The sequence below is a fragment of the Aedes aegypti genome, chromosome 2, assembly GCF_002204515.2.
Source record: "Aedes aegypti strain LVP_AGWG chromosome 2, AaegL5.0 Primary Assembly, whole genome shotgun sequence".
NCBI classification, from domain to species: domain Eukaryota; kingdom Metazoa; phylum Arthropoda; class Insecta; order Diptera; family Culicidae; genus Aedes; species Aedes aegypti.
Window position 1 is genome coordinate 101,951,273 of NC_035108.1, and position 72,089 is coordinate 102,023,361.

Genomic DNA, 72,089 nt, shown 5'->3' on the forward strand with positions numbered 1-72,089 from the left:
GATTTGGATTGAGATTTGTTCTAAGTGTTACGTCTGTTTGTCTGTGATTCTAGCTTGAGTTTCAGTCCTACACAGCGAAATACCTGTTAGTATTGTGCATCCCGATAAAATTCAGAAAAAGAACTTCGCTCATTTTCCTCTTCTTTATCAACGAACTTAAGGTAACACACGATAGACTCATCGTGGCATCCATGAACAATCTATGTTCAAACTATCGTTGAAAAGAAAATATTTCTGGTGTATATCATATCGATCATTCGGTGATCTATCCGGATCATATGCTTGCTAACAACAGGCATGTTGATACACTTTCAGTTCATCTATGTCCGGTAGAACCGATATCACATCCCCAAAACTACAAAATCGATCATCATTTATGGATAGCAAACAGTTGCACCTTAAGCACCGCCAACACATTTTCAATCGGAAGGATTTTGGCGCGCTCGAACTGACAAATCCTCCGTTGTGGTGAAACTTCTTCCGTCGACGTGATGTTGGACAGTTTTCTAAAACAGTCGAGATAAAAGCCGAGCCGGCAGAGCAATGACAGTTAGTTCGTTCAAAACTTCGCTTCGGAAGTCCAACCGGCGAACTCCAGATTGGTGCTGCGAAGTCAATATAAGGCACTGCATTGTTAGTTCCTCATGAAACACTTTTCGGACTGAAATTAGAAAAGCGTCTAAAATCCCGACAGCCCCTTTGAATCCGTGATCTCCATAATCGCACATTTCCATGAATAATCTCAAATTTTACATTTCTTTAAATTATTTGACTGGAATAAGAATTGAGAGTCAAAAATTGTTTCTAATCAGAAATCAGATAACCTGTTTTGGCGAATTTCTTGTTTCTGACAAATTTTCCGGGGAAAAGTTTGTTTATGATTTTTTTAAATAACTAATTACTTAGGGCATTTTTGAATATATTTATGGAGGTGTTAACACCTCCAATACCAATTGGAGGGTAAACTTTCAATGGTGATTGTAGACGGATATCTTTTAATGTTCGTGGATACATTTTAGAATATTATGGCGAAATTCCTTGCAAAATTAAAAAAAGGAATCTATTGTGAACTTTGTAGCAGAATTTATGTAATAGATATAACAACATTCAAACGTTCGTCCCGGTTCTCGTTAAAAAAATCTCGACCAGAAAGTGGTTTTCAAATTTGTCCCGATTGCCTCCAAAAATTCCTCAAAAAGCCCGACAATACATTTAATTTTGGACAGGAATATCAGAGGAATATTTACCTGATTTTTTCCAGGAAGAGCCAAAGATTTTTACCTTTTAATTTCCAGTTTAACAAAGTTGATGTCTTTAAAAATCTGTGAAACATTATTGGTTTGCTGTTTGAGTTTGAGGAGCTAGACCAGTTTGTACTTTCTTTATCATTAATTCACTACAATAGTGATTAAAGTGACTATTTTTCTGGAAAAGTGGCTTTAGTGACTTTTATTTGCAAATAATTACTTTTTAGTTAACAGGTCGAAACTATAGTGACCAATTCACTAAAAATTGCCTCGCTACCAGCCCTGCAACGGTTCGTTTTGGACAACACATTTTTGTGACCATCCGGATTGAACGAACGGAACGAACTTACCACACCATGCACGGAAGCATTGAAGTTCCTTGATACCGATCTGTGGTATGCGAAGAGGAGCCTTTTGTTACTATAGCACACTGTCACAGGAACCGGTGGTCCTCTGGATACCAGAACTTTCCGTTGGCATACATGCACTGTTTAGCCAGCTCACCGGGAGAAAAACTTACCCATTCACTGAGCAGCAATATATCCCACTTGTTGTGCCGTCCGAAAGCCATCTGGAAGGACATACCGATGTCCATATCGGTAATCACCGAAGCGGGACCAAAAATTAAAACGGTATCCATAACAGCGAACAAACGAAATAATTCTCAATCTGTCAAAAATAAGTCTACTCTGGAGCAGACTTATTTTTGACAGATCGAAATCGGAGGGAAATTAATTTGCGAACTGTCAAATTTAAGTTCGGACTAATTTTAACAACGCAATTGAGACAGACCCTAAAGGAGAAGTGAAGAGGTTGAAAGAGTTCTGTTGATATTGTCGCGCGCCCACCAAATCGGAACGCGCGTGTGGGATACGCGACGTTTGACTCGTTCCCGACATATCTGTCATTATGACATGTGTGGCGCTGCATTCTATGATGTTTATGAACACAACGCACTATTCAAATTTTAGTCGCGACACTTGGAGATTGAGAAGAAATATATTTAAAAAAAATGTTTGTCCTCATTTCTGTCGGATCCATAATATTATTTGCTGCTTCGACGCGCAAGAACGCTAGTGAACGCTAGAGGAATATGATATGACTGCGCTCGTTTTTGGCGCAAATGGAGCACGGATCAGAACGTTTGCTGCTAGTAAATTAAATCCATAAATAGGGAATTTTATAATTAAATTAATTAACTTTTGTAACTTATCATAATTACAACTGATTTATTGATAAACTGTTACCGTGATGAATCAAAATCCGGACAGGACCAATATCCGGACACTCTGGTGAAATTCAATCATTTCAATGTTAAATATCCTTCCTAGTGTGAGAATATTATTCCTACTATTAATGTTAACTATTGTTGACCATTGTAACATGAATTGACATCAAGTTAGCCTTGTAAAACATTAATAAAGACAAAAACAAAAGTCGGTTCCGCTAGGACACGTTTGCTTTCAAAATTAACGATAACTAAAGAAATTCTACTCAATGCGCCATCGCGTTTCGGCGATTCATCACATGTTTTTTACATGCTTATCATATGTGATTCATGTTTTGTAGTGATTTGTTTGTATTTTGTTCTTGGTAAAGTCAATAATTTCGAAGAAATTAATGAAATGCATGTAATTCTGTGCTAGAAAAAGATTGTCCGAATACTTATATGTGTGGTTTCGAATCCTGACACAGTGTGTTAGCATACAATTTTTCAAAGTTCAAAAAGAAATACAACATCATAATTGTTCGAAAACCTGGAAAACTCGTTGAATGTTGTACCGTTGTGATTTTAAATAGTATTAACTGAAAATGTTTGTAAATTATGTGTAATTATTGGGGGAATGATACACATATCACAATTATCTTTTGAAGACTTCAAAACCTACGTTTTATGATGTTTCTGTATAATCCAACAGAGGAACAACATTATTTTTACAAATCCATGAATCTTTGTATCGTGATATCAAGGTATATTTAAAGGTTTTTATTTTTTTAAAGAACAACTGCGATTTTTTGAATGTCCGGAATTTGATGCACCGATGTCCGAATTTTGATTCATGTGTCCGGATTTATGGACACGGCATGATGCAGAATTAACTCAATTTTTTTAAATTCTTTGTAAATTTGGTGAAAATAATCAAGTTCTAACCTAAAAGCTATCATCTCAAAGTAATACATAATAAAATAACGAATAACCAATCATATGCAAGCATTTGAATATGTGTATCATCTTAGGTGTCCGGGTTTTGATGCATCACAGTAATCAGTATTTTTGTTTTCTATATTATTTTATTGCTTTCTCCAGTTGATAACTACTTCAGAACATCTTTTATCATTAAATGTGGTGGAAAAATTCCTTGGTATTGTTGGCGAAAATGAAAAACTGTTCGATCGAAATGGCATTTGAATATAAACAAGAACAGGGGTGAATAATATTTTGCTTGTTCAGCACTAATCTCTCTTTTAAATATCTAGATTTTTCAACAATTTTATTACAATCATGAATAATTATAATTCGTCAATCATATATTCCTTATTTCTATTTGTCTTGTTTCCTGTATACATTTTCCTCATAAATCGAGATAAAAAGATGTCGAAGAATATGATCAGTTGATCATGTAAGCTCAGGCTTTGATTTAAACTTTCATCAGTTTGAACATTCACTCTTGTATAATTTTCAGAGTACTCTTGGTTTTGTGTGACTCCATTTTGATGATTTGAAGAGCAGATTGTTCACTGTTAGATGATTTGACAGCAAATAAACAGGAATACAGAATGATAATACTGACATCTAAATTCGAAAAAAAATATTCAGATGGATTTTCCATCGAAAATTGAAATTCAATGTAAAAGCAATATTCTCCGTCCCAACATCACCTATCTAAAATAATCTATCCAGCCCAATGTGAAACAAAACCAAAACAACGCCATTATGGGTTCCGGGCAATTCGATCGGATAAACCTTAAGTAACTGTTTGTAAAACACCTCAAAAAACAGGAAATCTTCCTAGAGTTCTTGATTACGATTCAATATCAAGCACCAGTTCAATAAAATTTTGTGAAATACAGTGATACCTCCATGAGTCGATGTTCCATGACTCGATATCGACTCATGGAACCATACTAAAAACATAATTTCATGGTTACTATGATGGTCCCTAGAAGCAGCTATCCAAAGAATTGCTGTTCCATGACTCGATATTTCCATGAGTCGATGGTCCCTTCAATATCGACTCATGGAGGTTTCACTGTATCTAGATATTTTGTGCAACACTATGGCTTACGTAAAACAAACTTGCTCCTTGTGGATCACTTGTCAATGCGGTATATAAAAAATCGACAAGGCATGTTTGATAAAATCTCAAACTATATTACTTAGTACAGACAGAAAGCGAGGATGTGAAAGAGGAGCGTACGCGTTGAAGGTCTCTCCATGCATGTTGTATGAAAATCGCGCTTACCTGGCATACTGAAGCGATGCGAAGAGGGATGGAAAGTGTGATCAAGCGTGAAAGCAGTTCGTGTGGTGCTTCGACGCGCGAAAACGCTTGAAGATAATTTGAACTATTATTGGCAGCACTAATATTGCGCGTGAATTTCGAACTGATGAAAACAGTTGGGAGTAAACTAAATTAATAAACACAAAAGAAAAGTTCTTTTTTATATTTGAAAAAAAAAATGTGTGCTTTGTACCACTGAACTGATCTTATACAATAAAATTCCCCAACTCAAAATTATCACTCAGCCATTCCGTAGAAAAAAGAAAACCAAAATGTTCCATGACTTATAAATAAGAGAGTCGATTTGTTATCAATCATTAAAACCATAGCTTTTACTTTAATAAAGCGGGAAATTGCGCTCAAATTTGATCGATTATTACCCTTTCAGAAAATCAATATTTACTTAAAAATTAAGTGCAATTGGAACCATTCGTGATCTTGTTTATAATATCGATGATTCAAGTTTACAAAAGATTCCCATAAAACATTTACAGTACTCGTAGAAAAGGTATGCAATTAACATACTATTTCATTCCATAGATACAAACATGATATTATATCTATAACTATACACTTTAAACTTCCAGTCGTCGCGCGGTTCACCACCGTCAAAACCACCACACTGCTGTTGAGGACGAAAAGCGAGTTTTTTTTTTTTCAAAAGTGTTCGCGATGGCTGAAGTGTTAAGTGAATTTAAAAAAATGTTTCATTCATAACAGCAGAAGTTTAATAATTTAATTTTGTGTGGAAAAAGGCATTTAATTTCAAAATTCTCGAAATTTTTTTTTTATTTTTAATTTTCAGTAGGCTTTTTTTTGGATTTTTTAATTTCTTTATAAGTATCATTTCAAACTGTTTGGTACTGGACTTACACATCCACTCTGAACTACATCCCTGGATCGAACGGCAATAACTAAACTTGCATGGCTAAGAACCCTACCCACATCTCAAGACTCCACAGACCCCACTGAGAGAGCTATATTTGGATGAGAGCAACATATGACGTCATCGTCGTTGATCACCATTAGACCTGGAGGGAGAATATGTAATGTTAAGATTGTACCATTTTTAGTGTCCAACAAATCTTCAAGACAAACAGTTGTGCTTAAATGTTAAATGTAAAATACTTGTAAATATGTGTAAATTGTTCCTTCAAATAAATTGTATTATGTGATAGTCAATAAATGTACACGGAGAAAATGGAAAACTCTAGTTAGTATAATAAATATTATTTATTTATATTTACACAACTTTATTCATTGTTGCGAATAAATGATATACACTGCAGTGATATATTTTAAGCATTCCCAATCTTTTTGGCAATTTATCATTTTCACTGCATATTGCGCGCCTGATTTCACTCCAAGGACTTAACGAAACCGAATTCGATTCAGACATTTTATTTTTGTGTGCCCTCAAGCCCGGTGATCGTGCCTCACAAAATTAATAACTGTTTTCGCGAGAAAAACGAAATAATATATTAAATAGTTATTTGGGAGCGAGAATGTGTTGCTATCGGTAAGTTTTCTTTCAGTCAGCGGCTTCGTGACTGCTTTTATTGCGACATTTTTGTTCATTTAGAATCCCACCCAAAACTTCCGGCCGTTGGATCTGGAGTGAAATGACAAACATCAGCGGAAAAATTGCCAACGTGATTTTCTGAACTAGCAGAACTAAGCAGATAATGCGAACGGTTCGGAACTAGCTCGAGTCCTAGTGGACAGATAGAATAAGTTGCAGCGTTATCACCGCCTTCATACCATGATAAAAAAAATGAAAGTTTTATAAATAGCGACGGGATGACGCTCATGTCGCGTCAGCAAAAAGCTATTACAATAAATTATCAAAAAAATATCATTTTGTTTCACTTTTAATTTTGTTGTTTTGTTTTCATATTTTCAAAATAAAATGAAATCAGTTTTTATGAAATTCATTGAATTTTCCTTCTTTATCAGCCCAATAGATTATTCCCGTGATAAGCACGGTCATATATAAAAAGCGTTTATACTAGCAATGCATATTCCTTTTTAATTCATTCCAATGAGTGAATAGACCAAATACGGTTTTAGAATGGTATTTAACTTATTTAGTATTTTATTTTCTTAGCGTGTAGTTCAGTGTAAAGTGTTTGTGCTACTATTTTATTATCTGGACCGATGAAGGAAGTATATGCAACAAGGAATTGGAAACCCCACGGTGACCACTACACCCCCCCCCCCCCTTTTTGGAAAGGATTCTTCCGTGGGCATGAACTCCAAAGTACGTGTTGGGGCTCGGGCGAAGGGAGCTCCCCGACACAAACATTACATTCATTTCTTCTGTGTGTTCTGTGTTATTAGACAACACTATCATCCTAATTTGGTAAAACAAATTTAAAATTTTAATAACATTTTATTAACAACATATTACATTTCATTTGCCGTAGCAGTTCAGATTTTTACAGTTGAGTTGATTTCACCTGCTTATAGAAGAAAAAAAAACACGTTTTCAATTTACTTAACTTAACTTAACCTAAATATATAACGCATTAGTGTAGTCAATCGTGTATTCAATCAGATTAACAACAACTTATTTATTCTGTTATTTTTTTTCCAATTTTTATGTTGTACCATGCCCACACAGTTACGGATCACCCACAGTGACGGATCACTTTAGCGTTCAACATCGAATAACTTGCCTAAAACATGAACGTTGACATAAAACATATTTTTCCCATGTTATACTATTTGTCTTCTACCATTTTTGATGTCAAGCACAACATTCAACCGCTAAATAACGGTGTATTTGACAAATGTTTAGTTGGTACCACACAGCTATCATTGTATGGTAGTATTCTGTAAGAAGTGCCGTCAGCATTCATAAGCTCCCACAGGTGGTAAAATTCAAATGTTGCATAAAGCATGCTTGTTCGCTTCGATTCAGTATGAATTCCTCATTGGAAAACATTATTGTTGATTGTTGATTCTAAATACCAAATATTAGCACTTCTAACTAGTGATCCATAATATGGACCAGGAAATGATTGTTTACCATAGTTATGGATCACATCCAAAGAATGTAGATTTCTGCCATTTTAAGCATTGGATTCGACATTTTTAGACAAAAGCACTAAGTATAAAACTAATAAAACATCAAGGTTTGTCAATTTCGTTTTTTAGCAGACAAAAATGGGTGGAAAACTTGGTATGGAGCGAAAACAGTTCATGTCTCAGTTACTACAATGCAGTATCACAAAATAGGGCAATTTACCCTTGTTTCCAGCACTAATACTGCTATTTTTTTGCAGTAATATGTGACACATTGTTAACTTTCGCCAAATCAAGCAAAACAGATGCATTGAGTTGAAAATCTCTTGATTTTGCGCACTGATCCGTAATATGTCACAATTTGATCCATAATATGAAAATTGATCCATAATATGGTTTTCAGAAACCGATACAATTTTTAATTTTTATGCAATCCTATGTAAATATTACATTCAAAACAGTTTACTATTTGAAGATCCAATTTGAAACGATTCAATTCGTGCTTTTAAATTACGTTTATTATGTAGTTTTATTGAATTTTATAGGTTGGACTCCACACTATTTGATCCATAACTGTGGGGTCATGGTATATACTCTGAATGATAGCCTATGATTGCTATTTCTGCTTGTTTCATCCAAGTTGTATCGGCCCTACATTGTAATTTCTAGCGGACTTGAGTGCGGATGATGACAAAAAATAAACATGCTTATAAGCGGTTTCTTCACCACCGCTTAGGCCTTAAACCTGGTTTAATCGTATGGGTAAACGTGGTTTACGGCTTAAGCGAAGGTGAAGAAATCGGCCCTTAGTGATTTAAATGGTTTTCTTCGCACGCCATCGAGAAGCAGTCTTCCTGCTTGATGAGAAATGATTTTAACAAACTTGCTACATTCTACAGAGTCGCCTTTACAGGCCTCTGTTGATGCGAATGGGACATGGGAAAGGAGAAGAAACCGAATAAAGCAGCCGTGCGCGCTCTCTCTCTGGTCGCAGGCAGCATGCTGCTGCCGAAGCACAAAATCAATGAAAAAACGGAGCGCATCGAAACTCTTTCGAAACCTCTCCCAATATGCCATACCATTTTTACCTCTTCTCTTCTCTTTTCGCCAACACTTCACTTCACTTCTCTTCTCTTTCGGTATGCCATCGGCCTAAGGGCACAGCCACAGGTCAAACGCTGCGAATACGATAAACCAAATGAAATGATTCTGGACCAGATCGTGGAGAAATGTGCTTCCAGCAAGTTGAAACAAACAATGCTGAAGCGAGATATGAGTTTGGAGGAAGTTGAAGCCTTTGGCACAAGTTTGGAGGAAAGCATAGCATAGCATAGCATAGCATAGACTGACTGTACATGTCAATGGTTGCTACTCCGTGATTGATCGGAACTGGTAAGAATTGCACTACGATCCAAATGAATAAGGGATGGGAGTTTCCGCTTACTCTCGAAGTGCAATTTTAGCAGATCTAATATTATTGATCAATAACGGCGCCGGCCAAGTCCTTACAGTCAGTTGGGATGGGGAAGGAATGTTAGGGTGTAATGATTGTTGCTTCTAGAGACCGAGAATACCTCTGCATCTCCACAATCACCACGGGAAGGGTGTTTATTAGTGAGGGAGGAAAAGATCTGGGAGTCACCTCTGGTCGGTGATGCGATCCATGGACAAGGGGGAAATATACGACTTGTATTTAAAGCTAGTTTTGTATTTTTGTCTCGAGAAGTTTTTGGAAAAAAATACGTCAACATCTATAATGTCGAACAATTCAAAATACGTTTTTATTAATGACGAAAACTGAAAATTACATGTATATATTTTAACTTATATGAAACAGGAATAATGCCGACACTTGTAGTGACGAACCATACATAGTTTGTTTGAAAATTACATATGAGTATTACTGTGCATTTTGTCTCGATATGGTAGAAGTTTTAGACAATACGTCAACATTCACAATGTCGAACATTTCAAAAGATAATTTTTAATAATGTCAAAAAGAGAAAAATAAATGTATAATCAAATTGTATAAGAAAAGAGCGTAATGCCGACACCTATAGTGACAAACCATACAAAGTCTGTTTTAATATTACATAAAAGTTACGCTTTCAAGAAAATATGTGTTATCATAAGCATGAAACGAACTCACCAGTTGGTAATCCATTCTCGACAAAACACAAAACTGACACTGACAGCAAAACTTCTTGGCGTCCCGTAAATAAACCGTCTTGCTTGGGCCTTCCCAAATACGTACCCAGCAAGACGCTCCAAAACAGAGAGAAAAAAAAAAAAATCTCTGGCGACGAAAACACGCGCGAAACCGTCAGCCAAATCTATCGGACGACGCAAAACCGAACTGTTCTGCTTGGGCTTCACGAAGCACTGCCCAGCAAGACGCTCCCAAACAGGGGGAAAAAAATTCTCCGGCAACGAAAATACGCGCGAATCCGTCAGCCAAATCAATCGGACGACGCAAAACCGAACTGTCCTGCTTGGGCTTCACGAAGCACTGCCCAGCAAGACGCTCCCAAACAGGGGGAAAAAAATTCTCCGGCAACGAAAATACGCGCGAATCCGTCAGCCAAATCTATCGGACGACGCAAAACCGAACTGTCCTGCTTGGGCTTCACGAAGCACTGCCCAGCAAGACGCTCCCAAACAGGGGGAAAAAAAATTCTCCGGCAACGAAAATACGCGCGAATCCGTCAGCCAAATCAATCGGACGACGCAAAACCGAACTGTCCTGCTTGGGCTTCACGAAGCACTGCCCAGCAAGACGCTCCCAAACAGGGGGAAAAAAAAATTCTCCGGCAACGAAAATACGCGCGAATCCGTCAGCCAAATCTATCGGACGACGCAAAACCGAACTGTCCTGCTTGGGCTTCACGAAGCACTACCCAGCAAGACGCTCCAAAACAGGGGGAAAAAAAATTCTCCGGCAACGAAAATACGCGCGAATCCGTCAGCCAAATCTATCGGACGACGCCAGCCAAATCTATCGGACGACGCCCAAATCTATCGGACGACGCCTTTGGCACAAGTTTGGAGGAAAGCGAGAAGAAACTCAAGGAGTTCGGTGGTTCAACGGTGAGAGGAGACGTTCAAAAGGTCAATAGTTGGGGATCTTTTAAGAAACAACCAGGAAGAGTACAGCTCGGAAATCGTTGGGTTCAAGTCAAACCTCGTCGAACAAACCTGATGGTCGTGAAAGAATGAATCAAGGACCAGATTATGATTCTCAGCGGTATACTAACCGTTCGATACCTGTTTGTTTTGCTTGCGGTAGACGAGGTCATGTAAAAGGAGCGGAATCTTGTGCAGCTAAGGGAGCCGCCTTCATGAAATGTGGGAATATCGGGCATTTTGCCAGACAGTGTTTGAAACGACCGAATACCAGGCAACCATCGAGACTTCCGCCAAAACGTGTAAGAATGGTTCAAGGACACAGCGAAGAGGACAAAAGTGACGGATATATCGACAAAAGTGACGGATAGAGGACAAAAGTGACGGATACGTCGAAATCCCGATGACAATTGATTCAGGGGCGGCCGCTAACATTGTTAGCAAGGAAAACACCGATGAAAATCGTCGGCAGTTTCATGTCCACCATCGAAGGCGGTGGCAGACAAACGGCAGCCCAATTCTACGTTGCTGAAAAGGGTCAACAGTGTTTGCTTGGAGATTAAACGGCGAAAGTTCTCAAAGTGCTCAAAGTTGGTTTCGACATTGGGAACATTGCCAACGAACCAGCCAAAGAGTTCCCAAAGTTTAAGGGCGTAGTGGTAGAGATTCCAATTGATCAAGCGATCCAACCAGTGCAACAGGCCTATCGTCGCGCGCTGTGTGCTTTGGAGGATAAAGTAGAGGAGAAGCTAAGAGTTTTGTTGGTACAAGGGATCATAGAAAAGGTGAGAGGACCGTCCCCATGGGTTTCACCAATGGTGCCGGTGTTGAAGGAGTCTGGAGATGTACGCTTGTGCATCGACATGAGACGAGCCAACCAGGCAATGTTGCGCGAAACACATCCTCTACCATTGGTAGATGAGCTGTTAGGATCAGTCAACGGAGCGGTGCGGTTCTCCAAAATAGATATAAGAGATGCGTACCATCAAGTTGAAATTTCGGAGAAATCGCGACCGATAACCACGTTTGTGACGAAGAATGGGCTATATAGGTAAATGGAGATTTATAGAACTTCAAAAATCGAGATCTTTTTTTTTCGCTATATTTTTTGAAAAGCAGTCAAGTCAAAATTAATATTGGAATGAAATAAACGAAAGTAATCGATTGTTTATATTTTTGCATTATTAACTAAACATATATAAGAGGCTCATGTTTGGTATCTGCTGTGCAACGGAAATATTCCAGAAAACTATGGAAAATGTTTTGGCAGGTTTGGATGGCATCATCGTGTATCTGGATGACGTGGTTTTATTTGGAGCATCAGAAAAAGAACATAATGAGAGGCTTCAAGCACTACAAGACGCATTTTGAACGCTCATGTTCTGTGAGCGTTCTCAAATGATCCTTTGACTGCTCTTGTGTTCATGTTCAGTTGTTTGAACACACACACGATGACTAGATTGATCATACAGTTGTGATCTCCAAAAATTTCTACTAACGCGCGATTAAGTTTTTCGATCTTAGAGTTCCACCGTAGCATCTACCAATATTTTGGTACAGCACGGATTCGATGTTTGGATTATGACAAGTGAATGGTCTTGGCTTATACGATCAGGACCAACTTACAACTGGAATTAATGCTCCGGAATCTCACATGCGAAGCGAAAACAATTTCAGAACATTCAAGTACATATTTGCACATAAACTGCTTGTGCCCTTTGACGAAACGCTGGTAAAATCGGATGGCAGTCATAGGGTCAGCAACGGTGTGTATGGATAGTAGTTTGATTCAACAAGACAAATTTGGGTAGTGTTCATAACTTGTATTTCTATTAATGACGAGCAAAATTCTTAACGGGTGGTAAAACAACGCAATTTTTAAACCTGTATAGCACACGTTTTATTAAAAAAAAAATCAATAATTAATTGTTCGGATGAAATCGAAAAACAATATTTATTGTATTTTGCGCCCGCAACCGAATACATCGATCCAACGGAAACTCGAGAATATGGAACTGCGTATGACATATCGAGACTCTCAGGCTAAGAAATACCGTCTCATATCTCAACCAGTAATTTCGTAGTAGGTTTGATCCTGAAACAGAAATGATATAGGAATATATTTTTTAATTTATTACATGCAATGAATTTTTACTTGCTAGGACTTGCTGTCTTCTGTGTTTGCAATGCACCACAAATTAGGCAAACAAATAATGACGGTAACCGTTGCCACGTGATGAACGGCGCACTGTGATCAAACATCGCAATTTGTTTGAACTTGAACACGGCTCTCGTGAGCACAAGCTTTGAACAGAACATGAACAGAACGCGTTCAAATGCATCTCTGCTACGTAACCGATTGGATGAGCACGGTATACTTCTTAACCACGCCAAATGTGTGTACAACGTAGAAGTAGTTTTTCTCGGTCATGTTTTGAACAAAAACGGTATAAGGCCTACGGAACATCGCATGATAGCTATCAAAAGCTTCCAAGAACCCAAACATGTTTCTGAACTGTGAAGCTTTTTGGGACTGATAACTTATGTTAGCCGGTTTATACCACACTTGGCATCAAAAACTGAATCACTAAGGCAACTTCTGCGAGGTGGTGTAGCTTTTCGTTGGGGTGACATGTACCGTAGAGCATTCGATGAAATTAAGGAAGCCATTTCTGATATTGGATACTTGAATTTTATAACAAGCTCGACATAACGAAGTTGATTGCAGATGCCAGTCCTAATGGTTTAGATGCAGTATTGTTACAGGAAAATTCTGAAGGGGAGACGAGAATCATTGCTTTTGCAAGCAAGGCCCTGACAGAAATTGAAAAGAAATATTTTCAAACTGAACGCGAGGCGCTTGCACTTGTCTGGGGCGTGGAGAAATTTAGTCTCTATCTTCTAGGAAGACGTTTTCAACTGATAACAGACTGCAAAGCGTTGAAGTTTCTGTTCAACTCGCGGTCTAGGCCATGTTCTCGTATCGAACGATGGGTTCTCCGCCTCCAGTCTTACGATTACGAAGTCATTCACGAACCAGGAGCTAGTAATCTGGCGGATGCTCTGTCTAGATTATCGATAAGGACACCAAAGGCATTTGATTCATCAGGCGAAGCGTATATCCACCAACTTCTGGAATACTCGGTTCCGGATGCAGTAACACTTGTAGATGTCAAGGAGGCATCACTTGAAGATGAAACCTTACAAGAACTGCGTAAAGCTTTGGAAACGGATCAATGGGAAGACAAAGAGAAGGGATACAAACAGTTCAAAACTGAGTTACTCGTGATGGGAGATGTCCTCATGCGAGGAGATCGACTAATAATTCCAGAGAAGCTACAACAAAATGTCCTACTCTGCGCACACGAAGGACATCCGGGTATGAGCGCTATGAAAAGAAGGCTCCGGCAAAAGGTATGGTGGCCTAAAATCGACGAGCAAGTTGAAAAGTGCGTTAAAGACTGCAACGCCTGCACAACAACAGGACCTCCAGAGCCTATGATGCAGTCGGGAATGCCAACAAGAGCGTGGTCGGATGTGGCAATAGATTTTCTTGGGCCTCTGCCAAGCGGTCATAATTTATTGGTGATGATCGATTATTTCAGTCGATTTGCTGAGGTAGTAGTGATGAAGCAAATCACAGGCGAACGCACTATTGAAGCATTATTTGAAACATTTAGCCGTTTTGGTATTCCGGAAGTACTGTGGTCAGATACCGGCCCTCAATTTATTAGTGGAATCCTCGGAACGTTTCGTAGAGAATATGGTATTACACAGCAGAAAACTACCCCGTACTGGCCGCAAGCCAACGGAGAAGTTGAAAGGATGAACAACACAATTTTGAAACTTTTAGATCTTACTATTAGATTCACAGGCTAACCGGGGACTTACTTCGGAGTGGTATGTTTAAATGAGGTAGATGGACACTTGTTGTGATTCTTGTAAAGACTGACTCTATTACTTTTTATTCACATCCTTATATCGATCTACCGATCGAATACATCGGTTTTCGTTTAACGAATAATTCGGCATTTCGCCCGATCGCCTACACGCTAAATGTATATCACAGCTCTTCCCCCTTGGAAAGAAACTCTTCAGACTTGTTTTTAATTCAACTATTAAATCCATTACTCTGACATCATTCAATATTACGTATAATCGAATTCAAAATTTAATTGAGGGCTTTGTTTCCATTTAAAACTTCATGTACACATAATCTTTATCCATTTTAAGTTTTCGCGATCGTTTCGATCGCCGAGGAGCTGACTCCGGCGATATTTCAATTTCACTTGCCATGTTATCGACTGCACGTTTGCGCTTCCTTCCAAGCATTTCGATTTCAGAGAAACCGTGGAACTCCTCACTTGTCGCTCTTTGGGCAGGCTGCAGCTGCTGAGGACTCCATCGGATGATAGGATTAAGATCTTTCTGTGCTTTACTCAAACGAAGCTGTCCTCGATGGGCCATGGTTGGCACGCTTCCAATTTGAACCTGGAATGTATTTCGAGAACTTCGTTTAATGAAATTTGCTTTAAGCCATTTAGCTGGGTTTTTTTTTTTTTTTTTTTTTTTTTTTTTTTTTTTTTTTTTTTTTTTTTTTTTTTTAAGGCACTCCGTGCTCGTGGCCACTACTGTGCCGGAATCAGTTTTATCTGTATCTTCCTTACCGATACAGTTCTATTTTTATCTAATCTATATTTACATTTGCTTTCACTCTCTTCTGCTCTTTTGCTCTCACACTAAGCAGGTAGGAGAGTGCTCTGCTGTTGGTCCAATCGATTTCCATAAGCCATAGTCCGTTGCTCTTTTGCGGTGGTTCGTTTTGCCGTTTTCCTGAGTCGTTTGAGGCTAGCTGCCTGCGAAGTGGGTCAATTTGTCTCAGTCACCATCTGATACTGACGGAGGATGGATGTGCTCCCCTATGCACAGTCCTCCGTGCGGCGTCTTCTGGTGGCTGGACGGTTTTTTTTTTTTTTTTGGAGGGGCTGGGAATTGAATCCATGACCTTCCGCTTATGAAGCGAAAGCGTAACCTCAAGGCTACGGACCCCCCTTATTTAGCTGGGTTGTGCGGATTATGGTTTTTGTACCATAATTCATCCCCTTCTGTCAGATGTTCGAAAGGATCTAAGCCACTTTCCAGGATAACCCGGCTGCCTTTCGAGGAAGCATCATCATTCATGGGATTTACTAGCTTATTATTGTTTGTAGGTTTATCAAGTTCCTCTTCAACCAATAGTTGTTGTTTCAAATGATTTTTGTACTGAGATTTAGGATTCAATAGATCAAGGATTGTTTTTGGTTTATATGAGAACATTAATTGCAATGGGAAATTACCCTCGATTGTCAGACAATTATTTCTGTAGTTTATCAGGAACAGGTTTATCTGGTCTTCCAATTCTAAATGAGAATACTCCGGATCTAGCAAAAACTTTTTCAAAACGTCTTTTACCGTCCTTACCAACCTTTCTGCTTGTCCATTACTGGAAGGGTTGTAAGGCGGACTTTTGAGAACATTTATTCCTTGTTTCTTCAAAAATCCAACGAAAGCCGTAGAATTGAACGGTGGACCACCATCAGAAACTAAAACATCAGGTAGGCCAAATCTCGCAAATATTGCGACCAGTTTTTTTAAAACCTTTCCACAATCTGTACCGTTTTTCATCCAATCAAGTTCCACCCATTTTGAATAACTATCAACAGTTAATAAAAATGTATGATGCGCAAAATAAAAAAAATCAATGTAGATTCTACTGAATGGTTTGGTGGTTGGTATCCATTTGGACTCTATTTTCGTTTTTGGAACTATTATCATGCTATTACACGTATCACAATTCGCCACATATTTTTCTATATCAGAATTAATACCAAACCAGTAGACGCATTGCCTTGCCAAACGCTTCATTTTCACTATACCAGCATGGTTGGCATGCAAGAGCTTCAAAACCTTATCTTTCATCATAACGGGTATCACAACCCTATTTTGATACAATAAACATTCATCTACCACCTCTAAGTCTTGTTGATTGGCAAAAACGTCAATGAACTGTCTACCCACTTTAGCAGGCCACCCATTATGCATAAAATTCATCACAGTTTGTAAAAATTCGTCATGATTAGTTTTATTCGCAATTTCGCGATAATCAATGGGGAATTCCCCACTGTAGTTTATGCTGTTAATCAATTCTTTATCAAATTCATCAGGAACTGATTGGCTCAAAGGAAAGCGGGAACAAAAATCGGCGTTGCCCATTTTCTGTGAAGGTCTATATTGAATTTCAAACTCATAAATTGATAATTCTAGTACATATCTTTGTAGTCTATTTGCATAAATTGAGTTTCTTCCATTCTTTCCAAAAATTCCTACTAACGGTTTATGATCCGTATATATTAGAAATTCTTTGCCAAATAAAAACTTATGAAATTTTTTTACCGTACAAACCAAGGCAAGCGCCTCTAAATGGAGAATGGGGTAGTTCTTTTGTGCCGAATTAAGTGAAAATGATGTAAAATATATGGGTCTTTCTTTTCCCTCAATAATATGTGCCATTACTCTACCTAAACCGTAACCAGATGCGTCAGAAACGATAACAATTGGCTTGCTAGGGTCATAAAACTCCAAAAACTTAGCCTCTATCAACGAATTATTACTTTTTTCAAAAGCAGTGTTACAGTTATCATCCCAAATGAATTTCTCTCCTGATTTCAACAAATTGTACAAATAATACAACTTTGATGATAAGCGAGGAATAAATCTATGATAATAATTGATCAAACCTAAGAATGACTTAAGTTCTGTCACATTTTGTGGTGCTTTAGCCTGCTGAATGGTAGAAATTTTATCAGGAGACGGTTTCAGCCCATTTTCGCTTATTACATGTCCTAAAAAACCAAGTTCGGTCACAAAAAACTTACACTTCTCAAAATTTACTTTAATATTAGCATTTTCCAATCTTTCAAGAACCAATAGTAATTTAGCCTTGCAATCATCGAAATTTTTCCCTGCAACCAAGACGTCGTCCAAATAAACAGATACATACTCAATACCATTTAAAACCTGCTCCATAACTTGCTGGAAAATGGAGGCGCTTGAAGATGCACCTTGTGGTAATCTGTTATACGTGTAAAGTCCCTTTATGGTATTTATCACCATGAATTGTTTGGATCTGTCAGATAAGGATAGTTGCGTATATGCCCCTTCAAGGTCCAGCGAGCAAAAAACTGTGCAATTGGCCAAGCCTGCAAATACATCCTGAGCAGTGGGTAATGGATAGGTATTTGGAATAATGAATTTGTTCACAGAAACCTTACAGTCTATGACTAATCTTATTTCATTGTTCTTCTTCATGACTACTATAACCGGAGACGCCCATTCACTAGTTTTAATCGGGGTTATAACTTTTTCGTTTTCTAACTCCGTCAAATATGCCAAAACTTTGTCCCTTAAGCGATAGGGAACGTCATATGCTTTTCTAAATATGGGCACCTCCGATTTTAGTACTAAATCTGCTTCATATCCAAAAATAGGCAAGGAGAAATTTTTCTGAAACACCTTAGAGTATTTACCCTTAATCTCATCAATTGATTCTTGATTTGTCATTGCGTTGGTTGAAATAGAATTAACGAAAAAACCTCTCCAATTTGGGAAAAATACATCAAGCCATGGCCTGCCTAATAGAGGGATAAAATTGTTATTAAAATTAAGTACAAAAAGTACCAACTTGTGCTCCATTCCTTTGAATTTCACTAGAACATCAACTTGTCCCTCGACAACAAGGCTGGACCCATTAACAACAATTAATTTTCTCTGACATCTCGTCAACTCTTTCGAAAAATGTTTAAAATATTGGCCTCTTCCCATTACCGTTACTGACGAACCACAATCCACTTCCATATTAACCATTACATTATCATTGGTAAATGACTGGACAATGCGTACCATTGGTACTTCGCGTACCTGCAGGTATAAAATAGACCCCATTTGTGGTCCTTAGCCTCTTGTCCAGTAACTCCTATCCCTACCTCCTCGTGGTGCCGCCTGGGATACGAGTAACCGTAGGGAAGATCGGGTAACCAACCCTGGTGGAACCTTGGTCGTATGCTGACAGGGAAGGGGGGCTCCTCTCTTCTGAGGGTGTAGCTTATCAGAGCGTCTGTTCTCCATGTTAGGGGCGGCTCAAAACAGCGTCTGTTCTCCATGTTAGGAGCGGCTGATCATCGTCCTAGTGCCAGCGTGGGACTCTAAACAGTGCTGTGCACGATGATCCTCCGGCGAGACAGGGGGTTGGTGCAGGCCTTACAAGCCAGCCGTAAAAATCATCAGTACAGGAAGCATACAATGTTAATTCGGACCGGAACAATCGGCATAGACCCAGGCATCGAAAACGGACTAACGATTGGAAACTCGGATCATGGAACTGTAAGTCTCTCAATTTCTTGGGAAGTACCCGCATTCTTTCCGAATTATTGAGGGTCCGCAAGTTCGACATCGTAGCGCTGCAGGAGGTTTGCTGGAAAGGGTCGACGGTACATACGTATAGGGATGGTTATACCATCTACCAGAGCTGCGGCAATAGACATGAGCTGGGCACAGCTTTTATCGTGATGGGCGAAATGCAGAGGCGCGTGATTGGGTGGTGGCCAATCGACAACAGAATGTGCAAGTTGAGGATCAAAGGCCGTTTCTTCAATATCAGCATAATCAACGTGCACAGCCCTCACCTAGCAAGTGACGATGACGATAAGGACGCTTTCTACGCGCAGCTGGAACGTGAATACGACGGCTGCCCAAGCCATGATGTCAAAATCGTTATCGGAGATCTCAACGCTCAGGTTGGCCAGGAGGAGGAATTTAGACCGATTATAGGGAAGTTCAGCGCTCACCAGCTTACGAACGAAAACGGCCTTAGACTGATTGATTTCGCCGCCTCCAAAAACATGGCCATACGTAGTACCTACTTCCAGCACAGCCTCCCGTATCGGTACACCTGGAGATCACCCCAACAGACTGAATCACAAATCGACCACGTTTTGATTGATGGAAGGCACTTCTCGGACATTATCGACGTCAAAACCTATCGCGGCGCAAACATCGATTCGGACCACTACCTTGTGACGGTTAAAGTGCGCCAACGACTCTCCGTTGTGAACAACATTCGGTACCGACGCCCGCCCCGGTACAATCTGGAGCGACTCAAGCAACCCGAAGTCGTAACTGAGTACGCGCAAAGCCTTGAGGCAGCGTTGCCGGAAGAGGGAGAGCTCACCGAAGCCCCTCTTGAGGACTGCTGGAGTAGTCTCAAAGCAGCCATAAACAACGCAGCGGAAGGTGCCATTGGGTTCGTGGAAGCAAATCGACGGAACGGTTGGTTCGACGAGGAGTGTCAGACGGTTTTGGACGAGAAGAATGCAGCGCGGGCGATGATGCTGCAGCAAGGCACCCGTCAAAACGTGGAACGATACAAACAGAAGCGAAGACAGCAAACCCATCTATTCCGGGATAAAAAGCGCCGCCTGGAAGAGTTGGAGTGCGAAGAGATGGAGCAGTTGTATCGTTCTCAAGAAACACGTAAGTTCTACAAGAAACTAAATGCATCCCGCAAAGGCTTTGTGCCGCGAGCCGAAATGTGCCGGGATAAGGATGGTGGTATCTTGACGGACGAACGTGAGGTGATTGAAAGGTGGAAGCAGCACTACGATGAACACCTAAACGGCGCAGAGGAGGAAGATCAAGACAGCAGGAGGAATGGCTTCATCAGTACGGCGGATGAGGGAGACGTGCCAACTCCCACAATAGGTGAAGTTAAGGATGCTATCAAACAGCTCAAGAACAACAAAGCAGCTGGAAAGGATGGTATTGGAGCGGAACTTATTAAAATGGGCCCGGACAGGTTGGCCACTTGTCTGCACCGATTGATAGCCAGAATCTGGGATACACAACAGCTACCGGAGGAGTGGAAGGAGGGAATAATATACCCAATATACAAAAAGGGTGACAAGTTAGAATGTGAGAACTATCGAGCGATCACCATTCTTAATGCAGCCTATAAAGTGCTTTCCCAGATCATCTTCCGCCGTCTATCGCCACTGGCAAGCAGATTTGTGGGAAGTTATCAAGCCGGTTTTGTGGACGGGCGATCGACGACAGACCAAATCTTTATGTTGCGGCAGATCCTCCAAAAGTGTCGCGAATATCAAGTCCCTACGCACCACCTATTCATCGATTTCAAAGCGGCCTACGATACCATCGACCGCGAAGAGCTATGGAAGATTATGGACGAGAACGGTTTTCCCGGGAAACTGACTAGACTGATCAAAGCTACGATGGATAGTGTACAGTGCTGTGTGAAGATATCGGGTGCTTTATCGGACCCGTTTGAAACACGCAAAGGACTTCGACAAGGCGATGGTCTTTCCTGCCTCCTGTTCAATATTGCGCTAGAAGGTGTTATGAAACGGGCGGGCTTCAACATGCGGGGCACGATCTTCAATAAATCCAGCCAGTTCATTTGTTTCGCTGACGACGTGGACATTGTCGGAAGAACGTTCCAAGTGGTTGCTGAACAGTATACCAGGCTGAAACGTGAAGCAGATCGGGTTGGATTGAAGGTAAATACGTCGAAGACGAAATATCTGCTGGCTGGAGGAACCGAGCGCGATAGAGCTCGCATAGGCAGACGCGTGACGATCGACGGGGATGAGTTCGAGGTGGTGGACGAATTCGTCTACCTCGGATCATTGATAACGTCGGATAACAACTGCAGCAGAGAAATTCGAAGACGTATCATCGCCGGAAGTCGTGCTTACTATGGACTCCACAAGACCTTGCGGTCTGGTAAACTTCACTTCCGTACTAAGTGTACCATGTACAAGACGCTAATAAGACCGGTAGTCCTCTACGGGCATGAGACGTGGACAATGCTCGAAGAGGACCTGCAAGCGCTAGGAGTTTTTGAACGACGTGTGCTTAGGACGATCTTCGGCGGAGTATGCGAGAACGGCGTATGGAGGAGAAGAATGAACCACGAGCTTGCGCAACTCTACGGTGAACCCAGTATCACGAAAGTCGCCAAAGCTGGAAGGGTACGATGGGCGGGACACGTTGTGAGAATGCCGGACAACAATCCCGCAAAAATGGTGTTCAACTCAAATCCGGCCGGTACAAGACGAAGGGGAGCGCAACGAGCTAGGTGGTTTGACCAAGTGGAGCAGGATCTTGGAAGTGTGGGGCGATCGAGGAATTGGAGGTTAGCAGCCATGGACCGAGTTAGTTGGCGTAACATTGTGGCGCAGGTCATGTCTTGAAGGACGTAGCGCCAGCAAAAGTAAAGTAAAGTAAGTATTATCAATTCCAACATTTAAAATACAAGGCTCACTAATTTTACCAATAGAAGACACATGCATGCACTCCAGAACAGATTCCTCACCGTCTTCTTCCTCTTCGGTGTCCGATCCCGCGCGCAGTTTGTTCACCAATTCGCTTAAGTAATCCTCATTGTTGTTGCCCGATACGTTGTCATCCACCATGTTAATCGCGTCTCTTTGCATGTTTTTGAGCTTGAAGCACTTCCTTTTTAAGTGACCTTTGACGCCACAAAAGTCGCAAACCATCTGAGAATAGTCAGGTCGAGCCCATGAGCGGTTTTCATCTGTGCTGTGCTGACCACGATTTCGTGCCTGTCTTGTCTGATCCGCCTTGCCTTGCCACTGTCTGCTGCGCGATTGTTCCTTATTGTACGGAGAATACCCCAACCGGCTCTTTACCGGACCCCTTCCCTGGTCAACTCCACCATTGCCTTGATTCGCTTCGTTTGCTAAATCCAAAGTGGCCGCCAATTTTCCAAACCTAGCCCCTGAAGAGGCCCCCATAGACCTCAGTGCCGAAACATGTTCTAGACAACTTGCGCTAGCACAATCCATATTTTTCGCATTGTTTCTTGCAATTTCCCAAGTTGCAACCATCTTTTCTGCACTATCAAGAGTTAGTTTCTCCTCATTAAGAAGTCTTTGCTGGAGAACCTTATCACGGATTCCCGCAACAATTCGGTCTCTTATGGCCATATCCTTGAAAGTATCAAAATTGCAAAATTCAGCTTGAAGTTTCACAGACAGCACGAAATCCTCCAAAGATTCATCCGGCTGCTGTACTCTAATATTGAATTTAAGACGCTGCACTAGGTCAGACTCTGTCTTATCTAGGCGAGCTTTCAATTTTTTTACCATTTCGTCATAGGCAATTGTTTCTAAATCGGTATTTGGATACAAAAGCTTTAGTTCTTTGAAAATCACCGGGCCACTTAAGGCAATAAAATGGTCCCTTTTAGCTTCATCGGTAACCTTATTCATGTTAAAGAAAAATCTGAGTCTATCTACCCAATCGCTAAATGAAGTGCCCTTACGGAAGGGTTCTAAGGTAGTTGTTATGTTAGACTGAGCCATGCTGATACTATAGGAACTTTCTCCGGTATGTTGTAATGAGTTTTTGATTTGCAATAGATAAAACGCCTCAATTTAAAAATATTAAACTGACTCACCAGAACCAATCGCTCAGCCTTTGCCGACCTCAATGAATTCCTCACAGCAATGCCCGTTGGCAACCACCGAGTCGTTGGACAGTAATCCAGAAACGGTTCAGTCGGACAACTCCGGTAAAACTGCAACCCTGATCCACTCGGTAATGGCGCAACAATTGAAAACCTTTGGAAAAAAGAAAATACTCTCTTAATATATAGCTTAAACAATTGGAATTAATTGTCTACGTTTTCTTTTCTTGTTCTATTGTTCTATTTTTAGAAAGAAAATCACGAACAATGTAATTACAGCTGCGAAATTTCCACCTGAGGTGAAATTTATTCTTCGTACACTTACCAAACGCAAAACAATCAGTATTTATTGCGCTTGATTGTTTCTACCGCTTCACTTCAAAGGAAATCAATTGGTCTGTTCAGATGATTCTAGCGCTTACTATTGGGACGGCGGGTAATTCTGCCAGCTGCGTGAGACTAGCTTTTTCCTTTGTCTGCGTCGACGTGAGATAGCGTTTACTGCAGCAATGCCTTCTATCCTCCACGAGGCAAACCCGTCACCGTTTTTCTTCACCAATTTAACGCACAAGCAACTAGCACCTGCACGAATCACTTTTCCTTCGTCGCCACTTTTTAGATCTTACTATTAGATTCACAGGCTAACCGGGGACTTACTTCGGAGTGGTATGTTTAAATGAGGTAGATGGACACTTGTTGTGATTCTTGTAAAGACTGACTCTATTACTTTTTATTCACATCCTTATTCGTGATCAAACGTCAACATCCCACCGCTAAATCGCTAGTGTTTGGAGGGGATTTTAACCTCTAAATTGCCAAATAACCTCCAAATCATCACCTCCAAGTTAGTTCTAATAACCTCCGTTATATGAAATACGGTGGCGCGTCGGTCGTCGCAAGTTTATCGTTAAACAGTCAATATCGATCTACCGATCGAATACATCGGTTTTCGTTTAACGAATAATTCGGCATTTCGCCCGATCGCCTACACGCTAAATGTATATCACAGAAACGCCTTCGTATAAGCCAGGAACTCGAATCATCTGATTGGAAGTGAGACTTGAGGAACTTCTTGCTCATGTATAATTCTACGCCCCATTCAATCACTGGCGTTGCTCCTTCGGCGTTGATGTTTGGACGTGTACTGCGGGACAAACTACCGAGCGCACAGGAAACTACAGAAAAATTAACAGAAAGCATCAGGGATCTTGACTGGACTAAAAAAGTTACAGCAGCAGAATCGGAGAACAAGAAATGTCGAGCAAAATCGAATGAACTGAAGGAAGGAGACACTGTGGTTGCTAAAAAGATTCTAAAAGAAAACAAACTTTCCGGAAATTTTGGCCACGAACGATTCCAGATACTCAAGAGATCAGGTACGGAGGTTGAACTGAAGTCAATGGAAACAGGCCGGACGTATCACCAGTGTTGGGAAACTCGTGAGTACTCACTGAAAACTGCAAACTCACTCGCGAGTATGAGTTGTACAGCTTGAACTCTCGCGTGAGTATACTCAGTCGTGAGTTCCAGTTGTACAGCTCATACTCGTGAGTGAGTTTTCGACTAACATTTACTCACTCGTGAGTAATTTTACTCACTTGAAATATTGTAAATATTCTAAAAGTATGCGAATGTATGTATGTATGTATGTAGGTAGCCACCAATCCTTGCTTGAGTCTTGCTCTGCATGCGGCTCCACTCAACAGTAAGGTCAAATTTTATTACCAATCTGCATTCAACATATCGCTGTATGAAGGGCCAAAAGGGGGGTGGCGGACCCGTAAGTAGAAACACTTACGCGAAATCCGCGGGAAATAGAGAATCTCCTTCCAACCATATGATCCAACAGATTGAGTATTAGAATTTGCAATACTTGTCGAGCTTTCCACGGAAAGGTTTGTCAGAAGAAGGGCGCGTCAAATCTTTTACAACTGTTGGAGAGAAAAGTACTAGACGCGAACGACTAACACTTTTCCTCCTGACTCCGATTGGCACTCCACTTCATTGTCCAGTTGTAAATTCAATGATGCCCTGATGCTCCCTCCCTCCCCAAAACATGATAAATTCAATTATAGTGATATGTTATATAGTACAACAGATTATAATATATATAATAATATGATAATAAAATATGAAAATAAAATAGTAGCAACAATAAAATATGACGCAGTCAAACAGCATCTGAATGCATGCAGTATTATATCGGCCGACATATATTTGAATATTTTTCCTACTGATGATATTAGGCTGGTCGAGGGAAGAATGATAAAAATAATATATATAGCATATAATAAATGAAATATAATTATTTAAATATATAAAATGGAATTTATAGTAGTATATGATATAAAATATAGATGTTTCAGAATTTCCATTCTTTAAATGTGATGAATTGAACCTCATTAGGTAGTCTCCAAAATAAGGCCGAATTACAATTTCCGGAATAGTACGCCATGCAAAAATATTAATAGCAGTGATTATGTTAGTATCTCCGATGACTCCATGATGCTTCTGGAAATTATATCAATGAATTAGTATAACAAACCAATTGCAAATAAGTAATTCGTGCACCTCCACTGGACTAGTAGCTATAAGAAATGAAAATTATCTGTTATTTTATGAGCCAAAGGAATTATTTGTATACCTATTTATTATCTATGAACAGTAGATATAGTACAACGCTACCCAATGTGTATGTAGGTAGCCACCATCCTAGTATGAAATGTATGTACAATGAGGTTTATAAAAATGGAAATTATGTTCGTATATGATTGATACAAACGATTTTTTTCATTAGATGAATCTGACGACTTGAATCTCATTATCTCCAATATGTAGACTCCATAATACTTCTCAAAGCACTGAAATAGGGTAATAAGTCAAACATATATAAACTATTTGCGCTCCTAGAATACAACACATGAATAAAATGATCAAAAGAGCTGCGTTGAGTATGAAACTATTAATATGATGTATTCCTTCTCATTATATCCGATATGTAGACTCCATGATAAACCTGTAAGTTAAAGCACTGAAATACGTTGATAAGTCAAAAATATAAGCAAGCTACGTTCCAAGATTACAACACATGAATAAAATAAACAATAGAACTGCGTTGAGTATGAGGTTATTAACATAATAACATCAGTTTTTCAGTAAAACAGAAAACATGGTACAATTTGAAGATGTGTTCTAAAATCGCTGCAATAAAATGATTAATGGAAATAACATAGTAAAGGATATCTTCAATCACACTGAAAAAGAAAACATATTTTCAAAGAATTACAATTGAACATTGTAACATTTTGCAGTAAAATAAAATCATATCTTGCTTATATATCCTGAAAAGGAAATCATTACAAAAGTAAATTACAACTTTCGACAACTAGAGGAAACGGTACACTGTTTCTAGAAAAAAAATAGTTAGAGGCTTTAATTGCGAGCAAACTTATCCAAATCACGATTGATCATGCTATCCTTGTAGACGATTCTTTTTTTCTTTCTGCTATTCTGCATCCATCTAGACAATTCCTTGAATATGTGCAAATGAATTAGATAATTTAATACAGTAGAAATCTGAGTTTGTCTGCCTTCTTTGTGGTAATGTTTTAACCAGACTTCACCAATGTCTATTTTTCATACGTGTAGAGGTATATAAGTTTGAAGTAACATAGTTTTAAATTAAGCAGAATTACCGAACATATGTTGAAAGAGAGCGCTTACAAAATCGCTTCCATGCTTTGTATGTAGGTATCAAATTGAGAGTTAAATTAAAGAAAAAAGGACAAGTTTATGATAAAAATTGAAAGACTAAAACTATTATCATAATGTGCATTGAAACTAATTAAGATTTACTAAGATTAAGAAACTAATTGATTAAGAGTGTTGGTGATGGTGGTGACAACGTCAACAGGTATCGTGCTGCAACTTCCATCAGTAAGAAAATCTTCACTGTTGACCGTACTAATAGAAAATGAACTTTCACATACACATTTGGTCACTGGATGCTGATTTGAATTACATATTAATATAGACACGGTCTACATTAAGAAAATGAAAGATTGACAGAAGAAAAGCATTAGATTAAAAATCGGAAAAAATTGGAATTGTAATATGAAAATTCTGAAGGTAAAACAATATTGCGGAAAAGCTAGTAGGAAAAAATAATATTGAATATAGATTCCTATAGCAAGTGGGGGCCAGTGAGCTTCACGATTGAAAAAATAACGATATAACAAACTAGTAATATTTGATACTGTAAGGCAGATATTGCTTCAAAGTCGCCAAGATATACTTCATAGTCGCCCATTCACCCTCTACGTGCTCCTCTGCTTCATTAGACGATGTCATCCCTGTAAATGTGCACAAACAATCAAAATCGAAAAAGCGCCGTTCACCAACACGCCGATGCACTCTCACATTGAGCCTCCCAGCATACTACCAACATTCTGGAGACCACTGCTTCGCGCCACCGGCTCTCTCCTCCTCCACCCCCCGCATTCTGAAAGGGCAAAAAGGGATGACACTATTCGCTCTGCCAAAACACTTCGGGAGAATACAGGAGAGAACCGACGGCGCACATCAATGATGCGCCGCCTGAGTAAATGGAGTAAATCCAGAACGTATTCTAATCCAACAACGTTCGAGTTTGAAAAAAAAACAAACAAATGCATACCACCGTGACTGAAAAACGCCCCACACACTGTGAAGAGCTGTCAATAAACAGTAATGACGCTTATGATGATGGTGCATAAAACTCGCCATACCAGTCACGCTCAACATGCACACGCTAATGGAAGAAACATCTTAGAGCCACGGACAAACAAAATAAATAATGGTGTTTTATTCGTTAATGCAAAATAAAATAACATAAAATTTTCGATTTAGAAACAAGTATACTTAGCTTTATGCCACAATGTTTGCCATGCTCTCGTTTTCCCCCGATGCAATCGGTATTGGTACCCCAACAATTCATAGTGGTTTCTGCGCTCGTGTACATACACGTTACATCTCACCAACCCTACTTAAAGAGTGCTGGTGGAAAATATAAACAAAGATCAGCTGTTCCCAGCAAAATCAAACGGCAGTATTTTCAACCAGCAAATTTGCGCACGTGTTTGTGACATCGCTCGGCGAGAGCTCAATGGTGTAACGCAGCTGCACACACACAAACACAACTTTCTCATATGTACTGATAGAGCACCACTTCATCGGTCATCTTCAGATCACATGCACAATCTCGCTTTATGTCACGCACACACGATAACCGCTCGTTAGCACTGTACATATCACATTAACGGCACATTTTATCCCTCACTCACACCTAGACTCACACAGACTGCTTTTCCACTGACATCATTTTTTTCCATTTACTCTCCGAACAAATTTGATAAATTTTACACATTTAAACTTTTGGTTACACTATTCTTTGCTTCCTTCTATTTCTTATTCTACGATTTTTTTTCATAAGAACTCATCACAGTTAGCAAAATGAAATTCCAAACATAAAAGGCGAAGATCCTCGAGAGAGCAAAAAAGAATTCTAAAAGTATGCGAATGGCTCAAATAAATAATAAGTAACAAGTAAGGCTATTCTTGGGGTGACCTTATTCAAATGATAACATGAAAATTTTATTCTGAAAACTATTTGATGCACGCAAAACGTTATTATAATATGAATGCTTAACACAAGCTGTAATTTATGTTTGGTGTTTCGCTGCGCATGTTGCATCGTAAATGCTCTTTTCTTCTGACGTTACACCTCTACTGGGCCAGATTCTGCTTTTTAGCTTAATGCAGTGGCGCAACGAAGGGGGGGTTTTGGGGGTCAAATCCCCCCCCAAAGCCGAAAAAATATAAGGCTTGCCAAGTATATTTTTTAAATTCAGCATTAGACATTATACAACAATACAACTACAGAGCAGTAACTTAGTTTAATTCGTATTAACACAGAGAATACCAGAGTCTTCCACGATTAAATTGTTTTAAGTTGCATTTTTCAACTTTAAACCTTTCCAGGTAGTATAATAAAAACAAAATTTTAACTACAACAACTAATAAATAACAAAATTTTCTAGCCTGTATAAAAAACAAACTGATGGCGTTCTATCAACAGTTTGTTGAACCTTTATATATGATGGAAACTTTTCATTGGTGCATCATCTGAAATATCAAAATTCTTATAGTTGCCTCAACATTTTACCGAATTCCATTACTATCAAAGATTACGGAGGAAAAAGTCTACGAATGCTGATGAAGTATTTATCTACCGGTAAAAGCATTTCGGCCCCATCAGGAATTTAAACAATTTTGAGATTTTGTAGTTGTTAATCATGAGTTACAATCTAGTTTTTGAGTAAAACATGAAAAAAGTAAATCAATCTTATTACTAAGTCATCGAGAAAAAAATTCTAATGATCATATTGAACATTTTGAAATGTTATCATATATTTAGTCATTACATGAAAGCAGAACTCATTTTTGACCTTTGGACTCGATTTTCTAGAATGCCAATTCTTAAAAATGTTTCAATTACTTTTTTACCGGTAGTTGAGTTTTGCAATGCTGATCTGCTTTCGACCTACTGCAACAGTAGTGGTAATGATTTCTATTGTAAATTGCTGCGCATAAAGATTATTCTCCAAGTCATTCTCATTGTCGAAAAACTTGAAAACATATTTAAATAACAACACAGAAGAAAAGCTGTTTAATGGCATCACACTAATTTATTGTAATCTTTCTTAATTAATTTTAACCATGCAGAAAATAAAACATACTTGAACTCTTCAACCATTTTTTTCCTTAAACAAATTTCTTCTCAATAAGTATTTCAAAATTTGCAAAACCCCCCCTAGAGCCAAATCCTGGTTGCGCTACTGGCTTAATGTAATTATGATATGAGCATTTCCACATTTATCAACTATGAGATTTATTTATTTGCCAATTAACTTTTTTTTTTATTCTCTACTTTACGATATGCAGCACTACTGCAATAATAAAAACCTGAGACAGAGACTCGACAAAACGTATGAGTTTCGTGCCAAAACTAATAAGCCGCTGATTGGTCTGCCAAACAGCGTTGCCAGCAATATTTTGTGCGACAACTTCAGCACCAGCTTTTCAACTTTCATTTCCGGTTTGGGGTCATGCACAAATTACGTCACGCTCCAAGGGGGGGAGGGGGTCAAGGCAAGCGTGACAAGCCTTACAAAATTTTCAAAGGACTCATACAAAAAACGTGAAAAAGGGGGGGGGGGAGGTGGTCGAAAAATTCGAAATTTAGCGTGACATAATTTGTGTACCATCCCTTTAGATAGATCATAAAAGAGGAGCAGAAATCTACAATAAGTCAGGTGCCACATGTCTTAGATAGAATCGAACAAAAGAAGTTCTAAAAATATTTCAGAAAATTATTTTTAATTTATTTTTTATCCATTATGGGACTAGATTAAACGTTGAAAATGATACATTTTTAAATGTCTGTTCCTTGAACAGCGCTATTGAAAATTCTATATTGAAAAATTATGCAAACTTGCTATTACCACATAACAGTAATAACAAAACAATAATCAGAGGCCCGTATAATGGTTTGATGAGGATAAACTTATCATTCAGTATCTATATAGAAACCAAGCAAAATATAATAAATTCCGAACATTTTTCTGATCAGAAATCTTTATTCGGCAACGTTGCATACAAGTTTTCTAGAACAAACTTGCAAATTACATAAGGTTTGCTGAAAATATTCAAAAGCGAAATTTCATATGAAATGGGCCAGATGCCATTCGCAAACCAAATTTATGTTACTACCGCGGGGCAAGTGGGTAAATGGGGTAAGTGAAAAAAAATTGTATATTTTACTGAATATATGTATTCACGTTTCAAACTCATGCGTAAACCTTTGAGGCCATTCAGAGCATTACGATAGATAAAAGATTCCTGCGATTTTTCAACCATTATTGCATAAAAGAGTGAAAGTTTGTCTACCTGCCAACTATTACTCCGTTACAAGTTGGCGGCGTGCAATTTTGGATTGATATGTTCAATAGAAAAAAGTTGCAGAAAATAATTCTCTGTACCACATCTAAGTTGTACTCTCTGACAGTTTTATACTGAATATAAAAGTTTTGGGATTAATTCCACCTAGACATAAAAATAACTAAATTAAAACACCATCAATTTTCTAATCACGTGGGGCAAGTAAAAAGTTTCTCATTAGAGATTGAATTTGTGTTTTGTTTTTAGGTAGCTATTAGTAAACAAGGTTCGCAATTATCATAGAAAATCGGAACGTGCTTCAAATTCAAGAAACACAATACTCAAAGCGATAAAAGCTATTACTAATCATGGAACTTCTCTAAAAGAGATTGCCAGACGATATTGATGTGTCTACTTCGGACAGCCGATTGAAAGGAAAACGTTGATTGAAAAGTTGCAATATAAGAGAACGCACGGGAATCTCATGGAATGTAAATGTAAAGCTAGTCCAAAACATAAAAATGGGGTATGGGTCTATCCACACAAAAAAGAATCCGAATACTATTGAAGGATTCCGTTCCAAAAAATAATTTCTCCCGAAGAGTTATCTTATGTCATATCCGACTTTGTTAGAAACAAATAACGACCAGTAAAAATTCTACAGAGCCGAAACTGAACAGAAAAAAATTGAATTGACAAGAATAACATTTTTTTTGTTTACATGTTACTTACCTAAGGAACAGGACGCCTTAACTAATGTTGAAGTTAATAGAAATCGTGAATACAACTAAATTTCAATTTATTGTTCAAAAACTTGTGGAGCAAGTGAAAAATGACATTTTGTAAAAACTTTCTGTATTTTTTTTTCATCTATATAAATAAAAATGGAATGGTGTTTGTATGTCACAAAATGGCTTGAGAACGGTACAACCAATTTTTACAATTCTTTCACTGTTGCATTCGTTCAGGGTTCCGACGTGTTCGTACGTAGAAAAAGTTTGGGAAAGTCGTCGGAATAGTTGTAAAAACGGACGATATTTAATGTGTCATTTTGTACGGGACATTGCATGCCATTTAACAACAGCCTACTTGTTGGCAGGACGAAGTTTGCCGGGGCCACTAGTTTTTACATAAAAATCAATTTTAACATACTGTTTATATTTGGTGAAAGTCAAGTTAAAAAATAAATACGACCTCATTTATTTCAATTTAAAGTATTTAGAATTCGAAGAATCTCAACTATACGATTTCCATTACCCACTTGCCCCACGGTACCTTATTCCATTTTTACTAATACAGTTAACTATCCCTTACTCGATATTCCGTAACTCGATATCGAGTTAGAGAACCATAGTAAAAGTCTCAGTTGCACTGGTTTTGTGTTCTGTAACTCGATACCTCCCTAAATCGATGTTTCCTTCAATATCGAGTAAGGGAGAGATGACTGTATTTCAATTCAACTTTGACTATCAATAACATAAACGCGTTCAGAAAAAGTTACAGTTTTTTTATGCCACTAAACGAAATAAATTGGTCTGGAAAGTATTTGAACACAACCGGACTTTCGCCATCATAACTTGTTTATTCATTTTGAAAAACTGGCTCTGAATTTGGTAAAGTTTAAACAACCATACTATATAACTGCATATCACAATACATACTGAAGTCGATAGCTGTTTTAACACTTTGAATTATTTACATTTAGAGTCTTCCACCTAGTATAGAACATACCAATGTACAATTTTATTTTGCTATGGAAATTGGTTACTCACCATACTCACAAAGAGTAACTTGCTCACTCACCGAGAGTAATGACGTCATACTCACTGCGAGTATTATTCTTTACGTGAGTAATACTCGCAGTGAGTTATGACGTCATACTCTCGCGTGAGTTAGAGTAAGGAATGAGTGACTCACAGCGTGAGTATTACTCGCAAACGAGTACGAGAGTGAGTATTTTTTTACTCGCGAGCACGAGTTTCCCAACACTGCGTATCACAGGAATGTAGCACATTTAAAACGAATCAGCGAAGATACAGAGCCTTACGGAGGAAGCACGACAGGTGAAGAAACATCAACTGGAAACTTGTCATCGTCTAATCGGGTGATAAACTCTAGAGCAGGCCTGCCCAACCTTTTTGAACCGCGGGCCAAATCACAAAAATAATTTCGTGTCGTGGGCCAAATTAAAAAAAAAAAACAATATTTGCATAAAGTCTGACAAAAGTAAATAAATTAAGTTCATAAAATCTGACAAAAATCAGTTGATGAAGTAAACTTCATTTGAAGAAATCGAAAAACAGAAAATTCCTGCTAGTCATTCTGCTGGATGCTGTGAGAGTTTATTTTATTAATAATCTCTTGCAGAATATTTTGAAGAATACAAACTCCAAAATTTTTTCAATTCTGTGCAAATAAAGCTCTGGATTTTATAGAAATTATTCTTCTAATTTTGTCAGAATCCGACCCGAAATGTGCTAAAATCCAGATCAAGCTTTTACGAAAATCTTGGACATAATTTTCAGGATTTTACAAGAGTCGTGCCTAGGGTTCCTTCAAAATCTCACTCAAAAATCATTTCGAAATGCAACCTTGAAATCGTTGAGAGTGCTAAAAAGCAGTGTTGTGAAAAACTCAATTTCTCATAACTCACGCTTGAGATTTTTCATGCGTGAGTTGTCATTCAAAAAAATCATGGATGAGTTGGCGCACCTTTTTGATTAAATGTCTCGTATTTCCACAGTTTACTCACACACGGCAATAATTTCTTGTTAGTCTTGTAAAATTATACTAATCCTTTCTAACGTAAGCAACATCATTCGGGTTTCACGAATTTTTTACGGGTTTTGCGACTGAATCATTTTTTACGGTTTGAGTTGATTGAAAAATAAAAAAAAAAGCGAAATCATCAAAATCTCAAGCGTGAGATTTGCAAAGCAGATCTCTATAAGGTTGCTTTCACGGGAGAGCATATTGATTGAGATTTGAGTGTGAGTCTATCAACTCTGCTAAAATGTATTTCCAGTAAATTCAGACTAGAAGTCTATGGAGTTCTGGTAGAAAATCTGTGCCGATGTAATCCGTGATAATCGTTTCCAGAATTCTAAAAAAAAACCCTGTTCAAGATTTTGTAAAAAGCCTGTCTTTTTATAATCCTGTCAAGGAATCTGCGTGAATAACGCCCAGGTATAGGTAAAATTTATTTCCAGGATTCTGTGAGAATATTAGCCTATGATTTAGTGAAATTGTGTATGGAAACATAGCCCTTTGTCCATAAGTTTTGCTTTGGCTGCATTTTTGAATGCCGAAAGAAGTCGTAGTAGAAACATGGTTGAAACACACATAATTTGAGATTATGAATTAAAATTAAGTAGCTTAGAAGATTTAACAATTCAAATAAATTATTAAGTTGATATTAAATTGAAAATTAAATAATTTTTAATTTCAGGTTGGTAGGATAGTCAATGGGCCAAATTTGAGAAGAATCTTCGAATCCTCCGCGGGCCGTACGTTGGGCAGCCCTGCTCTAGAGAACGCAGAGAGCACAGGGTTCCCAGCTATTTACAAGACTATGTTAAAACAGTAGAATCTAATAATAAGTAAAGGGGGAATGTGGCATCTGAGTTTTATGATTATATTTGTATCAGTGTAATCATAAGGGACGAGTTGGAAAACGGTATCGATAGAACAGAAGTGTTGAAGTACGCTGCCGGAGTAAACGTGCTTTTGAGTAACTCGGCCGACAAATAATAAAAAGTTAAAGTATATTTCATATCGTGTTATTAAGTGCACCATTCGAAGATCTCCGTTTTCACACTAGTTAGGCTGATACGTGCTACACTGCACAGTGGTCCAGGAATCAGTTTTACGCGGAAAGATGCATTTTGAGCTTTAGAATGAAACATTAGACAAAAATGGTCTTCTACAAAGTTGTTTGTATTAGTTAAGCCCTTTGTTTGGTGTAATTGAAAATTAGGGTGGACCACATTTTCATAGAAATTGTGTAACTAACTTTCTTATTTGTAGAAATTATATTATACATGCTTCAGCAAAGTTATAGAACATTCAATTTCAAGCAACTTTGCCAAAAAAAGTTTTTTTGTATCTCTTGAATTGACCGATTTAGAGCTTTTTTCCTGCAGTGACATAGGGTGGTCCGAACAAAACTGGTTTTCTGGCTCTAGAGTTTTCAATTCAAGTTTCTCATCAAAGTAGTCTATGAAACACTTTTAGAGCTTTAAAAAATGCGTAATTTGGTGGGTGAAGAAACTCGCTATCTCCTTTCGTTTAGGAGTTATTGTTGTTTTTCTCTCAAAAACATGCCTACTTTGATTGTAAATATCTCTGATTGGGGCAAATATAAAAAATATCTTCTGACGGCATTCAAAAGACAAAATAAAATTGTATATTATATCAAAAAATTACAGATGTGTTATTTTTGTACCTCTTATAAAATGCTCTGAAAACAAAGGATTTTAAGCAGAAAAACTTTAATAACTTTTGAACTAAAATAGATATCATCAATATTTTTGCATGAAAATTTGCGTTTTGTTAAGTTCTTAAAGTCGTTCATAGACCGCTTTGATGAGAAATCTGAACTAAGAAAGATAGGGCTCTAAAACTATTTTGAAGATTTTCATGGTATGTATTTCTTTATTATTTTACATTTTGAGCATGAAAATGAAATTTTAGACAAAAATGATCTTCTACAAAATTGTTTCTAAAAATGTAAGCTTTCATAATGTGTCTTTGAAACTAGGGTGGTCCACAATATCACACATATCATATAATCAACTTTTTTATTTGCAAAAATACTGGTATATGCTCTTAGGCAAAACGGTAGAACTTGAAATTTTGATCAACTTTGCCAAAAAAAGTTTTTCTGTAGCTCAAAATTTGACCAATCTAGAGCATTTTTTCCTAATCATCGCAGGGTGGTCCAACAAAAATAAGTTTTTCAACTCTAGTTTTTTTAATATCATTTTTTCGTCAAAGTCGTCTATGAACGACTTTTATAACTTAACAAAACGCAAATTTTCATGCAAAAAGATTGTTAATATCTATTTTAATTCAAAAGTTTTTAAAGTTTTTGTGATAAAAAATGTTTGACTTTCAAGACGTTGTATCAGAGTTACAAAAATAACACATCTATTATTTTTGATATAATATACAATTTTATTTTGTCTTTTGAACGCCGTCATAAGATTTTTTTTATGTTTGCCCCAATCAGTGAAATTTACAATCAAAGTAGGCATGTTTTTGGAAGAAAAACAATAATAACTCCTAAACGGAAGGAGATAGCGAGTTTCTTCACTCACCAAATTAAGCATTTTTTAAAGCTCTAAAAGTGTTTCATAGACTACTTTGATGAGAAACTCGAATTGAAAACTCTAGAGCCAGAAAACCAGTTTTGTTCGGACCACCCTATGTCACCGTAGGAAAAAAGCTCTAAATCGGTCAATTTAAGAGATACAAAAAAACTTTTTTTGGCAAAGTTGCTTGAAATTGAATGGTCTACAACTTTGCTGAAGCATATATAATATAATTTCTACAAATAAGAAAGTTAGTTTAATCATTTCTATGAAAATGTGGTCCACCCTAATTTTCAATAAAACCAAACAAAGGGCTCAACTAATCCAAACAACTTTGTAGAAGACCGTTTTTGTCTAATGTTTCATTCTAAAACTCAGAATGCATCTTTCCGCGTAAAACTGATTCCTGGACCATAGTGCACTGGATGGTTCGAAATCAAGTGTCGGATCGCAGACGAGGTGTCAACCTCGTTTGTGACGTTAGACGGGTTGAAGCAGGGAAACGCACTTTCGAATTTACTGTTCAACATTGCACTCGAGGGTGCTATTAGGGGGGATTTGACATTGTGACAGCATTGCTGTTCTGTCAAACACACTAGGCTACGGTGGTGCTATCTATTCTTTCTATAGCGGCCGTTTTGGTTATTTTAAAGATCCATTGGAATCGATCGCAGGTCAGTGGAAGAGGCCTTCGTTCCTCTGAAGAGGGAGACATCGAGGAGAGACCTGACCATTAATTCTACCAAAACGAAGTACATGGTTGCAGGTAGAGATATAGTCAGGTATGGTGGTCTAAGTGCTGAGGTAGTGTTTGATGGGGATGTGTTTGAAGATGTTGAAGAATTTGTTTACCTTCACCCTGTATAAAACATTGATTGTTCCGGTGGCTCTCTACGGGCTCAAAGCGTGGCCGTTGAAAGAGTCAGACCGGAAAGCACTGCGGACAATACTCGATGGAAAACTCAAAAATGGTGTGTGGCGCAGACGCATGAATCACGAGTTGTATCAAGTGTACAAAGATGCGAATATTATCAAGCGTCTAAATACGGTAGACTTCAGTGGGCTGGTCACTTAGTGCGAATGTCGGAAGAAAGAACTGCGAAAATAATATTCAGCAGTGAACCACGTAGAGGTCGGCGGCTTCGGGGAAGACCACGAATACGTTGGCTGTACGCAGTGGAAGAGAACCTGGCGACCCTAAACGTTCGGGGTAACTGAAGATGTTTCGCCCAAGACCATCAAGGTAGATATGGCGCATGCCCTTCAAGGCAATGAGTTATTCTTACTTCATAGGTGTTTTTCAAAAACAATCCTAATTTTGTATACTAAATTTTTACTTCAAGGCTCGTTTTTTTATTTTATTATTTTTTTTTTTTTTGATAAACCCCTATGGAGTAAGAATAACTTATTGCCCTTCAAGTGCGCTATAGAGAGTATCAATTGGACGTGCAATCACCGAGATATGGACAAAACTCTTTTGTATGTTTTTTGGGGGGTGAACCTTAACTTTTGCACGGGAGTGTACTTAGAGAAATGTGCTTTTCCCATCAAGCTACAAAAAACTGTGAATTTTTCTTCACTAAATAACCCAATTGTAAGTTACCTTACCCTCTCACGGTGGGCAGTCGGAAATTTTGATTGTCGATATCTCGGTAAAATCAATACAGAGTTTGGGTATTAAAACATATATTGAATCAAATAACATTCATGTGCATTTACGACAAGACGACTTCAGAGAAAACTTTGAGAATACATATAATTATCTATTGCAGTCGAAATCACACCGACTGCCAGGGTGGCGTCATCGGCGTCGGGTTCTGCAGGTAGGACATGACCACCGCACTCACGCTCAGCATGAACGACGACAGAACCTGCTTGGCATCGTCGCTGACCCGGGAATTGGCAAAACTAATGCAGGAACAGTACAGCGCCAACCAGGCGCACCACTTGAGCTTCATCATCAGACCGCACATGGAGAATATCATACCTGCCGAGAAAGGTAAAAATAGAAGTTGAAGGTATTAATATGTGTATATGGGTGTCTCAAAATTTCAGTTTGTCTAATAAATGGGGACTCACGCTATGTCCAGCAGATTATAAAAATTGAGTGTACCTCTGATTTTTTTCCACTTGAGTTCAGAATTATATTTTCATAAACGAAAGGTTTTAAAATAATCCATCGGTGGAATTTTGATTTTTTTTCACTTCTGAGCTTATTTTTCATATACTGCCGTTATACGCATAATTGTCCCATGTTCCAAAATATGCAATCGAGAAAAACGCGTTTAAAGATTTTAACACATTTAGGCCTCGTATTGACCAAATTTGTGATAAATTAAATTAAAATCTTTACAATAGTATAAAGAATAGCGCGTTCATTAGAATCAAGAGTTTGATTTATGGGAAAAAAGTAAATTTAGCTACGAAATTCAAAGTGGGACTGTTATGCCTAGAAATACGGGGTTTTTGGTGAATTTCTACGCATAACAGTCCCACTGATAGTAGTGACCAATTATGTGCTAAATATACTGCTGTATATGACCGTTCTTACGTATAGATTGTACCGAATGTAGAGGAACTATATCCTCAAAACTGTGTTGGGGCATTTAATGAAGGCTCAAGTGACATGTGCCAAACGGAGCCACATGTGGGGAAGTGGAGAAATACGATTTTGTAGTTTGGAATGGAAAGCAAAGCTTTCTGTATGAGTGATAATGAGAAAATATATTAGTTAGTGAAAGAAAGAGTGGATGAGTAAGTTAGAGAATTTCTAAGATGTAATTAATTCCTATTTCGACTCTTCTAGCAGCAGGCTTGACAGAAACTTATCTGTGAATTCAAGGTGCAAATATTTAACTCAACAATTATGCAGAGTAGATATTTAACTCAAAATTCACGACACAAATCTCCACAATCCAGTATGTGGCCAGGTCATCCAAAACATATTGAACTATTCTTTTTTCAACTTGATTTGCAAATTCATGAAGTTTGATATGTCGCAAGATAGGTCTCAGAGTATAATCTCCAGTATAATGACCACTTCCTCTGGGGAACAGGGTATCCAAAAGAACCTGGCATGTTATTAAGTAATCCAAAAACGTTTTGATCACCCTTCTTCAGTCTTGATTAGGAAATTTATGAAGTTATGTCGCCAGCTAGGTTTCAGTTTCGTTAATTTAGTGGCCATTTCCCCCGGTTATTCGGAACAATATGACATGTGATCACGTCGATCAAATACCAGCTTTACCTTTATTTGCAAATTCATGAAGATTGATATGTCACAAGCCAAGTTTCAGATTCGCCAATATACTGGTCACTTCGACTAGTGAACCGGTAATCAGAACAACCCAGCATGTGGCCAAGTCATCCAAAAACGGTTGACCTATTTTTATTTAGACTTGGTTTACTTAAGCCATGGACTCGAAATTGAAGTGGTTACTGATTCTTTAAGTGGGATCACCTCAGTACACCCCGTCATAAATCCGAAATTATGATAAATTTCTAATCGATGACCGCGGTTCAGAATAATTACAAGAATTTTGTGATCGACCCTGAAAATTCAACTGAAATTCGTTGAAAACGGATGAGAAATATTTTGATATTGCAAATTTAAATCAAAATTGACGTCAGGCTCGAAAACAGGAAGTGTTCCACATGGGATGTAATGTCAACGTAAGAAAATATTGAAAACGATTTTCCCAAACAACAGCCAATTAAAAATTGCGTACTGAAAATTTTGTTCGAGATCAGCCCTGCGAATTGTATAATGTGACAGTTATGCGTAGAAATACAGTAGTGGGACAGTTATGCGTGGAAATTCATCAATGGGACAACTTGACTTGGCTTGTTTTTCATTGAGTTTCCGAACAAAGTTAAATTTTGGTAAGTGTTTTCTAAAACTATACGTAAAAATAAAATGTTTGATGACAAAAAGTCAAAATGCACAAAAAGTAACATGGGACAATTATGCGTATAACGGCAGTATACAGCCTGAGAAAATAACGTTTTCCAACGCATAGCCCATACAAAATGTATGGAAAAAATTCATCGATAGAAATTTTAAGCTAAGGATGAAACTAGTTGTTTAGAGGTGGTCTCGTTAAAATTTGGAACTCCGATTTTCGTGACGATCGTTAAATATCAGCAAAATTTCGTAATATCTACTCTTTTCATATTTCTTCGCAGGGTCCAAACTGTCTAAAAAAATAACTATATTTTTCCCACAACAATTTTGCACGTCGATTATTGGAATCATCAGAAACTATAGTTCTTGTAGTACATTTTCGTTAAAAACTATCAAGTGTGTATCAAACTCAATTAAATTCTTTACCTATCTAAAAAATGGAAAATTTTGCAAGTAAAAGCTTTACCGACAACTGAATATGATGTCTGCTTTTAAAATTTGTTAAAGATTTACTAAAGGCGGAAAATTGTTTTTTTTTTCGTTTTTTTGCTGAATATCATACAAATGTGATCCAGTTTCACACATATGACCACATAAACCAAAGAAAATTTGACATGACAGGTTTTAGCTACTTACATGGCATTTAGAATAATGAGTCCTTTTTATTATTTATCATTGCACTCAACAGATCACGAAATGTTATTTTCACAGTGTTGTTATACCGTTAAGCTTACACCTCAGAATTAGTAAGAATTTTTGGGGAATAAATAGTGAAGAAATTTTCTTCAGTGAGCTCCATTTGAAATGATATTTCTTTTCAACTGCGTACTACGATCAAAGAAAAATGCTTTTCTTGACCATTTCTTGCAAGAAATTTCGCACGCATCGAGATAGGCGACTACTTTTCTTTTCAGGTGCATAGTCCCCATTATGGACAAAAAACAAAATAATGCAGATTCTTAGTAAAGCTTACGAGGTAAACGCATATTGATTGAAGTAATTATAATATAAAAATATGTAGGAAATTTCTCAGATTTTGTCGTTTGGAATGCCTCAACAAAATTTAACCAAAATTTTTTAAAGTGTTCTCCAGGAATCTCCAGTAATGTATTCAATAATGCTTCCGTGGAATTTCCTGTTATCTAACAGGGAAGTCTTCTAAGAACATCTCTGGAAGTTATTACAGGTGTTACTTGAATTTCCCAAAGGCAATGAATGCCAAGCTTTTCAATGAATTTCTCCAAAAATTCATAGATGATTCTCATTTTTTCAGGAGTTCCGTCAAGATATCCATTCAGGATTTCTTCAAGATATAAACCAGCAAAATTATTCCAGCAAACCCTTCAAAGATTTCCGCAGAGGTTCATATAGAAAGAGCATAATGATTTTTCCATGATTTTTTTTTAATTTCTAGGATTTCTCAATAATTTAATCATTATCCTCAACAATTCTTTGAGATTTCCTCCAAAATTTGAATAATTCCGGAGCTTCATTCAAAAAATTCCTTTCCGGACTTCCAGAAAATTCCCAAAGAATTGAGGACATTTTTTTAAAATTCTTAAAGATTCTTCTATAAATTATAAGACAAAAGAAGGAAGGTATTTCAGATTATTATACAGTAATCTCTGATAAGACTTTTGATAAACTGCTGCATATCAGAACTCGTAAAAGGATCACTGATGGAACTTTGGACCCTTCAGAAAGTATTGAATGATTATATCCCTTTCGGGACGGACCAAATTTGAGTGATTATTTCAAAATTTACCTTATAAACTCATCATCGCGTAGAACAAAACTTTCTTTATTTTGGCTATTCTATCAACCTATGAACTTTTTGGGGTCAAATTCAGAGCATCGATGCTTACTGACTTTAAAATGGCTTGCTCAATTTTCACCACCTAATTAAATTTCAATCTCGTCGCTCCCTTGCGACGCCTATGCACCTATTCGTTTCCATCATTTGCTTCTATAGACTCCCTTTACCTTTGAGTCGCATGACAATAGAGATAGAAAACTATAGAGGACGAATGTCGCTGCTGTTCCCTTTGTTCTCGCTCAGAAACATGTCGGGTATATAAGTGTCAAACTGCATACTTTTTCGCGTTGACATTTATAGCGCCGCCTATCTCCGCCAGCAAAAGATGTTCCTGCAGCGACGCCAGCGACATTCTTCCTCTATAGTTTATTACCTCTATTCGCATGACCGATATAGCCATAAAACAATAATAATTTATGCTTTAATAATATATGATTTTTTTAATAAATGGATCGAAAACAATGTACGAGATATAAAAATACTTCATATTCTCTCTAAGATTCAAAGCAGTAGGTGACGATGATATTTATCGCTATAATTCAAGAGCTAGTCTATGTCATGGAACAAAATGGGTACACATTAGGGTGCGGCTTATTTTTCAAAAGTTCTCAAAACCAAAAATTCGTGTGCTCTACTGAATTCAAATCACATTAAAAAAGAAATCTCAAAATCTGAGCCAAAAATATTAACATTTAGAGGTGGCGCAAGCGCGTTGAAGGTGAATTTTCAAGTTATAAAAAATGACCTGCAGTTAAGTAAACATAACTTTGTTATTTTTCAACCGATTTCAAAACTTTTAGCACCATTTTCTTAAAAATTAAATTTATAAAAATTTTGAAGAACATCGAATTTGTCTAAAATTAAAACTTGTCTTAATTAAAAATACTTTTATCCAAATTGTTCCTCATTTTGCTAAAAAAATCATTTTTTGTTTGACCATAACTTCATTAAAACTCAATCGATTCCAAATCTTTGTACATACTTTTGTAGCGAATTTATTTGTTTTTAAACTGTACATACAACATTTTTTTCTAAAAAATATTTTTGACTTAGGTATTCAACAAAAACTACCCAAAAACATGATTTTTCAATGAAAAAATCAAATTTCTTTGGATTATTTAAGTTTTTTTTTTTTGCCGAAAATAGCATTTTTTCTATAAAACTCAAATATGTGAAGCATCTTGCCTTAATTACGAGTTGAATAGTGCATATATTTTTTAACATGTGCAAACATATTTTTGTTTCAAAATTATTTTAAAATTGTTGCAAAGTCCTTCCCAAAGGTTTGACAGATGAGAAAAATCAGTTTCAGCTTAAAAGACAATATTTAACTGCCAAAGATTTGACAAAACTGGCATTTTTCGTTAAAAAATAATGTTTTTGTGCAGTTTTTGCTGAATAACTTGGTCAAGACATTTTTAAATGAAATGTGATATATGAAAGGTTTAAAAACAATTAAATTATCTTCAAAAGCATGTAAAAAGATTTGGAATCGGTTGAGTAATCATGAAGTTATGGTCAAACAAAGTTGAAATTTTTAGTAAAATGAGGAAAAATTTGGAATAAATTACTTTTAACTAAAACTTGTTTTGATTTTAGACAAATTTGGTGTTCAACAAAGTTTTTTTAAATTTAATTTTGAAGGTATTGATGCTAAAAGTTTTGAAATCGGTTGAAAAATAACAAAGTTATGTGTACTTAACTCAAGGTCATTTTTTATAACCTGAAAATTCAACTTCAAGACGCTTGCGCCACCTCTAAATGTTAATATTTTTGGCTCAGATTTTGAGGTTTCTCTTTTGATGTGATTTGAATTCAGTAGAGCAAACGAATTTTTGGTTTTGAGAGCTTTTGAAAAATAAGCCGCACCCTAGTACACATACATGTGTGAAAACTAATTGTCTCAACCAAACCATCTTGGTTTTGCTGTTTGTTAATATCCTCAAAAATTATGTAATATTTTTTTCTCAAAAATAATTAATGGAATAAAAATCGAAATTGAAAATAATACTAAACCTTCTAATTGTTTAGTGGAATACTTATAAATAAATGACATCCGAATTTAGTACCGTACCATTTAATTCCAGTTCTAGAATTTGTATCTTTTGACAGATACACGTAATTTGACCTCCACTATAAGGCCGTTATCAGATTCATGTACTAGACTCGAAAAGTAAGTTTTTTTTAGAGTCCCTTAGACCCTTCCCCGACAGCTTGGATGTTGATTATCAAGAATGACGCATTTTTAAGAGCAAATACCGTGCAAAAAAGTAACACCATTCATGCAAAAATAAATAAGGTTTTGGCGGAAAAAAAATGTATGGAAACTTTTTTTGCACGGCCGTGTAAAAAAAATCCGTGCAAAAACAGAATCGGGTGTAATTGCCATCAAATTTCTTCTTCTTTCTGACGTTACAGAAGCCTGCTTCTCAACTTCTCATGAGCACTTCCACAGCTGAGAGAGAGAGAGAGAGAGAGAGAGAGAGAGCGCTCACTGACAACTGGCTTGTTTTCTTGGCTTCTTTGATTTCTTCTTCTCATGTTTGGGTTGTGCACAATGGTTTGGAGAGCACAAACTGGGTCAAAACCATTTTCACATCCCATTTGATATCAAAAAGATCATAAAATTTAAAATTTTCAATAGCAATTGGAGTCCAATCGACAATATTTAAATATTCAACTATTTTATATGCGATAACAAAGGAAAACAACCTAAATTTTCAATTACATCCAGTTTTAGTTTGGTTAAATTTTGACGTTTTTTCACGTTCTGCTCCTCTCTCTCAGTTCCACAGTTATCAACTGACAGCTCTCTTTGTCAATGGACCAATTGTGCATGTGTATATCGTGTGACAGGTACGATCATACTCTACGCTCAGGGAAGTCGAGAAAACTTCCTTTACGAAAAGATCTAAAAAAAATCGAAAAGATCCGGCTAAACTCTAACCTACGACCCTCAGCATAGTTTTGCTGAGTTTACTGTTATGGCTATCTAGCCCCCAATATCAAATTTACTTTATTTTATTTTTGCATCGAGTATTTTTCTTAACCTTCCAGTCGTCGCGCGGTTTGCCACCATCAGAACCACCACGCTGCTGTTGTGATCGAAAAGCGAGGTTTTTTCTACAGTGTTGTACAAAATACAACAGCGCGACGACTGGAGTGTTAAAATTGAATTTATGTCATTATAATATTAGTTTTATGTACTTTGTAGCACTGAAAAAACTAAGGCGGATAGCTAACATATAACAGGGACTTCAAAAACCCTTTTAAATATGCATTGTCAAAATCAGGTCATTAACCATATTAAAGCATGAATTTGAAACAATCAAATTTTGTTTTCGAATGTATTCAATTATTTAGAAATTATCAGATTTGAAAATAAAGAAACTTACAATGCTTTTAATTAAACAATCTTTAAGACAGCAGCGATCAGCAGGCTTTTTGGTTTACCATGAGTTTTTAAAGTTTGTGACCGTTCGATTACAAAGGAAAATGTAAAGCTCTGAGGAACGATTCAAATATGACGTCCATTGTTTTTCGGCATTTCTAGACCCCCCTCCCCCATCTGTCACGCTTTTTCCAATACCTAATACATGCACTGTCACACTTTCATTACCCCTCCCCCCCTCCTCTAAATGATGAACGTAATTTTTAATGACCCCTGATCATACTCGTAAGTTTTGTTTTCCCTTTCGTTTCGGTTGCATGGGCACTTTTAGCTGTCAATCCTACCATGGAAAGTTTCCTGGAAAGCACTATATACAATTAAGACCTTTGAAGGGAGCATCACACGAATCAACGGACTAGCATGCAACGCCAAATGGCACAGTCGTTATACGTTCCTGACAAAAAAAACTGAGCTGAAGCGGGAATTGAGCTCACACTTCTTTGATCGATGCAGCTAGTTACTTTGCAACACTATACGCACGGCAATGAAGTCCAGATTTCAATTTTTAATATATCACTCTCAAAATTCAAGATATGGATAATATATTTTTTAAGGTAAATTTTTTTTTTACTTTATTTGTGTGAATTTTAACTCATCAGGATTTTAAGGTAAAAGAAACGAAACGATATTTTTATATGAGCGTATAATCTAGACTCTAGAACTTCATAAATTGATTATTAGTTTAGTCGAGTATTTCATAGTACTGCAAAAGTTTAAAGCAGTGTTTCCCAAACTTTTTTGAGTTTCGCCCCCTTGAGGCCAACAAATTTCAGAATCGCCCCCTTAAATGAATATATGTTTAAAACACCATTCTGAGTTGAGTTTTTGAAACTGGTCAATCCATCAGGTTTACTAATGTAGTAATTTGGCTGTGAATCGCAAATTAGTCCGATGCATGTTTGTTAAAATTGAGTTGATTTAATTTTGCAACGTACTGCCCATTGATCTTTAAGCTGCACTCACAATACCACAATATATGTTCAGTAAGATAAGGTATATCACTAAATCAAATCCCGTAACGAAACGTATCCGCATAAAAAACTACAAATGAACTTTAACACTTCACTTTTTGCAAAAAAAATAAAATACTAAAATCACTAAGGTGAGCAAATACCTTTAAACTCTAATATGTGTTGCTTATCTTGACAGATAGGCCTATTTCGTCTGCGACTTACAGACTTCTTCAGTGTCGAGTGCTCGACTTGAAGAGAACATCGCATGGATCTATTATTTATACTAGAAAAAGTGTGTGGGTATGTTAGAACTAGATTCTACCTGTAATCGTATACAGGAGGTCATTTTTTAATTGTGTACCTAATCAAATGAAAGGATTGTCAAAATTACAAATTCCTGCTTGTTTGGCAGGTGGTCATTCAATGTGTTTATGTATTGTGTGTGTGTGAAGGTTAGGTATAAGTTTAAACAGCCAAGAGTACCCATTTCCTTGATCTTTGTTTAGTAATTTATTGTGGTTTTGTTTGAAAATTTCTATGCTTTCCACTACGTCAAGCTTCCAAGGATTTGAAATATGTCGTAAGAGTTTGATATTTTTTGTGTTAAGGAAATGTTGTTCATTGTAAATATGTTCTGCAACTTTTGATTTGAAATGGTGTACATGTCCTTTTTCTGTGTCTTTGTGTGCTTTAGTAACTTCTGCTACGTGTTCTTTAAAACGTGTATTGAGAGTCCGTTTTGTTTGTCCTATGTAAATTTTATTGCAGTGGTCGCATGTAATTTGGTAAACGCCTGATTTATATAAACTGTCAATTGGGTCTTTCGTTGAACCTAGGAGAGTTTGGAGTTGGTTGTTTCTACTGGTAAAAACTAACTCGAAACCAAACTTTCGTAGGATTGGGCGTAGCTTTTTTGTTTCATCGTTGTAATTGACGGCTATATGTTTGAGTGTTGGTTGTTCTTGTGTCAGAGTAGTAAGTGAACGTTTGTATTGTTCTCGTGTTCTTTTGTCGATGAGTTGTTGTATTGTTTATCTTGTGTAACCGTTTAATTGTCCTGTTTCAAAAATGTAGTTAAGTTTCTTTCTTCTACCAGTTTCACTGAGGGGGATTGTTAGCATTCGATGTATCATGTGATTGAAGGAAGACATTTTGTGTTGGTGTGAGTGATTTGATGTGTTTGGAATAATACGTTGAGTGTTAGTTGGTTTTCTATAGATTTCAAATGTAAGTGATGAGTGTTCCTTTACAATAAGTAAGTCCAAGAAAGGCAATTTGTTATCCTGTTCAACTTCGTAAGTAAATTCAATGTTTTTGTGAGCCTTATTAATTGTTTCTAAAGTTTGGGGTAAGATGTGTTTTTTAACTATGCTGAAAACATCATCAACGTAACGCCACCAGATTTCAGGGAGCTGGTTTTTATCTTCTAATCGTTTCTCTAAATTTGCCATAAAAATCTCACTTAAAAATGGAGAAAGAGGGTTTCCCATTGGGGCTCCATTTAACTGTTTATATGTTTCATCTCTAAAGAAAAAATAGTTTCCTTCCATGCAAAGTTTAGTTAATTTAATGTATGTACGTACTTGTTTTATCCAATCTGTGCCTTCATATTGACTAAGTAGCCAATCTTCTAATAGGCTTATGGCCTCTTTAACAGGAATGCTAGGGAATAAAGATTTGACAAAGAAACCAAAACTTCATCATCGGCTATTTTTAAATTTTCAATTACTTCTGTAAAATGTTTGGAATTTTTAACTGTTTTACTATGAAACTGTTTTGGAAAATTTTGGAATTTCTGGACTAAATACTTTGCAATCTTGTGGGTGGGTGATCCAATAGCTGAAACAATCTCACGCATTTTATTACCAGGTTTATGAACTTTAGGAAGTCCTTTAATTCTTGGTAATGAAGGGTTAGATTCTTTCAGAGAGTTTACAACATTACCCAAAACCGGTTTTGCTTCTTTTAACGCTTTGTCAACACGTCTTATCATTCCTGGAAGAGGATCTGTTCTTTGAATACGGTAAGGTCCATGTTTAATTTTGTTCTACATTATTTCCTCGTATTTAGATTTATCAAAAATTACAGTAGAATTACCTTTATCTGCTCTTAAATAGAAAACCGGTTTTGTGTTGAGTTGTTTGATTATGTTGTGTTCTTTGTTTTGGGGTGTAGTGTTCGTGTTTCGGATGATGTTGGCGGTGTGTGTTCTGATTTCCTGTATTTGTGAAGTCTGTAAATTATTATTGTTGATTGCTGTTTCAATGTCTATGACTGTTTGTGTCGTGTCAGGTTTTTTATGGTATAGCGTAGGTCAGTCCTTTGTTGAGTAGGGTCAATTGTTCATCTGTGAATTGTTCAGATGAACGATTAACCACTATTCCATCTATGTTATGTATGTTAGGTCTTTGAGAAGGACGTGAAAACTTAGGATTTTGATACTTTAATTTATTAAATTTTTCTGATAAAGATTTACGTTTTCTTTCTGATTCACAAAATTCTGCTATTTTTACTTTAGTTAGGAAAATTTGAAAATTATCTTGGAATTCTTTTGCTAATTTTAGATGTAGAGAATAACATTCCAAAGGTTTCACGTTAATTCTACCGTAGAGTGCCTTTATTGATCGTCTCAATAATTGCATCTCTATGTCTTTAATTATGTCCGGGTTCTTAGCTGTTTTGACAATTACCTTATGACTTACGGGTGTAAGCCTGTGTTTTTTACATTGCTTTAGAAAAGCAATGTCCTTGTATAATCCAGCGATGCGTTTCTTCAACTCGATGAACTTGTTGCACTCCCGGGGCTTGGTTGCCATTTTCACTACACTTTTTTATATTAAACTTTGGGAGGGATTATTAGAGTATGTTTAAAACTACAAATGAACTTTAACACTTCACTTTTGCAAAAAAATAAGGAAAGGAACTTAACTACATTTTTGAAACGGGACAATTAAACGGTTACACAAGACAAACAATACAACAACTCATCGACAAAAGAACACGAGAACAATACAAACGTTCACTTACTACTCTGACACAAGAACAACCAACACTCAAACATATAGCCGTCAATTACAACGATGAAACAAAAAAGCTACGCCCAATCCTACGAAAGTTTGGTTTCGAGTTAGTTTTTACCAGTAGAAACAACCAACTCCAAACTCTCCTAGGTTCAACGAAAGACCCAATTGACAGTTTATATAAATCAGGCGTTTACCAAATTACATGCGACCACTGCAATAAAATTTACATAGGACAAACAAAACGGACTCTCAATACACGTTTTAAAGAACACGTAGCAGAAGTTACTAAAGCACACAAAGACACAGAAAAAGGACATGTACACCATTTCAAATCAAAAGTTGCAGAACATATTTACAATGAACAACATTTCCTTAACACAAAAAATATCAAACTCTTACGACATATTTCAAATCCTTGGAAGCTTGACGTAGCGGAAAGCATAGAAATTTTCAAACAAAACCACAATAAATTACTAAACAAAGATCAAGGAAATGGGTACTCTTGGCTGTTTAGACTTATACCTAACCTTCACACACACACAATACATAAACACATTGATTGACCACCTGCCAAACAAGCAGGAATTTGTAATTTTGACAATCCTTTCATTTGATTAGGTACACAATTAAAAAATGACCTCCTGTATACGATTACAGGTAGAATCTAGTTCTAACATACCCACACACTTTTTCTAGTATAAATAATAGATCCATGCGATGTTCTCTTCAAGTCGAGCACTCGACACTGAAGAAGTCTGTAAGTCGCAGACGAAATAGGCCTATCTGTCAAGATAAGCAACACATATTAGAGTTTAAAGGTATTTGCTCACCTTAGTGATTTTAGTATTTTATTTTTTTTTTGCAAAAAGTGAAGTGTTAAAGTTCATTTGTAGTTTTAAACATACTCTAATAATCCCTCCCAAAGTTTAATATAAAAAAGTGTAGCGTATCCGCATATCAATCACATTACAGATTTATTCAACATGTTCAAAATAAATAAGGAACTAAAAAAATGAAAGAAAAAACTAATTCAACGAGATTTTATTTTAAATTCTATGGAAGAAAGTCATGAAAATATAGCGATTTTATTCGCATCATTTTTTATCGTCATTTTACCGGACTTGGTGACTTAAAAACTTTAAATAACTTATTGGGAGTCAAAAACATAATGAATTGTTTTTCTCATTTTCATAATTTTCGACTTTTTGTAGGAATTGATTGGTGTGTAACATAAAAGAAAATCAATACTTCTATCAGCCTTATTTGAAGTTTTCCGTTTTTGGCAATTCGTGATTATATCCATAGCCCCCGATTTTTGTCAGTCAATTTTGACACAATTTTTAAAATAGTTGGTATCATCGTAACTGATAAGACCATGTGTAACCCTAATTCCAAAATGAATATAGTTCAATTTTTTTTGGGTAAAAAACAGATTCCGCAAAAGAAAATTAAGCTGCCTTATCTTAAGAATTCCTCTAAAAATTACTAAATATTTGTACTGATTTTGAAATAACAGCTTCAACAAATGTCTCACTTCAAAAATACTACCAATGATTCAAATTTTCGTTATCTTTTGATAAAATCTCAGTGTCTGATTCAAGTTTTGAAAATACAAACTTTTTGTTTTTGACATTCATAAAGTTTTTTCTATCAGAATTCAAAAATGAGTATGTTTAAAAGTACAAACAAATAGAGGTAAGATAGTTAAGTCTCCTATAATTTGCATGATTTTTCAATCTCATCACTAGTGCTTTTGCCCCCTTTTTATGCGTTTTTGCCCCCCCAAAATCAGTTTTACAAATTTTCGCCCCCCTGGACCTGAAAATCGCCCCCAAGGGGGCGAATTCGCCCACTTTGGGAATTGCTGGTTTAAAGTTTCCCAGTTTGAAACGCATTTCGTAGATCAACATAACAGCATGGGCTGCATACATCAATAGTACGCCATTTAAAAGATTTTGCAGTTCAGAAGCAAATAGTAAGTAAATGTTTTCAGCTCCAGTTGTCCAACTTCATAAATATTATAGCAGATATTGAACCAGCATGCATTGTAGAACACAAAAATGGATTATCGATTCAACATGGTATTGACAGATTATCAAAGCAAGGGGACATTCAAATATTACGTCCATTGTTTTTAAGTATATCTAAAGTCTTCCTATGCTCACTATCACGCTTTTTCCCGAGCCCCTAGTACATGCACTGTCACACTTTCGTACACTCCCACTCCCCTAAAAGATTGACGTAATTTTTGAACGTTCTCCGAAAATTTAACTGCTTCTTATGATGGTAAGCTCCATCGAAGTTAATACGCGATTAGCATATAAACTTCGATGGAGCTTCCACCATTAAACTTTGCTATAGGCGATTTAAGACAATTAATGTGATTCCCAATCTATTTCAAATATGAACTTATTTAAAAAAAGGTTTTAAACCAAAGCTATGGTTTTCTGTTACATAGTTTTTGTACGGTACATAATTTTTATGATTCGTATGTAATCACTCATTCATGTTCCAATACAATATTATGCACCATTGTGGACATTAGAACCAGATTCAACCACTTAACTTGATCAAAATAATGAAAATGAAAATTGGTAGTCCACAACGAACATCGACCGGGTAAGTGCCGGCACCAGTACAATTGTGCTGGTCCCAATTTGTCCCTCCAGAAATTTTTGCTGTGATTCATGATTCATGAATCAATTCTCATTTGGTCTTCACCATTTCAAAGAATGACTTTTTCACTCTCGATTCGTATCTGTGCATACCTAGAGAAAACGAATAGTTTAAAAGTTGCGACAGATAAAACTTTTTCAATTCTTACGGTGTTTGTTTACATTTTGTTTACCCTGGGCTGGTGTTTTCTAAACACGATGTAAACAAAAGTTTTTGCGCTTAATTACAAGTATCAATGATAATTCAATAATCGCAATCAAAAAAGTTTGGTAAAACAATGATATATTGGCTTAAAAAATCATTCAATGTCATGGGTGCCGAACAGCACAATTATTGTGCTGGTTCGTCCCGAAAGGGATATAGATAAATTTCTGGAACAATAATTAGGAAACATACCAAACGATACCTTCAGCTCCAGGTAATGGCTTCACGATTTACTTGAAAAAATCGGCGTCAGATCTCCTAGTAGAATTATCAGGAATAACTCTTGTAGGAATATTTAGGATAAACGGAGAAATCGATGAAATAATTTCTGGAGGAAATCCTAAGAGAATCTGAGAATTTTTAATATTCCATTAAGTATTCCTTAAGGAAAGTTTTCGAAAATTCACATGTTGCCAAACCACTATAGCCATAAGTGATACACTTTTCTTAGTTTGTTCCTGAGAGATCCGCAAAAAGTATAACGGCAATGGCTATCACAGAATTTTGTTGGACTAGATTTTGTTTATAACGGTCTAAAAATTTAGCTTTTTTAAATCTGAGCTCAACGGGACAACCTCTAAACGTCATTTCTCAGAGTTTCCCCCATACAAAAAGTTGAGTGTATCATCTTTAGTTACTATTTGAATGCTTTCTTATAAAACTGGAAGTTTGGGACACCCTAATAATACTGAAGCCCTTCCTTACCGAGGATATTCATGTAGTCCGGCATGAGATCGTCTCCGACGCCGGCCCCCTGGCTGGCACTGTCCACCGGTTTGTACCGGTTGATTTTATCCGATCGACGTGGATCCACGGTGGCGGTCATTTTGTGCTGCAGGAACGAAAAATTTGATGAGTTTTTTGGGATGGCCTGTTGTGGATTAGGTTGGCAACAGAGGGTTAACGTGGGCCATATCTGACGATCTTCAATAAAAACCTGCTAACTCTAATTATTCGTCCGGGGACAGGTTTCCCTTTTCACTCAGCTGAAAGCTAATACCCTTGAACAAATGGTAATGTCTAATATATGGTAAAAATTACCTTATTTTCACTTAATTTGCAAAATTATTTCTATAGAACTGAAAATAGCTCCTCGATTTATTATTAGTGCGCGTACTGACAGATATCATGTGAGTTGTTCTGTCAAATTTGGGGGTTCGGTTCTCTGTGTTCGAAAACGGAAAACATCGCAATTTTTCCGAAGAATACACTTTAAACTCGGCATTACCCTTTAATGTGGAAAAAATACCCTTTATTTGCTGATATATGGGAACGTCGAAATGATGGGTACTTTATTTTTTCAGTTACTGAGTATTTCATACCCTATTGGACCCTATAATAGGCATTCGGACAACAGTTTTCCAAATGCATATTTCGCTGGAAAAATCGAATGATTTTTTATGTTTCATAGGCGTACTATTATGTAAAAACATTGAACTTGTTGGTAGACTCCACAAATCGTATATCCGTCTAAAATATCATTGCGGAAAAGCGTCGAGAATGAATTTCAGCTAGCATTGAAATCCTAGTAGAATCAACACTTATTGAACTTTTCCAAAGAATCTCTTTCGACTTGTCAAGATTGTTTTACTAATGAGTGGAACAAGTCCTTTTTTCGCCTATTAAAGAGCCAATATTCAACCAACCAAATCTAATTGTGTAAACAGATGTACAAGAGACGAACTAACGTTTTGGTTACTTCGCACTTCAGCTGTTTCCATGCTTAAGCGAAGTATGCACTTCAACAGAAAAGTAATCGCCTATCTCGATGCGTGGGAAATTTCTTGCAAGAAATGCTCAAGAAAGGCATTTTTCTTTGATCGCAGTACGCAGTTGAAATCCCAGATCATCTTCCGTCGTCTGTCACCTGTAGTAAACGAGTTGGTGGGAAGTTATCAAGCCGGCTTCGTTGACGGCCGATCGACAACGGACCAGATCTTTACTGTACGGCAAATCCTCCAAAAATGTCGCGAAAACCAGGTCCCAACGCATCACATTTTCATCGATTTCAAGGCGGCATACGACAGTATCGACCGCGTAGAGCTATGGAAAATCATGGACGAGAACAGCTTTCCCGGGAAGCTCACGAGACTGATAAGTGCGACGATGGAAGGTGTGCAAAATTGTGTGAAGGTTTCAGGCGAACACTCCAGTTCGTTTGGCTCCCACCGGGGAAAAGGTGATGGACTTACGTACCTGTTGTTCAATATTGCGCTAGAAGGTGTTATGCGGAGAGCCGGGCTTAACAGCCGGGGTACGATTTTCACGAGATCCAGTCAATTTGTTTGCTTCGCGGATGATATGGACGTCATCGGCCGAACATCTGAAAAGGTGGCAGACCTGTACACCCGCCTGAAACGCGAGGCAGCAAAAGTTGGACTGGTGGTGAATGCGGACAAGACAAAGTACATGGTGGGGCCGAGCGTGACAGGACTCGCCTAGGTAGCAGTGTTACGATAGACGGGGATACTTTCGAGGTGGTCGACGAGTTCGTATACCTCGGATCTTTGCTGAGGTGCATCATCAGTGGAAGTCGGGCCTACTATGGCCTCCAGAAGAAGCTGCGGTCAAAAAAGATTCACGCCCGTACCAAATGTACCATGTACGAAACGCTCATAAGGCCGGTAGTCCTCTACGGGCATGAAACGTGGACGATGCTCGAGGAGGACCTGCAAGCACTTGGAGTCTTCGAACGTCGGGTGCTTAGGACGATCTTCGGCGGTGTGCAGGAGAACGGTGTGTGGCGGCGAAGGATGAACCACGAGCTCGCCCAACTCTACGGCGAACCCAGTATCCTGAAGGTGGCTAAAGCTGAAAGGATGCGATGGGCAGGACATGTTGCAAGAATGCCGGACAGCAACCCTGCAAAGATGGTGTTCACTTCGGATCCGGTTGGTACAAGAAGGCGTGGAGCGCAGCAAGCTAGGTGGGCGGATCAAGTGCGTATCGATTTGGCGAGCGTGGGGCAGAACCGAGGATGGAGAAATGCGGCCACGAACCGAGTATTGTGGCGCAAAATTGTTGATTCAGTGTTACACAGCCAATTCAGATTACCGACCCCAGTAAAATTTTACTGGGTTTTGGAACTACGGTTTTTTCGGTAATTTTTACGATTACCGAAAAAACCCAGTAAACCAAAATATGTTTTGATTGATGGAAATTACTGACTTAGTCAGTAAAAATGTTGAGCATTTTTACTGGCTTTCCAGTTTCCATGCTTCATGCTTTGCTTTTCCGGATACTATTTTTTCAGAAATTAATACAAATTAATACTCAATCGACATGAACATGAACATCGACATGCATTTTTCGTACGAATAAACATCTACGGTATGCTCATATCTCTGTGGAAGTAATCGAAAAATGTGTGACAAAATCATTATTTGGTTGGTTTGCATACAAGAGGCAAACTCACCCAAGTAACCAATAAGCCACAGATAACAGATGTTTATGCTAGAACAAAAATCTTCTGAAAGCTTGTGTAAATATTCAAACTAGAACACGTTGAAAACACTAGCGCCGCCACACAACGGATTGCTGCAATCAGTGGTGAATATAAGAATCTTGAAATGTTTCATATTCACCACAGACATCACCATGGGAACTTAGCGATAACAGCGCCACCACGATGTTGATACTTGTGTTGCCACTTAAAATCAGCATTAATTGGGTCCTAAAATTTTTAATGAAATCTTGTTTTTATTTAATAACACGAAAAAGCATGTTATTGTAACGACTTTAGCAATTTTTCCCGCTCAAATAATGGCTATAACATGTTAAAACTTTAATTTCAAAATTTGGTTCATAAATGAACCTTGACACTTTTGATCATGTTTGACGTTCGCTTAGTCGACAAAAACACCACAGGGGTTTTAGTTCGACCACTGGGGTTGTTCCTATCTGACATTTCGTAAGGGACACGGAAAACAAAACACACCCAAAATTTGAGTTTAAGCCAAAGGATGAGACAAAATCTAAAAAAATGTTTTTTGGGCTTAAACCAACGGAAAACATTAGAAAATTGAGTAAACATGTGTTTTTGGCCTAAACTTAAGCGTTTGGCACTAAAATTGGGACAGGGCTTTAGGACCCTATTGTCTTACACAGTTTTACAATCGGACATAAACATCTGTTATCTGTGAATAAGCTGTTAATATCGGCACCAAGTCGGTTCTATAGTCGATTTAAAGGCTTGGTCGACAGAGCTAATTGGAACTATATCGTAATTAACGGCTGTTATAAAGCCACTTTTGGCGAATTATTTGGCTGATAAACAGCCTACTCGTACTGTGTCTCTGAAATGAGTGATGCCAAAATGTTATAGCAAGTGGCAAAAAAAGAGAAAAAAAAGTTGTGTATCTTCTGTTCGATTTTCATTTCTTTTATGCTCCCTTCTTCTTCTTCTTCTTCTTCTTTCTGGCGTTACGTCCCAACTGGGACAAAGCCTGCTTCTCAGATTAGTGTTCTTATGAGCACTTCCACAGTTATTAACTGAGAGCTTTCTTTGCCGATTGACCATTTTTGCATTTGTATATCGTGTGGCAGGTGCGAAGATACTCTATGCCCAGGGAATCGAGAAAATTTCCTTTACGAAAAGATCCTCGACCAGTGGGATTCGAACCCACGACCCTCAGCATGGTCATGCTGAATAGCTGCGCGTTTACCGCTACGGCTATCTGGGCCCCTTAGATGCTCCCTCTGGAGACGTTTTTTATTTCATTTTGCTGCGTGACCCAGGCTCAAACTGCTGTCGTCTAAGTTCATATTAAAGAATCCCGTCGCATTTTCCATCTGCTCCATCGATGCACGAGTGGATTGGGATGCTTAACGTCGTATTTAAAAGAGAAATGTTTGCAGCGATGTGTCTATTTTTGTTCTGCTGAATCACGAGTGATGCTGGCGATGCCGGCAAGGCATTTGACCATATGTGTATAGCAGCGCATAAGAAGCGAAATCAACAGAAAAAAAAAAATTTACAATCAATTTACGAATCTGTTCACATCTTAAAGCATCTTAAATTAAAACATTCATGATAACGCCGTTTGTTTTGTTTTCTGCGGTGAGAGAAAAAGAGGCGGAGAGATGTGTTTCGCTCCATTCCCTCGCATGTTGACATTTGCGTACGATATGAAATCTCTTTCAACGCCGTAATCCCGATTCAGTTTTATTTTGGTTGATAAACGTCATGACACTAGGCCGTTTAGAAGCATTGACGGTCGTTGTGTACGGCTTATTGGCACAGGGCTTACAAGCACTAAAATAAAGCGTTATATACTCATATACGGCCAATATCAGTGCCTGATGGTCACAGTGCCTATAAGCATTCGAAAATGTTTTATGAAGCTAGTAGGCACTGAAAATCCGTTAAATGGCTCATATACCGCTTATAACAGTGCTTGTTGGTTACCTGGGCAATGATGCAGATGAATTTACCTCTTGTATGGAAACCAGCCGAATTTACCAACGTAAGCAGTTAAATCGTCCTGAGCCGTATTGCTTGCTTAAAATGGTTGAGTTTCTCACTAAATTTCGACTACTTACCACGAGAAATCGCAAAATAGGTGCAGGAAAAGTTTGGTTGCCATAGCCGTGTCTCCCGGCGCCGGACGATTTTACAGCAGGAGATTCTCATTTGACACTTTCCCGCATGCACATCAGTTTGTTTTGATTTGATTTTAACGACAAGTCAGTAAAAAACATCAACTACTGAATAGTCGGTAATTGTTTTTACTGACTTTTCGGCCTGTTCGGTAATGTTGCAAAATTGGGTCTGACAGCTACCGTAGTTCAGTAAAAAGTAGAAATTATTACTGAATCTCAGATGTTTTCAATCAAAAAGCTGAAAGTTCGGTATTTTTTATGATTTACAATTCGTACCCAGTATAAAAAATTACCGAACAAGCAAATCGTGATTGAGTGTGTATATGTGTAGATGTTAACAAAATAAATAAATGAAAATGAAGATGTTCATCGATGCTCGGGAAGCATGCTCACGCTGCGCCGGGATGATGCTATTCAGCGCGGCTACTCAATTTGAGAGAAAGAGATGAGGAATGAAGCCAAAAAGGAGATAGAAAACAATTTCGAAGACGGGACGGGATAGATTTGGGGGTTCGATGAACATGATAGGCCTCTAATCGCGAAACGCAACATACTGTTAGCCATCTATACTTTGGTAGCGCAACTAGTCAGATGATGAGAGATTTAATTTTTCACGTATCCATCATATTTTATTTTCCTGATATAAGACGGTTCACAGTGAAACAGTTAGGCGGAAAAGGTAGGAATATCCATTCTCTATGTTCTACATACGTTTGTTTTTTTTGTATTATTGCACTACTTTCATAAAAATTGAGATCCGGCTGGTAGGAGCACTAGTTTTAGGTTGGAAATCCAGGATATGTGAGGTTAGTTTCATTGGAACTTTCGCCTGAGCGATTTTTGCGCTTGAATAAAACACGCTTCGGGACATTCTCCGCTGCCCCTAAAAATACCATTGGGTAGATAAATGAATTCTCTACCATTGGATCTCATTCAATTTCATACATAAGTGAAGTAAGCGGTGAAAATAAATATTTTGTTCCGAATGTTTTGAAACCATGAATGATTTTGACATTGCTCTCGTCAACCATCATCATGACGACAGCAGCACACCCCACCGGACGAATTGTCGTCTTGGGAGCGAATTGCGTTGAACCAAGTCAGTTTATTAGCGATTTTCTGCGTGAATAGGGTCCTAAAATGTTTAATGAAATCTTGTTTTCATTTAATAACACGAAAGAGCATGTTACTGCAACTACTTTAGCAATTTTTCCCGCTTAAATAACGGATATATCACATTAAAACTTTAATTCAAAAATTGGATCCCTGAATGAACCTTGACACTTGAGATCATGTTTGACGTTTGCTTAGTCGACAAAATACCACAGGGGTTCAACTTTTTAGCACCGGGGTTGTTCCTTTCTGACATTTCGGAAGGGACACGGAAAACAAAATACACCCAAAAATTTGAGTTTAAACCAAGGGGTGTGACAAAATTAAAAAAAACTTAAAAAATGTTTTTTGGACTTAAACCATCGGAAAACATTAGAAAATTGAGTAAACATATGTTTTTGACCTAAACTTAAGCGTTTAGCACTAAAATTGGGACAGGGCTTTAGGACCCTATTGTTGGTGCGTGCGTCGGGATTCTGAGAAGAAAAAAAAACACGTTTTGACGCGATTTGTTGTGTTTATAAATTTAATTATAATTTATAATAATAGTTTCTGTTTACAATAGTGTTAAAAACCATGGTTATATTACTTTTGAAAATTCAAACGGTTTGTCGTAAGTATGTGAGAAGTGCAACGATTTGCAGGACGAGTGGGTACCTGCATGTATAAAAAAAGAAACGAAAACAGAAGAACAGAGTAGAGCGAGTGGGCTACCTTTGGATCAAATATCATTAATCTCAATATACCCCACTTCTGCAGTTTCCATACAACACAAAGAGGACTCAAATGTAACGCCATCTCTTGACAGAAAAGTGAGTGAGCGATTACTCTTAGCTATTTTCAATTTAGCGTGCATTGATGAACGAAACGTCAAACATCCAAAACAAACAGTTCTTTTATAGCACCGTCGGTGGTGTAGTGGTTAATCTGACTACCTCTCATCCCAGTCGGTCGGGTCGGTCGACGTCGTCGGATTTTTTGAGACATAAAATCTCTGATCATGTCTTCCTTCGGAAGGGAAGTGAAGTAGTTCACCCCGGCCCATGAGCTTATGGGTTCGACACGTAGGGTCCCAGGTGTTTGCACGGAGGACTCTCTGGGCGTCCATGTTTAGGAATAGTGACAGAAATGGGCGAAAGTAAAATTGCGACTGATGCCGAAGGATGTCGGCTAGCAAGAAAAAAAAAATAAGAAGAAGAGCAAGCATGACAAAGAGTTTGTAGTGTGTTAGTATACTTTTCTGCCAGCGTGGCGCTAGTGTGATGTCTTCGACGAAACGGAGAAGTGGGGTATATTGAGATTAACAGTATTTGCTTTGGATACTACATTGAACAAAGCGAAATTTTTCAAACAAAGTTTTCACTATGCAGAGTCCCAGGGATACCGTGGTCTCAGGTTGAAATAACCCAAAATTGAGTTGAAATCCCGTCTCCGTGTAAAAATGGCGATCTTGTTGCCTTTCGACCCAAAATTACAATCCCATACTTTGCGAACTGATGCACTTTTTGCAGCTCTCTGCTCACCAAGTGCATCACTATTTATTTTGTGTTTGTCGCGTTTGGTTTGTCCGCATTGAAAATTTTGCTTTTTCCATTTTTCAACAATTTAAATTTAAATCAATCGTATATTTTGTGAGATATTTGTGAATCAATCTTTCGGCTGCTTTCTGGTTGACAAAGAAATGTCAGAAAAGCAGGTAAGTATTTGACTCGAAAATTCCCTTATCTAAAACAAACCGTTCTGGGCGATGAGATCAGAAGCTTATCTTATATTCAACTTATCTTCCCTTTAAAGATATTTGCCGGACCTCAGAAAAGAAGGGGGGTCCATGACTTACAGAAACAGGACAATGCCACTCCGAGCCCCGAAGTTCCTCCCAATTCAACTTCTTCCGACTGCGATGGAAAAAATACACGCCAGTTGACCGATAATGAAAACCGTCCTCAGAGGGCACCGAAAGATAATAGTCAAACAGGATTAGTCGAAGAATTCAATGAAAGTGCCCAACTAACAGATGACGAAGGGCCTGTTGAGAGGGCTAGATGCGAATCAAAAGAGCCGGAGGAACCCGAAGTAGAGATCCCAGAATTTCAGTCGAATCTTGAGACGCATCCGGAGCCTCATGGTCAGCTAAAAGTAAACGCTAATTTTCGGAATATCGCAGTTGCTGCCGTGGTGGTCGTATTCATTGGGGTGTTCCTTGGGATGTGGTTTTTAAAGAACAAATCAAAACCGTTCAACGAAAACATTCTGGAACTGCAGTCCAAGTACCCGAACACGGATGACATGTTGTGGTCCACCCTAATCGTAGGCGTTAATCGGTCCGTTTATCGGAACCCCGGAGAACCGGCCACTTTCATCTTCCTGTACAATTCCTCAAACGTGGTTCAATCGCTTCTAGACGACGTCACCCGGATCACAACCGACTGTTTCAGAACCGGTGACGCTATCTGGCAAACCAGTGACGACTTCCAATCGGCCGAGATTACCCAAGACTACGGAATCGTGCTCGAACGGTACCGGAAGGAACTCAGATCGAAAGGAGTGCTGGTGGTGCGAGATCTGGATCGGGTGCCTCCGACTGCGGCCAATATATTCTTCACCATCTGCGACTCGTACGAACCGCTGGTGCACAAAGCGGTCATATTCTTCACCATCGATATCTCCCGACAGCCCAAACATGTGGTAAATCCGGAGCGCAGTGCCACCTCGATAGCCGAGGGGATTCTGAAGGATTCGTGGCGCGAGGAGCTGAAGCCGAATACGCTGGATCCGTTGGTGGTTCGCCTGACGGAGAACGTTTTCAGAATCGACTGATAGCTGCATGACTTATTCTAGATAGTAAGCAAATTTGTTGCAAGTGATAATATATTATATTCTGTAATTTATGCCATCATTATATGCATATTTTGATTGTGAATGGCAGATGTGGGAGCGACTGAATACTTTAGAGACCTTAGGCCAGAAAAAAAAAGATACCGAATAGCAACTAGGAGATAAGAATTTCACAGAGAATCCCATCAGACATTTTTCTAAGTATGTTTATAAACAGGGAACGTATCATATTTGACGTATTTTCTGTTTAATTTAGCCATATATTGATTTCAGTTCCGAATAACATTTTGTTAACAACATATTATGGGGAAGGGGTGGTAAAATGAACTCCTTAAGGATATCATCCTGTTTCTGATAGAAAAACGAGGAAATTGTATAGTTCTATCGCACAACATCAAAAATAGGGATGTTATCTATAGTAGTGACACGAATTCAGACTGTAACAGTTATTTTTTCACATATTGTCATCGCGAGCAGAAAACGATGCAAATGTTCATTTTACCTGCACTATGTGGATAAAATGAACAGCTAACGTGAGGTAAACAAATATTTTTACAAAATTTCATTGCATTTCCGAAAATATATCCATTAATGATTGTAACCCTTTCAAAAAGAATTCTAAAGGTATCAGATTTAACATTACATCACAACGATATTCACCTCACTGAAAAACCTCAAGTCTTCCGAGCTAAAAGTTACGTCAGCTCTAATTGGGTCCTAAAATTTTAAATGAAATCTTGTTTTTATTTAATAACACGAAAAAGCATGTTACTGTAACTACTTTAGCAATTTTTCCCGCTCAAATAATGGCTATATCATGTTTAAACTTTAATTTAAAAATTTGGTCCATAAATGAACCTTGACACTTTTGATCATGTTTGACGTTCGCTTAGTCGACAAAAACACCACAGGGGTTTTAGTTCGACCACTGGGGTTGTTCCTATCTGACATTTCGTAAGGGACACGGAAATCAAAATACACCCAAAATTTGAGTATAAGCCAAAGGATGTGACAAAATCTAAAAAAAATGTTTTTTGGGCTTAAACCAACGGAAAACATTAAAAAATTGAGTAAACATGTGTTTTTGGCCTAAACTTAAGCGTTTGGCACTAAAATTGGGACAGGGCTTTAGGACCCTATTTTCAAACGTGGTTTTCTAAAATCTTTGTTTTCGTTGATATTTTCACTTGAATTGACCTACGTATTAACTCGAACACTCCGATTTATGCTCTAAATTGTCCGTGCGTGATGGAAATTAATCGAACTTTGTTTTTTTTTTTTCTCGGTAAAAAGCACAACACTTTTACCACCCCTGTTCATTTTACCACCAGTTCCCCTAACAAAGTATAGGAAAAATACGCTTTCAATTGGGTCCTAAAATTTTTAATGAAATCTTGTGTTTATTTAATAACACGAAAAAGCATGTTACAGTAACTACTTTAGCAATTTTTCCCGCTCAAATAATGGCTATATCATGTTTGAACTTAATTTAAAAATTTGACCTTGACACTTTTGATCATGTTTGACGTTCGCTTAGTCGACAAAAACCAAGGGTGGAGGGCGGCTGTCAACTGGGAGTAAAATTGAAAAGCCGCCAACCTAAGTCCAGAACCAGTTTTAAGGCTTAACGCGGAGAAGTAAAAATCATTCTTCGCAAAATTTCAGGTAATCAATGCGCTTGAAATAAAATGTTTGCAAGCAGTTATTTGCTACGTGCTACTGCAGTGCGCTGTTGGCAATTTAATCAGAAAATTCTGCTAAATTCCCAAAAACGATGTTTGCGAGAAAACTGATTACGCCGTCACCATTGTTTGGTCGTTATTTTGTATGGTTGTTTACATTTTAGAACCAGCGACACGTCGGGGTAGCAATAAAGAGCCGCCAGTTCCACCCTTGACAAAAACACCACAGGGGTTTTAGTTTGACCACTGGGGTTGTTCCTATCTAACATTTCGTAAGGGACACGGAAAACAAAATATACCCAAAATTTGAGTTTAAGCCAAAGGATGTGACAAAATATAAAAAAAAAATTTTTTTGGGCTCAAACCAACGGAAAACATTAGAAAATTGAGTAAACATGTGTTTTTGGGCTAAACTTAAGCGTTTGGCACTAAAATTGGAACAGGGCTTTAGGACCCTATTAACTTAACCTAGATATGCAACGCATTTATTTATCGTGGCAATAGAAGATCGCAACGATTTTTGCCTGAAATTATTAATTATTTCATTTGACATTTGTTCCAATATTTCAACATTGGATATTCTATGTAACTCATCAATTTCAATAATTTTCAAAATTTGATTGTGAATCCTCTGCAGAGCTTTCTTCCTGGTATTACAACTGCAAGTCCATATTGGTACAGCATACTATAATATCTGGATTATTCGGAATATTAGCACAGATTACACTGAACTACAACACACAAGATTTCTGAGAAACACTCTGTATTGAACCACTTCACTGCTCGTCTGTTCTACAACTCTACCGTCTATATCTCCCAATCACATGGCTTGCTACGATACTACATTCCCCCTTTACTTATCCTTGAAAACAATAATTATCAGTTACATGAGTAATATAATTTTTAAGATATTGTGGAGTTCTTAATTCCCGCCGACTGCGTCGAGCCGATGACGATTCAACTGCTGCTGAGTTTTTTAAATCGGTCGGTGTTCCATCTGCTTCCGTGTCTTCTCGTACTGCTTCCGTTTGGTCCATTGTTTCGTTACTTTCTTGACATTCTGTTCCTGCTCCTTCAACAAATCGTTTCAGGTGAGCTACATTTCGAGTATATACCTTTCCGGATTCCTTTGAACGAATTTGAACTTCTGTGCCGTTTCTGGAGATAATTTCAAACAGCTCTGATCCGTAGTTTGTAGCTAGTTTATTTTCTTTAATAATACGTTTCGCCCCTACAACATTATTGGGCAGAGTTCTCAATAGAATAATAACGCCGGAATTAGATTTGAACATAAAAATACTTATTTAATAACACAACGTGTCTTTACTCGACGAGAGGTAACTTTATAATAACATAGTTGGAAAAAGAATGATCGCAGCAGTCGGTGCGATTGCGCGCCGAAATATTTTCCATTCCATTTTGCTACCTCCATCTGTCAGCACGCGTGAAGGGGTTCGGCCGATTGGGGGTTCGTTCAGTTTGGCCGATGATCTAGCAATTGTTGTCGGCCTCAATACTCCTCCTCAACGATTGCCAGCTACAAGACCAAGCATTGAAGAAAACTTCTGCAACTTGATCCTGCCTAGCGGTTTGGTAAGTGCGTCAGCTACCATCTCTTCGGTGGGACGGTACACCAGCTTCAGCACCCTTTGGTCGCACAGTTCCTTCACGTAGGCCTCTCGGGTTTCTATGTACTTCGATCGCCGACTGACTCTTTCCGATTCGACGAACTTAATACAACTTTGGTTATCTTCCAATATCTCCACAGGTTCCAATTGTGGTTCGCCAAAATCTTCGAGCAGCTTCCGAAGCCACACTGCCTCCTGACTTGCCTCACTTAGAGCAACGTACTCCGACTCCATTGAGGACAAAGTTACGCAGCTCTGTAAACGACTTGCCCAAGATATTGCCGCACCAGCGAACAAGAAGATGTTGCCGGTTGTCGATTTCCTCGTTTTGGCATCACCAGCCCAATCTGCGTCGGAATAACCAATTAGTTTTCCAGCCGGTTCTCCGTACTGCAGACGCCAGTCTTTCGTCGCCTTCAAGTAGCGGACCACTCGTTTGGCCGCCACCCAGTCCTCTTCCCGTGGTGCACTGACACTCCTGCCCAGAATCGAAGCGCTCACTGCTATATCCGGCCTGGCACAAACCGCAATGTAGAGTAAGGCTCCGACTAAGCTCCTATACTTTGTTGCATCCTCCAGAAGTGGACCTTCCGACTTGCCCTTCGTGAATCCTTCCTCCATTGGCGTTTTCGCCTCCTTTGCGTCACGAAGTCCAAATCGCTCAGCCACACGATCGATGTAGCCTTCAAGGGAGACGCCGTAGTTCCCTTCCGTCCTGGTGATCTCCAGTCCCAAGAAGAAGTTCAAATCGCCAAGATCCGTCATCTCAAACTCCTTCTTCAGCGCTTCATAAATTTTCTTTATTTCAGCCTCGCTTCCACTGCCAACCAGAATGTCGTCCACGTAAATTAGCAGGTAGACACGCTTCCCATTGACGACCTTTGTATAGAAGCACGGATCCGCTGTGCTCTGCTCGAAACCTAGCTCCAGGAGGACGGAATGTAGCCGGTGGTTCCAGCATCGGGCCGACTGCTTCAGCCCGTATATGCTCCTCCTCAAGCGACAGACCAATGCTTCCTTACCTTTGATTTCGAACCCCGGCGGTTGCTTCATGTACAGCTCTTCTTCAAGCTCACCATACAAATACGCCGTCTTCACGTCGAAATGCTTCAGGATCAGCTTCTTCTTGCTTGCGACAGCCAGCAGGGTCCTCAGCGTTGTTTGCTTGGTTACAGGAGCAAAGACCTCGTCATAGTCCTGTCCAAATTTCTGGCTGAAACCTTGAGCCACTAGTCGTGCCTTATATTTCACCACATCACCAGCAGCATTCCGTTTCAACTTATACACCCAACGACATCCAACGGGTTTCCGGCCATCAGGTAGCTTCACCAGATCCCAAGTACCATTCACCTGATGAGATTCCATTTCCGCTTCCATGGCACGCCTCCATTCTGCGCACTTTTCACCGGTCATCGCATCCTTGAAGCCGGATGGCTCCGTCGGATCCTGGAATAACACATCACCGACAGCAAAAATCTCCTCGATTAATCTTCTCGGTGCAATGCCTTTGTTAGGCCGCGATGAACGTCGTGCAATTTCAGGACTGGGATCCGATTCCTCCAGTTCTTCCTCAGACTCCGGGTTTTCCACAGCTTCAGGCAATGAACCCGGATTGGGAGTTTCCGACCCGAGTGACAACACCACCTTATCTTTCGCCTCTTCAGCGGATGCTTTTATCTCCAACGAGTCTGATTGTTGAACCGGCGAGGACTGTTCCGATTCAGCCACACGTTCGGACTTCAAGACACCAGTCTCCAAAAATTTGGCATCTCGGCTGATCGCGATCCAATCCTTTTCCGGATCCAGAAAACGGTAAGCTTTCCTTCCTTCTGCGTATCCGACAAAAATCATCTTCTTTGCCTTCTTGTCCAGCTTCAAACGTTTCTCTTTCGGCACATGAACGTATGCTTCGGATCCAAAAGTCCTCAAATGAGAGTACGACGGCTTCTTCCCATGCCACAGCTCGAACGGCGTCTTCTCGGCAGCAGAAGTTGGTAGTCGATTCTGCAAGTAGTTTGCAGTGCAAATCGCTTCTCCCCAGTACTTCTTGTCAAGACCAGACTCCGCCAGCAAGCATCTCACCATCTCCACTTCATACCGATTCTTACGTTCCGCCTTCCCGTTTTGCTGTGGCGAATACGGAGCAGTTTGCTGATGAATGATACATTCTCCACCAGGTACGCCTTCAACGATGCACTGGAATATTCACCACCCCCGTCGGTACGAATCACCCTCGGAGCACGCCCAAACTGGTTCTTCACCATGGCACAATATTCCCGAATCTTCAGTTCAGTGTTCGACTTTGCTTTCAGCAAGTAAATCACTGTATAGCCACTGTAATCGTCCACCATCGTCATGTAGTACCTGAAACCACTGGGAGTCGCTTTCTCCATTGGACCTCCCAGATCGGAATGCACTAAATCCCCCACTGCTTTGGATTTACTATCGGATTCCTTCGGAAACGGTATGCGACTCATCTTCCCTTCACAGCAAATACCACAAACGCACTTAATGTCACATTTCTTCATTTGCAGTCCGAAACCAAGTTCTTCACGTACGATTCTCGAGATTGCTTCACTGTTCCGATGTCCGAACCTTCGGTGCCACAAGTGCTCACACAAATCCGGATGCTCAGCCTTGGTCACAAAAGCTTGCTGAGAGTAGTTCTTCAAACGGTACAAGCCACCGCTCCGTTCACCAACCAGCACTGCTTTTTGATCTTTAATTACTTCACATCCAGTACGATCAAATAAAACTTTGTACCCCAGGTCACAAATTTTACTTACTGAGAGCAAATTTCCTGATAACGAAGGAACATGATACACATCCTTCAAAGTGACATCCATCCGCACACCATCGCCGGTGACTGACACCAGCTTTCCGCTTCCGGCGCCGCTCGACTTGATTCGTTTCCCATCGGCGAGGCAGATTTCCGGCTGCTTTGCTGAGTTCACGTCCTTCAGGAGATTCTTGTCGCTGGTCATGTGAGACGTAGCACCGGAGTCCAAGTACCACCGGTTTGCGCCAGAGGTCGTCACAGCCATTAGACACATCTCCATTCCATCCGGTACCTCAGCGGCCAGATTCGCCTTACTATCTGCCGATTTCTTCTTCTCCTGTCGCGTTTTAGCCAGCTTCGGACAATCGTTTCGGAAATGTCCCTCTTCCTTGCAGTAGTGACACACAAATTTCTTCTTATTATTCGTCTTGTTAGACTTAACACTTTGCATCACTTTCTCGTCATCACGCACACTACCACCGTTGCACTCGAGACGACGTCGCCACTCTTCCCGCAGCTTGCTCTTCACAAAATCCACCGTTAGTTCTTGTTCCGGTTTGTTCTCGATCACATTGATCAAGCTGCCAAACGATGGCGGGAGGCTCGACAAAATCAGCGCCATGAAAACTCGATCCTTCAGACCTTCCCCAATCACTTCCAGACGGTTCTGCAAATCCGTCATCTCGTTCAGGTGTCCGGGGAGATCGCCTTCTTCCGAAAGCCGCAGGGAACACAGCTTGCGCAAGACGTGAAGTGTTGACGAAAGAGACGATGCTTCGTGAATCTGCTTCAACGCGTCCCACATTTCCTTGGCTGTCTTCTTCCGGATGATATGAACTAGCTGACTGTCTTCCACTGCCAAGCCGATCATCGCGCGAGTTTTTCCGTCTTTCAAAGACCAATCCGCCGTCGGCACATCAGGCTTAGGATCCGTGACAAAGGTCAGCAGCTCTTCCTTCACCAGAAGAAGCTCCATCTTGAACTTCCAGATCGAATAGTTCTGGTCGTTCAGCTTCTCCAAGGACACTTTTACATCCGCCATTTTGTTCACTCGCGACGCAAAATGTTCGTACCACGAAAAAACACTTCACCGATCGATTCTTCACTAAATGTCCACAAATCCGCACAAATTCCGCGTTACACCGGGCTCATAACCTATTGGGCAGAGTTCTCAATAGAATAATAACGCCGGAATTAGATTTGAACATAAAAATACTTATTTAATAACACAACGTGTCTTTACTCGACGAGAGGTAACTTTATAATAACATAGTTGGAAAAAGAATGATCGCAGCAGTCGGTGCGATTGCGCGCCGAAATATTTTCCATTCCATTTTGCTACCTCCATCTGTCAGCACGCGTGAAGGGGTTCGGCCGATTGGGGGTTCGTTCAGTTTGGCCGATGATCTAGCAATTGTTGTCGGCCTCAATAAACATCTCCTTTGTTCAGGTCTTTCTTCTTAGCGTTCCTTTGAGCGTCGGATTTTCCCACTGCTTCTAGTTTCTTCATCCAATCACGGTCCCTGATTTCCTCTGGTAGCACGTTTACCGAAAGATGAAGACTAGGCAGCTTGTCTCGCAATATTCTTCCGAACATGAGAGCTGACGGAGCAACTCCAGTTATGGAATGGGGTGTTGAGTTATACATCAACAAAAAACTTCTCAAATCCCATTTCCAATGCTTATTTTTTTCTTCCTGACTAATTCTTAATCGTTTCAAAATAGTGCTGTTCATCCGCTCTACCTCACCATTAGCCTGTGGCCAATATGGAGTTGTTTTTTGATGATTAATCCCGTATTCTTCACAAAAATCTTTAAATGGTTCACTAATGAATTGTGGCCCATTATCCGACCTTAATGTTTCGGGAATTCCAAACCGACTGAATGTTTCAAAAAGTGCATTAATTGTTAATTCCGCCGTAATTTGCTTCATGACTATTGCTTCAGTAAATCGGCTAAAATAGTCGATTAACACCAGCAAATAATGTCCGGAAGGCAATGGGCCTAGAAAGTCAATAGCCACTTCTTGCCATGGCTTATCTGGCATTTTTGTTCGAAGCATTGGTTCAGGAGGTCCCACTGCTGAAACTAGGGTACAAGATCCACAGCTCTTGACAAATTTTTCGACTTGATCGTCTATCTTTGGCCACCAAACTTTCTGTCGCAAACGCCGTTTCATCAAACTCATACCCGGGTGTCCGTCATGGGCGCACTGTAGAACCTGTTGTCGGAACGATTCTGGAATAATCAAACGATCTCCCCTCATCAGTACACCATTAGTAGAGTGTATTTCAGACTTGAAATTCTTGAAATCCTTCAATTCATCAGCCCACGAACCAGTATGTAGCGCATTCATAAGTTTTTGTAGAATATCATCTTGCTTAGTGGCCTCAATGACATTAGCTAGTGTGACTGCCTTGGGCACTGCATACTCCAAAAGTTGGTTTACGTATTGATCTGCAGGTTTATCAAAATGGTTTTCATCAGAGAGCGATAAGCGTGATAATGCATCTGCCAGATTTGTAACTCCAGGTTCATGTTTGATGTCGTAGTTATACGACTGAATTCGTAGAACCCAACGTTCGATTCGGGGGCAAGGTCGAGATCGAGGTTGAAACAGAAATTTCAATGCTTTACAATCAGTAATTAGCTCAAATTTGGACCCAAGAAGGTACAACTTGAATTTCTCTACCCCCCATACTATCGCCAGGGCCTCCCGCTCAGTTTGGAAATATTTACGCTCCAAATCCGTGAGGGATTTGCTAGCAAATGAGATAATTCTGTGTTGACCTTCTCTGTTTTCTTGTAGCAAAACCGCTCCTAATCCTTCTGGGCTAGCATCGACTATCAATTTCGTTTTGTCTTTTCGATCGAAAAAACCCAAATATTTAGTATCTGCAACAGCTTGTTTTATGTTATCAAATGCTTCCTGCTGCTTTTGATTCCATTGGAAACTTGATCCCGCTCGTAACAATCTTCGCAATGGTTCCGTCTTTGCAGCTAGATTAGAAATGAAACGGCCAACATACGTTATTAATCCGAGGAAACTTCTAAGCTCTGCTATCGTTTTTGGTTCTCTGAAGTTCTTGACCGCTGCCATTCGGCTCTCGGTGGGTCGCACTCCCTTTTCACTCATTACATGTCCCAGAAACTCTATTTCCTGAACGCCGAAGATACATTTCTGCTGATTCAGTAAAATTTCATACTCGTTCATACGCTTCAACAATGCCTCTACTCTTCTATCATGTTCTTTCTTAGTTGAACCGAAAACAACTACATCGTCCAGATACACAATAACTCCCTCAAGACCTACCAGAACTGTTTCCATAGTTTTTTGAAAAATTTCTGGAGCGCAGCTAACTCCAAACATAAGTCTTTTGTATCTAATGGTGATAATTATATGAATATACAGAAAAAAAACATTAAAAATCAATTTTATTCGAATTCAACTCGATTTTAGAAATTAAATTACCTGTAGAGACCAGTTTTAGTAATGAACGTTGTGATCGGACGAGATCTTTCCGATATCTCCAGCTGATGGTACGCATCCTTGATGTCTATCTTGGAGAAATATTTTGCTCCACTAACAGAACCCAATATTTCATCCACTAAAGGCAACGGATGAGTTTCACGAAGAACAGCTTGGTTTGCTCGCCGCATATCAACACACAATCTCACATCTCCGGAATCCTTC

At 38.5% G+C, this 72,089-nt stretch overlaps 2 protein-coding genes and 1 long non-coding RNA gene across 5 annotated transcripts; 2 read left to right on the top strand and 1 right to left on the bottom strand.

Annotated features, from left to right (window-relative positions):
• The first annotated feature begins 6,079 nt into the window (after positions 1-6,079).
• Positions 6,080-6,421, top strand: LOC110675331. The gene is made up of 2 exons (XR_002499378.1): positions 6,080-6,269; positions 6,333-6,421. It is a non-coding gene; the product is annotated as an uncharacterized LOC110675331 (long non-coding RNA).
• A 31,978-nt stretch (positions 6,422-38,399) lies between these two features.
• LOC5579060 (protein Asterix) lies at positions 38,400-53,922 on the bottom strand. Of its 3 annotated transcripts, none has more exons than XM_021841744.1 (4): positions 53,799-53,899; positions 53,703-53,743; positions 53,463-53,589; positions 38,400-38,717 (listed from the first exon to the last, which is right to left on the bottom strand). In XM_021841744.1, exons 3-4 carry the CDS (start codon positions 53,581-53,583, stop codon positions 38,509-38,511), a joined length of 330 nt encoding a protein of 109 aa, XP_021697436.1. In that variant the 5' UTR covers positions 53,584-53,589; positions 53,703-53,743; positions 53,799-53,899; the 3' UTR covers positions 38,400-38,508. The 3 variants fall into 3 exon arrangements, with proteins under 3 accessions (XP_021697436.1, XP_021697435.1, XP_001657257.2); XM_021841743.1 differs by having other exon boundaries at positions 53,695-53,743; XM_001657207.2 differs by lacking the exon at positions 53,703-53,743 and having other exon boundaries at positions 53,799-53,922.
• Positions 53,923-60,659: 6,737 nt separating this feature from the next.
• Positions 60,660-62,536, top strand: LOC5579059. The gene is made up of 2 exons (XM_001657205.2): positions 60,660-61,167; positions 61,266-62,536. The coding sequence occupies exons 1-2, from the start codon at positions 61,153-61,155 to the stop codon at positions 62,286-62,288; spliced, it is 1,038 nt and encodes a 345-aa protein (XP_001657255.2). The 5' UTR covers positions 60,660-61,152; the 3' UTR covers positions 62,289-62,536.
• The last annotated feature ends 9,553 nt before the right edge of the window (positions 62,537-72,089 follow it).

Bases quoted from the DNA above. Each gene is read 5' to 3' on its own strand.
- LOC5579060 (XM_001657207.2), bottom strand. From the start codon at position 53,583: ATGACCGCCACCGTGGATCCACGTCGATCGGATAAAATCAACCGGTAC. The intron at 38,718-53,462 runs GTAAGGAAGGGC...CTTTCTCGGCAG, and splicing joins GGACTACATGAATATCCTCG to GTATGATATTCTCCATGTGC.